This window comes from Drosophila gunungcola, assembly GCF_025200985.1.
Source record: "Drosophila gunungcola strain Sukarami chromosome 2R unlocalized genomic scaffold, Dgunungcola_SK_2 000015F, whole genome shotgun sequence".
In the NCBI taxonomy this organism is placed as follows: Eukaryota; Metazoa; Arthropoda; class Insecta; order Diptera; family Drosophilidae; genus Drosophila; species Drosophila gunungcola.
Window position 1 is genome coordinate 1248774 of NW_026453172.1, and position 71789 is coordinate 1320562.

General features: G+C 43.1%; 2 protein-coding genes and 2 long non-coding RNA genes across 16 annotated transcripts; 1 reads left to right on the forward strand and 3 right to left on the reverse strand.

Annotated features, from left to right (window-relative positions):
- Nucleotides 1-1100: 1100 nt before the first annotated feature.
- LOC128256340 (uncharacterized) lies at nt 1101-23614 on the reverse strand. Of its 11 annotated transcripts, none has more exons than XR_008267737.1 (8): nt 23474-23614; nt 22872-23063; nt 22243-22774; nt 21821-22133; nt 21315-21754; nt 19708-20008; nt 19438-19596; nt 1101-1273 (listed from the first exon to the last, which is right to left on the reverse strand). It is a non-coding gene; the product is annotated as an uncharacterized LOC128256340 (long non-coding RNA). The 11 variants fall into 11 exon arrangements; XR_008267736.1 differs by lacking the exon at nt 1101-1273 and adding an exon at nt 18854-19242 and having other exon boundaries at nt 19708-19956; XR_008267733.1 differs by lacking the exon at nt 1101-1273 and adding an exon at nt 18854-19242.
- Nucleotides 16462-17674, reverse strand: LOC128256338 (uncharacterized). The gene is made up of 2 exons (XM_052986640.1): nt 17252-17674; nt 16462-16944 (listed from the first exon to the last, which is right to left on the reverse strand). The coding sequence occupies exons 1-2, from the start codon at nt 17474-17476 to the stop codon at nt 16627-16629; spliced, it is 543 nt and encodes a 180-aa protein (XP_052842600.1). The 5' UTR covers nt 17477-17674; the 3' UTR covers nt 16462-16626.
- A 143-nt stretch (nt 23615-23757) lies between the features above and the next one.
- LOC128256336 (repressor of RNA polymerase III transcription MAF1 homolog) lies at nt 23758-27680 on the forward strand. 3 transcript variants are annotated; one of them, XM_052986638.1, is made up of 5 exons: nt 23758-23829; nt 24137-24476; nt 24527-24773; nt 26072-26349; nt 26407-27680. In XM_052986638.1, the coding sequence occupies exons 2-5, from the start codon at nt 24376-24378 to the stop codon at nt 26459-26461; spliced, it is 681 nt and encodes a 226-aa protein (XP_052842598.1). In that variant the 5' UTR covers nt 23758-23829; nt 24137-24375; the 3' UTR covers nt 26462-27680. The 3 variants fall into 3 exon arrangements, with proteins under 3 accessions (XP_052842598.1, XP_052842599.1, XP_052842597.1); XM_052986639.1 differs by having other exon boundaries at nt 23764-23879; XM_052986637.1 differs by having other exon boundaries at nt 23802-24476.
- Nucleotides 27681-42414: 14734 nt separating this feature from the next.
- LOC128256343 (uncharacterized) lies at nt 42415-44054 on the reverse strand. The gene is made up of 5 exons (XR_008267747.1): nt 43860-44054; nt 43544-43751; nt 43428-43490; nt 43023-43358; nt 42415-42879 (listed from the first exon to the last, which is right to left on the reverse strand). It is a non-coding gene; the product is annotated as an uncharacterized LOC128256343 (long non-coding RNA).
- Between the last annotated feature and the right edge of the window lie 27735 nt (nt 44055-71789).

Below are 71789 nucleotides of genomic sequence, written 5' to 3' on the forward strand. Positions count from 1 at the left end.
GAAACGCGATCAGTTTTATAAGTGTTAAAGTTGTTTGGAAAAACTTCGGAGTTGAAAATCTCCGGTTTCAGCCAGGTTTTTGTGAAGACTCAAAAATGTGTTCATTCAAGGCAGAGGAGTCAGCAACAGAAAGATAACTTCATATTGAGTTCCCTTACATTTTGATCCGCTAGAAATATAGAAGTGTTAAGTTTTTTGGAACAGACTCTAAAATTTCTTTGTCTGTTAAAAACAAATTCATTTATTATTAGTTCATCATCAGACCAAAAATGTTTATTATTTAGAACTGAAAAATGTAATACTGTTTTGTATTAAGAAACGCGAAACTTGGGACTGCAGTAGGTTCAAAATAATTTAATTTGCGATAATTTGTGTAAAAACTTTTGAAAGGGGAGTGGATACGCTGAAGTTATGCTAAGGTGGCGAGAGACGGGGCGAACGGACAAAAGCTTTATGGCTCCCGCTCTCGCCCTACAACTAGTGACTTCAATAACAAGCGCCAAGTGCGCAAACACCGCCCCCTCTGAAGGGACGACATCCTTCAGCCCAGAACGGGCAACAGAGCCAGTCGGTGGACTGCTCGCCGATACTCCTCCTCCTGCGTCCTGACGTCCGCCACGCGAACCTTGCTATCGGCGCCGGCGTGCACCGCTACCACTCGTCCTATCCTCCTCTGCTGGGGCGGAAGGTTGTCTTCTGCGACGACGACGATCGCCGCCACGACGATGTTGGGCTCCCCCTGGTGGCACTTGGACCGCTGCTGGAGGCTGGAGATGTACTCCCAGGACCATCGCTGCCAAAACTTGTGCCTGAGAGACGAGACACCTCGCCATCGTCGCAAGCAGGTCAGGCTGATCTGGTCCGGGAGCGACGCTGATGGTGGGGCCAGAAGAGGGCCGCCGATGAGTAGATGACCGGGGGTCAGGGCTTCGCCGTCGTTCGGGTCGCTGCTAAGAGCTCTGAGGGGCCTGGAGTTGAGCACGGCCTCCACGCTGGTGAGCAGAGTTCCCAGCTCCTCCGCGGTCAAGAGGTCTTGGCCTACCGTCCGAAGGAACGGAACGACTTCACACCTGCCTCCCATAGTCCGCCGAAGTGCGGTGCTCTGGGCGGTATGAACGCAAACTCGCATCCTTTTTTTGATGCGAATGTTTTGATACCGCCCCCCTGCTCCTCCAGACGGTCTCGGAACTCTCTCATGTGCCGATCTGCGCCGACGAAGTTGGTGGCGTTGTCGCACCACACCTTCTCCGGAATCCCGCGACGACTCACGAACCTTTGAAATGCCAAAAAGAACGCATTAGTGGTTAGGTCAGACACTAATTCTAAGTGGACCGCTTTGGACGCAAAACAGACGAACACCTTTCTGCACCTTTGAATAAAACGAAAAACCCACACGAACACTCTCAGAAGCTTCAGGTGCGACGAAAAGGACTCTATTTTCTGAAGCAAATAATTTGGCTCTGGGCTGACTACGAGAGCTATTGCCGATTTGCGTAGCACCATCGACATTACATCAGCCGGCAGTTCGAAATGTTTATTTACAGGCCAATTATTTTCTGAGTCTAGCAAGTACGAAGGCCCACCGAACCAAATGGACGTTGTAAACTCCTCTACGTCACATATTCGGGACACTATGTCTGCTGGGTTGAATTTCGTGGGAACGTGTCTCCAAATTGCTTTCTCGGACCACACGTGAATTTCTGCAACCCGGTTTGAAACAAAAACCGACAACGACGAAGGATGGGTTTTGATCCAGTGTAAAGTGATCTCTGTCCACAGGAACACATTCTCAATGGGACAAGTTAGCAATGGCCTGATACGATTATAGAGATCTGCTAAAAGGTGAGCTGCACACAGCTCAAGGCGAGGCAACGTTTTCGTCTTGAGGGGAGCTACTTTCGATTTGGAGGTCAATAAAGACGCTTTCAAACCTTCACCAATTTGAGTACGAACGTAGATGCAAGCTCTATACGCTCGCATGGAAGCGTCATCGAAACCATGTATTTGAATCGGGACTGGTGGATCTGTGTTGACGAATCGCGATACCTTCATTTTCGGCAGCTGCAGAAGCTTCGCTTTAAACTTTACCCACAATGTAAGCAACTGCATCGGTAGCGACTCGTCCCAATCTAATTTTCGAAGCCACAGTTCCTGCAACAACAAATTTGCCTTTGTGACCAAAGGACACATAGGCCAAGTGGGTCGAAAAGTCGAGAAGTCACCGACAAAATATTTCGCTTTAACCGGTAAGCAAACCACGCCAAGGGTCTGAGTCTGCCATAAGTGGCATTACAGCGCTATCAGATGCGGATAACTCTGGGCAGTTTGAAAACCACTTGCCAATTCAAAGCCTGCCTCTTCCAAGACCTGAGAAACTTCGTTTCGAAGGCTTTGCAGGTCCTCAACGCATCCGGCGCCAGTCAACAAATTGTCAACATAAAAATCATTCTGAATAACCTTTGCGGATTTTGGATGAGTTGCTTGCCCCATCTCTCCTAGCCGCAATAGACACCGAATCGCCAAAAAGGGTGCTGGCGAAGTTCCATATGTAAAGGTGTTTAACTTAAAGATTTTCAGGGACTCAGAAGGATCTCGTCTCCATACTATGAGCTGGAAGTTTAGGTCAGCTTCGTCCACCATCACTTGGCGATACATCTTTTTGACGTCGGCCGCGAAGGCAAACTTATGGAAACTTAACCAAAGCAGAGTCGAGTACAGCTCCTCTTGTATAGTTGGGCCTACCATCAAGATGTCATTCAACGCTACCTGCGTGGAAGTACGGCCCGATGCATCGAAAACTACTCTCAACTTAGTTGAAGTACTTTGTGGCCGTAGAACGCATTGGTGCGGAATGAAATAGTGCGGAGTATTCGGAATTTTGTCATTGGTGGAGGACATGCCCGTTGAAACATATTCCTCCATGAATTCAAGATACATCTTCTTCAGCGAAGGGTCCTTTGACAATTTCCTTTCTAGCGACAAAAATCTTCGTTTCGCAACTTCTTATGACGAACCAAGAGTATTTGGGTCAGATTTGAACGGCAAACGAACCGAAAATCTACCGGACGACAATCTTTGAGTATTTTTCTCAAAGTGTTGTTGACAGAGTTGTTGCTCAGGAGTATTGACTTTAGCATTGGGCGGCAAGTCCTCCACAGACCAAAATTTCTGCAGGGTTGTGTCAATTGACTCCAACGCTTCCTCCTGGCAGCTGAGATGTACCATTTTTTCAGCCTTTACATTATTTTCAGAGGCACATCTCCCTGACACTATCCAGCCGAGAACTGTCTTTTGTAAGATGGGGAGTTCAGGCCCCTGCTTTATCTGGCCAGTAAATAAAAGTTCAAAGAACGTATCAGCGCCGATAAGCATGTCTATTTTTTGGGGCTTGAAGAAGAATGGATCTGCCAACTGAATATTTTCAGGCACCCTCACCCGCTGGTGTTCACCGCTTGATCCGGATGATAACCAGGAATATTTTCATAATCCAAAAATCGGACGACAACTGGCTATTCCCTACTCGCGACTTCACAATCGTGTGTATTTTTTTGTGACTTTGGCATGATCACAAAGTTTATTTGTGAACCAGAGTCGAGCAACGCTCGAGCTAATACAAACTTTTGGTTTGGACGCTTACAACCGCAGTTGCAAGAATGACTCGATCCGATGCATTCGCATGCAAAACATGCGACGTGGATGGAGACTTCTGCATGAGCGTGGGCTGAGAAGGGGGTGGCAACGCGAGATTTGTGTTTGGGGAATATATGTGTAGCCAAGTGTGATGTGAGGATCCGGATGATAACCAGGAATATTTTTCATAATCCAAAAATCGGACGACTACTGGCTGTTCCCAACTCGCGACTTCACAATCGTGTGTATTTTTTTGTGGCTTGGGCATTAGTTCCACCAATGCCTCGCAAGCTCATGCACACGTCCTCTCTTGTAATTTTGAGCCTCTGAGCGAGCTCATCTGTCACAATGTTTATTTGTGAACCAGAGTCGAGCAACGCTCGAGCTAATACAAGCTCGCCACTTTTGGTTTAAACGCTCACAACCGCAGTTGCAAGAATGACTCGATCCGATGCATTTCCATGCAAAACATGCGACGTGGATAGAAACTCCTGCTTGAGGGTGGGCTGACATGGGGGTGGCAACGCGAGATTTGTGTTTGGGGAATATATTTGTAGCAAAGTGTGATGTGAGGAATTGCACACTCTACACCTGTTCGATTTGCATTTTTTGACCGTGTGACCCGTTCTTAAGCAGTTAATGCATAAGGATGCTCTTTTAGCGAAATCGAATCATTGCTGAACTGTTATGACTGCGAAGAAATCGCAGTTTCCAATCTGATGTTCAGCTGAGTTGCAATACACGCATTGATCAGAGTCGTTCCTGGCAGCGACAAACAAATCGATAATTGCAACTTCCTTTTTTACATCCATTTGGCGGCAGCAGCAAATTAAGTTGCAGCGGCGGAAGAAACGTCTTGGGCAACAACCAAGGAACGGCAGAAAATTTCCAGCGACGAAATTTATTTCTGAATTAAATTTTTTGGCCGAACCGACACGATTAAATTGGTTTTGTGTGTTTGTAATTGTTATAGTTTTTCACCGAAAGCAAATTAAAACAACTCGCGAACTCTACTGTGATCACGTCGGGGTCACCATGAAAAATTTAATTCTGTTTTGTATTAAGAAACGCGAAACTTGTGACTGCAGTAGGTTCGAGATAATTTAATTTGCGATAATTTGTGTAAAAACTTTTGCGAAAGTACGACGACGAAAGGGGAGTGGATACGCTGAAGTTCGATTGATCACTAAATTTAATATTTCAATAATTTCTCTTAGAACCTAACTTATGCTTTATTGGCTCCCGCTCTCGCCCTACAACTAGTGACTTCAAATACAAGCGCCAAGTGCGCAAACAAGAAGGTTAAAAGCTTGTGGAGGAACAGATATTTTAAAGGAGGATATCTTGGGAGCGTAAACAAATTTAAATTGTTCAACTGTAATGTTTGGAGATGGGTATTTTTTTTGAATTAACTCCATAACATCATCAAATGTGGTTTCGGGAATAAATCGAGAAAAAAATTAATTGTTTCTTATGGGGAACAACAGAAAGTTTCTTTTTACCACCACCAACACTTTTTACTCTGACTTTCTGATGCAGGGAGTACTTCAGAGCACGCAGTACCATTAGGAACAGCTGGCTGTAAAGCTTTTGATCCACCGGGCTGCTCTACAACTTCTCCAGTGCTCCAGAAGCTGATGAACTAGGTGCCGGTAAAGACTCATCACAGGTATTTAAAATAGGAATTGGGGCATATTCCTTTTGTGAAACTGAATTCAAAGATGCACCCGTTTCCATTGTCTCAGTTTTTTACGCTTAGGACTCACTTAGCTGTTTTTACTACTAAATTGTTCACTTACCGCGTCGAAGCCTTCAGTGAGTTGTTCTAATACTCCAAAAAGATTCCTAAAGTCTGCCTCATAAAGCCACACATCTCAAGTTCCAGTTCGTTGCAGGGTTCAATGTAATTTCTAATTCTTCAAACACATCCTGCACATTTGGCTTGCATGATTGTATCGCAGAGCCAGCAGAAAATAAAGATGACATTGGGATCAAATGGTTAACACAAAAACGCAAAAATACAAGAAACGCGTGTAAAAACAAAAGCGGTAGAACGTGAAAGAAAAATATTCTATCGCCTGAGCGTGGCTTGTGAAACACTAACAACTTTGTACGTACACAGTTAGATAGGACGCAAGAAGTAGAGCGGGAGGTAGAGAATAAAATGTTACAGGGAGTTACTCGTGCAATGTTACAAAAACAAACACTAAGAGCACTGGCAAAGCATCCACAAGAGAATGCAATGCACAGGGATTAGACAATTTAAAATTACATAAAATAGTGAGTAAAGATTTATAAGAAAAGCCTAGTTCCAAACACACACAATGCAGTTAAGCTTAACTTGCTAAACAGAAAAACACCAGTACTTTCAGAAATTAATCAAAACTTGACAAAACCACAGAGCACAAAATAACACAACCGATCACAAGCGACGTTAAATCGAATATTTATTAAGTATATTTAAATTCGTATTACTAAGGAGCCATTTTAGCACTGATTACGCCAATCTGCCCAATTCCGAAGCCAGCATGCCTCAGCAGTTCCGTCGTATGGAATTGAACTTTTTTTTTGCAGTTTTCGATATTATTTAATACGTACCTATACCCTTCTACTTTGATTTTAATTTTTATTAGTACAAATTGTGGTGTCAACGTTAATCATTACAACAAAATCTACAATTGAAAATTGAACATATATGTTTTTTATGATTGTTCTGAAAGTATTCTTTGCTCTTTCCCTGACACTGTTAAATATTATCTAAAGACTGTTTGCGAATATTCTCCAACTCACAATTTGTCGCACCGATTTCATCATCCAAATATTCTGTCAATTGCAACATCTCGCCTGGATTCCAAATAATAACACTGAAGGTAATTTTTTCGCAGTCGACTGCACCGACGCATTCGCATGCAAAAAATGCGACGTGGATGGAGACTTCTGCATGAGCGTGGGCTGAGAAGGGGGTGGCAACGCGGGATTTGTGTTTGGGGAATATATGTGTAGCAAACTGTGGTGTGAGGATCCGAATGATAACCAGAAATAATTTTAATAATCCAAAAATCGGACGACTACTGGCTGTTCCCTACTCGCGACTTCACAATCGTGTGTATTTTTTTGTGGCTTGGGCATTAGTTCCACCAATGCCTCGCAAGCTCATGCACACGTCCTCTCTTGTAATTTTGAGCCTCTGAGCGAGCTCATCGTTCACAATGTTTATTGGTGAACCAGAGTCGAGCAACGCTCGAGCTCGCCACTTTTGGTTTAACGCTCACAGCCGCAGTTGCAAGAATGACTCGATCCGATGCATTTGCATGCAAAACATGCCACCTGGATGGAGACTCCTGCGTGAGCGTGGGCTGAGAAGGGGGTGGCAACGCGAGATTTGTGTTTGGGGAATATATGTGTAGCAAAGTGTGATGTGAGGAATTGCACACTCTACATCTGTTCGATTTGCATTTTTTGACCGTGTGACCCGTTCTTAAGCAGTTAATACATATGGGTGCTTTTTTAGCGAAATCGAATCTTTGCTGAACTGTTAGGGCTGCGAAGGAATCGCAGTTTCCAATCTGATGTTCAGCTGAGTTGCAATACACGCATTGAACAGAGTCGTTCGTGGCAGCGACAAACGAAAAACTTTTATTTCCATTCTTCTTAGGGTTAGATTGGGTCTGCTGAACAGTTTTGGGCTTGGAAGCATCTTCCGCTACCATGTGTTGGTATCGCCTGTTGAGGGCCGCGAAGTATAATCTAACTGTCCCATTTTCTTTTAGTTCCTGCATCGACCTTGCTCATTACCAGATGTATTAAAATAGCATTAGTAATGCGTCTATCATCCCCAATAGACAGCAAGGAGTCATACAAGGCTGTGACCGTGTCGATGAGGGTTCTCAAGGCTGTAGCTGTAGTGTCGATATGTTGTGAAAAAAAATAAGACAATCACTATAGTAAACCCGCTTCAGGCTGGCAAGGGCTTTGGTATAATTTTCCGCAGTGACTTGAAAGGCCCTTACTGATCCTAAAGCGTCTCCAGCTAAACACGAAATTAAATGATTGAATTTTTCAATATCGTGTAAAGTGTCATCTATGTCAACAAAAGTTTCGAAAAGGCTCATAAAATTTTTAAATTCGGAGTGTTTTCCGCTAAAAGTTGGGAGAGCAACGCTCGGTAGACGGCATTGAGGCGGGCGATTTGCTGGCGGAGCGGATTTATCGATATTATTTTTTTTGCACTTATTCTCTCTTCTAACTCTTCGCGGTATACATCTTTTGTATCTTTCAGTTATATTTGGTTTTGCAAAAGTAAAGTATTTTCAATGTGCGTATATAGAATCTCTAATCGACACCCAAGCTCAGCCGGATTTACAGATAATTTAGCTTCTTTTAAATGGCGATAAGTTCGGTTAACACATTTCATGCAAACATCTCGTTGGTCTTTTAGTTCGTCGATATCCTTAGTTGCCATTGCGTTTATTTGTATTTATTTTGTTGGTATCGAAGAGGTGTTAAATATTTTTTTTATTAAATTATTTATTTGGTAAATAAAAAATCAACGAGTAATATACCGATCGCACACAGTGTAGGGGAGCTAAGTGCCGAGAGAAGCAAAGCGAAAAATATCTAAATAGGGTTTTTATATTTTTTTTGTATAAACCCTGCTAACGCTCAAGTTCAAGCGTACCGATAAAAAAAAAACAAACGTTTAAGCAGACCGAAAATTGCACTGCTGCAGCGATCGTGAACGAAAAGGACCAAAAATAACTCGAAATAGCTACAGCGGTGTCGGTGTGCGTGTGTATGTGTACGCGGCTAGCGGCTATTCCTAGGCAAATGCTAACGGAGAATGATACACTGACCGATAACTAAGGGCAACGAAAATATAAGCCTGATGACGAAAGGCGCGCAAAAATTATGAAAAGCGCGAGAAAATTGGAAAAGCGCGGGAAAATCCTGAAAAGCGCGGGAAAATGTTCAGACAAACTGCGGCGAATGTTTTTGCCGCTAATTTGGGGATTTAGTTCGCACTATTGGGTCGACGACGAGTATTTTATTTGCTTGTTTATGGGCCAAAGCGGTTCAGAATTTTGGTTGTTAGTACATGGAAATTTTTATTTCTTGGTTAGAATGCTCATTCACTCACCGATTTTTACACGAATGCAAAAAGTTGAAAGATGGGCCAAAACACAATTGGCAAAACGCCACAAATTAACTTTCAACTTTTAGCACTCTATACCTGGTTGGCCGACTCGATAATTGCAACTTCAAATTAAGTTGCAGCGGCGGAAGAAACGTCTTGGGCAAAAACCAAGGAACGGCAGAAAATTTCCAGCGACGAAATTTATTTCTGAATTAAATTTTTTGGCCGAACCGACACGATTAAATTGGTTTTGTGTGTGTAATTGTTATAGTTTTTCACCGAAAACAAATTAAAACAACTCGCGAACTCTACTGCGATCACGTCGGGGTCACCATGAAAAATTTAATTCTGTTTTGTATTAAGAAATGCGAAACTTGTGACTGCAGTAGGTTCGAGATAATTTAATTTGCGATAATTTGTGTAAAAACTTTTGCGAAAGTACGACGATGAAAGGGGAGTGGATCACTAAATTTAATATTTCAATAATTTCTCTTAGAACCTAACTTATGCTAAGGTGGCGAGAGACGGGGCGAATTCGCAAGAGCGAAAGGACGAAAACTTTATTGGCTCCCGCTCTCGCCCTACAACTAGTGACTTCCAATACAAGCGCCAAGTGCGCAAACAAGAAGGTTAAAAGCTTGTGGAGGAACAGATATTTTAAAGGAGGATATCTTGCGAGCGTATACAAATTTAAATTGTTCAACTGTAATGTTTGGAGATGGGTATTTTTTTGAATAAACTCCATAACATCATCAAATGTGGTTTCGGGGATAAATCGAGAAACAATTAATTGTTTCTTATGGGGAACAACAGAAATTTTTTTTTTACCACCACCGACACTTTTTACTCTGACTTTCTGATGCAGGGAGTACTTCAGAGCACGCAGTACCATTAGGAACAGCTGGCTGTAAAGCTTTTGATCCACCGGGCTGCTCTACAACTTCTCCAGTGCTCCAGAAGCTGATGAACTATGATAGGAATTGGGGCATATTCGTTTTGTGAAACTGAATTTAAAGATGCACCCGTTTCCATTGTCTCAGTTTTTTACGCTTAGGACTCACTTAGCTGTTTTTACTACTAAATTGTTCACTTACCGCGTCGAAGCCTTCAGTGAGTTGTTCTAATACTCCAAAAAGATTCTTAAAGTCTGCCTCATAAAGCCACACATCTCAAGTTCCAGTTCGTTGCAGGGTTCAATGTAATTTCTAATTCTGCAATCACATTTTGCACATTTGGCTTGCATGATTGTATCGCAGAGCCAGCAGAAAATAAAGATGACATTGGGATCAAATGAAAACACTAAATGGTTAACACAAAAACGCAAAAATAAATGAAACGCGTGTAAAAACAAAAGCGGGAGAACGTGAAAGAAAAATATTCTATCGCCTGAGCGTGGCTTGTGAAACACTTACAACTTTGTACGTACACAGTTAGATAGGACGTAAGAAGTAGAGCGGGAGGTAGAGAATAAAATGTTACAGGGAGTTACTCGTGCAATGTTACAAAAACAAACACTAAGAACACTGGCAAAGCATCGACAAGAGAATGCATTGCACAGGGATTAGACAATTTAAAATTACATAAAATAGTGAGTAAAGATTTATAAGAAAAGCCTAGTTCCAAACACACACAATGCAGTTAAGCTTAACTTGCTAAACAGAAAAACACCAGTACTTTCAGAAATTAATCAAAACTTGACCAAACCACAGAGCACATAATAGCACAACCGATCACAAGCGACGTTAAATCGAATGTTTATTAAGTATAATTAAATTCTTATTACTTAGGAGCCATTTTAGCACTGATTACGCCAATCTGCCCAATTCCGAAGCCAGCATGCCTCAGCAGTTCCGTCGTATGGAATTAAACTTTTTTTTGGCAGTTTTCGATATTATTTAATACGTATCTATACCCTTCTACTTTGGTTTAATTTTTTATTAGTACCAATTGTGTTGGCAACGTTTATCATTACAACAAAATCACCAATTGAAAATTGTACATATATGTTTTTTATGATTGTTCTGAAAGTATTTTTCGCTCTTTCTCTGACACTGTTAAATATTATCTAAAGACTGTTTGCGAATATTCTCCAACTCACAATTTGTCGCACCGATTCATCATCCAAATATTCTGTCAATTGCAACATCTCGCCTGGATTCCAAATAATAACACTGAAGGTAATTTTTTCGCAGTTGACTGCACCGGAATATTAATGGAGTTATCGGCTTTTACAAGGAGTTCGGTCCAATCTTCGAGCTTTATGGGCTCCCTTATTTTGGCTAGCATTGCTTTTATTGTTTAATTTACTCGGTCTACCTGACCGTTTGCTTGTAGCGAGGCAGTAGATAGTTTTATGTGTTCAATATTAATTGTTAACAAAAACTTTGGGAACTCTATGATGTAAAACATGTTCCTCTATCATTCAACGCAAACGACTGTGAAATGAAAAATTGAAATTGAAAAACTCTTTGCAAGAAGACTAATAAATTAAAATATCTGATATTTTGTACACATATTATGTTATATTTTAACTGTATTTTAAGATGAGGTATTGGAATACTATTTATTTGGAAAGGAGTTACAGCTTTAGTTTTTAAACAATTTTCTCGTTCTACCTGACCGTTTGCTTGTGGCGAGGCAGTTAATAGTTTTATGTGGTCAATATTATTTGTTAACAAAAACTTTGGGAACTCTATGATGTAAAACATGTTCGTCTATCATTCAACGAAAACGACTGTGAGATGTAAAATTAAAATTGGAAAACTTTTTGTAAGAAAACTAATAAATTAAAATATCTTATATTTTGTAAAAATATTATGTTAAATTTTAACTGTATTTTAAGATTAAATATTGGAAACATATTTATTTGGAAAGGAGATACAGCTAAACTCCGGGAGCTCCTCTCAAAAAGGCGTATTGTGGTGACCACTTTATCTTTGTGATGTCCTTAAAGTATTTTTTAATCAATTAATTAATTATAGGAATAAGCAAAATAAAGTTTTTGGACCATATGGCTGTTTCCCAAACAAAAAAAAATGGATTTTTGGAAACAGTTTTGTTCTTAAATTGCTTATAAAAAAAAATTATAACTCGGAAAAAAAATGTTTGATTTATTACTAAAAAATATATTGTAACGACCCGGTTTCGGGAGACGGTATAGCTCAGGGTTCAAGACAGAAATTTATTTCTTCCTTAGATCGATTTACCTCCCATTCCCAAAACAATACTAAGACAAATCGTACGCTACAGAGTATGGTTATATTTAATAGTATGTCGGAGAGTATGTAGTGCAGCATCTCGACAGGGTTGTGCTGGTATACTAGATATACTAGTAACTAGTTTTGGTATAATGGGGACTCAGTTTGCGAGCTGAGGCCGAGTGTGGCTTCGTATGCGTTTCTAGGTCTGGTCTCTCTTTTTATTCTTCTGGTTTTTAGCGTGGCGTGAGATAGACACGTGAGTGATCCTTAAGAGACGACAATGAGCAACAACGGCATTCGCCAGAATTAAGTTAAGACAATCAAGAACCGAACGATCAAGTAATGGGATGACTTTAGTTCTCCGACATCAGAAGTGGGATTCAGCCCTAACCAAACTTTGTCAAGGGATGTCTTCGCGTTGTTGGAGCAACAAAACCGGAATTTTCTGGAACTGGTTAAGAAGCTACAGATGTCGGCGAGCACAGTACAACAGACTAGCGAGATTTGCTTGCCGAAATATCGACATAATTTTACGAACGAAACCGCTAAGTGACAGCGCTCTTATATTAGCACTGAGTAAGGCTTTGGAAGGCACAGCGGCCCAGTGGTTATCACAAATATGCTACCCAGGAATAACTTGGCAACAGTTTCGGCAATTGTTTGAGCAACGCTACCAGACTTTAGAAACGCCAGCCGCTGTTATTTTTAATCTTCTGAATAGTCGCCCAAGGAACGGTGAGGGCTTGCCTGTTTTTGCGAGTCGCAGCGTGACGTCACTGTGCACAAAATTGCCTAACTTAAATTGTGAACAAATTTCCATCGCTTTGAGTCTTGGGCATATGGCTAATTTCGACCGGCGTTTCCAAGAATGATACACACAACGCATGTCAGCAATCGACGTGAGCTGCAAGCGGAGCTGCAAGTATTCTCTGCGCTGAAGGAGCGTCCTATTGGACCAAACTGGGAATAGGAGACCAAGCGGGCTAAAACTGCCGAACTAAAATGTTAACAGAGTGGAAAACCAGGACAGCCTCATCATGGAAGGGCAAATGTAACTTGTTACAAATGCCAGGAGCAGGGGCACATTGCCACAAATTGTCCCAAAAAAGTGCAGAATACCGGATTGGGAGTAAGATCGGAAGAGAGTGGAGCTGCGCACTATGGTGGAGCCTAAATTGAGTATGCTGGTTAATGCTGAGAGATTTCCAATACCATTTGATCCGGAAGCTGAGTATTCATTAATTAAAGAAAGTACAGTACTACAGTACTTAGAAAATCAAGACTAATATCATTGTTGATGGTAATTCTTTGTTAGTTTTGGTTCACATAGTACCAGATTGTGGAATCAAAAATAATATTGTCATTGGCAGACAAGTATTGGCTCAATGTTTTTTGGTATAGTTTTTGTTTTTTTGTATTTGACTGGTTGAACCAACTAAGACCGTTCACAAGCGACCATATAGATTTGGTCCAAGTGAGAGGGCGCTAGTACGTGACAAAAATAGAGAATTAATTGAGTATACAGTTATCAGACCTAGTAAATCTGCATTTGTTATTTGTAAATAAAAAGAGTGGTTCAGCAAAACTTTGAATTGATTATCGGGAATTAAATAAAAATACAGTAGCTGATAAAATTCCATTACCTCTGATATCAGATAAAGTAACTAGACTTCGGGGAGCAAATTATTTCACTTCTCTTGTCATGTCTAGTGGATATCATCAGATTCCAATGCCCTCGGAATCAATTAAATACTGCTTTTGTTACACTTGATCAGAAGAACGAATTTCTATAGATGCCATTTGGATTAAAGAACGCTTCCTCTGTGTTTTAAAGAACGGTTGGAAATTGTTATAGAAATTTTAGTGAGAGATGGATTTTTATTTAACATTTCAAAATGTTTCTTTCTGAAAACTATAGTTCGGTACATTGGTTATGAGTTAAACGCGGCGGAAAATTAAAGCAAAATCGAAATCAATCGCTACATTACGACAGCTCATAGGTTTGATGTCGTATTCTCGCAAATTTGTTCCGAGGTTTTTGCACAATTTTTGAACCCTTTGTATTTTCTCACATCTGAAAATAAAAGCTTGTTTTGGAGTGTAGAGCACGAAGAAATTAGCAAAAGAATAATCACTGTATTAACGCACAAGCCAGTGTTGTATATTTTTGATCCTTAGTTTCCAATTGATGCTTTTACTAAGTTTGTTTAATTGTTTTGCCCCTTCTCTATTGATGCTTATACTTGTATTAACCCACTGAAATCTACGATAGCCATTTTTGGTGTGACAACACGTCTAATTCCCGATCAGCGGCGAAGCTTGACTGGTTGAAAGCTTATGCAATTTTGTTCTTATTAATAGATAGATCTATATTTAATTGCCACAGGTGTAAGTCGAGTCAACGGTCAAGTTGAAAGGGTTATGAGTATGTCGTGGCAAGAAGCACTAGTGGAGGTTAAGCTGGCCCTTAATTTCGCAGTGAATCGTAGTACTAAATGTAGTACATTAGAACATTTGATTGGTAAAATGTCTAGGCCTCTGGGGCTAATCCTATAAGCGATACTGAAACTGAAATTAACAAGTCGAAACTAAGACAGCAAGCCGCTAGAAACATGCAGGAGGTCGCCAGATATAAGAAAACAAAATTTGACGAAAGCAAGGCTAAGGTAATAAGATTCAGTGTGGGTGACTTTGTGCTCAAAAACAGTGGGAAACAGCAAACGAAATTGGATCCAAAGCTTAGAGGGTCTTTCGTCGAGGCATTGGAGGGAGACAACATGTTTTAAAATTAATGCAAAAAAACAAAAAAAAAAAAAAAATTAAAACACGAAAGTTTGAGAAAGTTATCGGATGTGCAAATTTCAGAGAGCTTGATGCAAATTTTAAAGAACAAAGTCTGTTGGAAAAGTTTTTTAAAACAGAAGAGTGTCGTGAAGCCATGTGATTGGCGATGATCGAAGGTTGCTTTAGAAAGAATTTAGAAAGAATTCGTGAAGCCAAGTATTGGGCGATGGACGAGCGATGTGGTTGATGAATTCATGAAGCCAAGTATTGGGCGATGGACGAGCGATGTGGTTGATGAATTCGTGAAGCCAAGTATTGGGCGATGTGGTTGATGAATTCGTGAAGCCAAGTATTGGGCGATGGACGAGCGATGTGGTTGAAAAATTCGTGTTTGGCGATGGACGATTTGAGAGCGTAATAAAATGCGTGAAGCCAATGAGTTTGGCGATTGATGAATATTCAAAAGTTGGCTAGTATAAGACAAGTTATGTTTCATGAATCATGACTTAATGATTTGTAATGATTAATTTATAATTTGATAGTGTTTAATTGATCATTTGACCGGAAATGTAAATGAAAGAAATGGTTTATAAGAAAACGTTATGATTTGAAATATTTTATGAAATTGAGATTACTTGGTTAAGTTTTTCTGAAGTGTTCAATAATAATATAAACTAAGAGGTTTATTGTAGACACGAGGACGTGTCTATGTCAGAATGGCCGTGTCGGAGAGTATGTAGTGCAGCATCTCGACAGGTATGACCATGGGTTGTGCTGGTATACAAGATATACTAGATACTAGTTTTGGTAGGGCGAGTGTGGCTTCGTATGCGTTGCTAGGTCTGATATCCCTTTTTATTCTTCTGGTTTTTAGCGTGGCGTGGGATAGACACGTGAGTGATCCTTAAGAGACGATTATGAGCAACAACGGCATCGAAGACTCGCTGCATCCGCCAGAATTAAGTTCAGACAATCAAGAACCAAACGATCAAGTAACCAGCACTGACGACTTACAAGGGGATGACTTTAGTTCTAGTTTTAGTTCTACTTAGTAAGGGATATGTTTTAATTATAATTATGTCGGCGCTATGGGAGGGCCGAGTGTGGTACTGCTTGCTTGGTTGACGTCGACGCTGCTGAAGAGCCGAGTGGAGGACTGCTTGGCTGAGTATTGCACTGCGCTCCTGGCTGAGTATTGCACTGCGAGGCACTGGCGCTGTGGAGGTTGCACTGTCTGGTGCTGGCGCTGCGGTAGGGCCGATTGCGCACTGCTTGGTGCTGGCGCTGCGGAAGGGCCGATTGCGCACTGCTTGGCGTCGGCGATGCGGGAGGGCCGATTGCGCACTGCGCACAGGATATACAGCTAAACTCCGGGAGCTCCGGTAAACTGCGGTAACCACTATATCTTTGGACTGGATACTCCGAAATTGAAAATGAAAGTGATGTCCTTAAAGTATTTTTTAATTAATTAATAAATTATAGGAATAAGCAAAATAAAGTTTTTGGACCATAAAGCAGTTTCCCAAACAAAAAAAAAATTGATTTTTGGAAAAAAATTCGTTCTTGATTTGCTTAAAAAAAATTATTTCTCGGAAAAAATGTTTGATTTATTACTAAACAAATATATTGTAACGACCCTGTTCCCTCCTTAGATCGATTTACCACTCTTTGCCAAAAAATAACACAAATCGAACTCTACGGAGTATGGTTACATTTAATAGTACGGTTAGTTAGGGCCACGTTTCTAATTATAACTATATCGGCGCTATGGGAGGGCCAAGTGTGGTACTGCTTGGTGGGTTGATGTCGACACTGCTTAAGGGCCGATTGGAGGACTGCTTGCTGACTGATACCGACGCTGCGGAAGGGTCGAGTAGATCACTGCTGGCTGAGTATTGTACTGCGAGGCACTGGCGCTGTGGAGGGGCCAAGTGGAGGACTGCTTGCTGAGTGAAACCCACGCTGCGGAAGGGTCGGGTAGATCACTGCTGGCTGACTATTGCACTGCGAGGCACTGGCGATGAGGAGGTTGCACTGTCTTTTGCAGGCGCTGCGGAAGGGCCGATTGCGCACTGCTTGGCGTCGGCGCTGCGGGAGGGCCAATTGCGCACTGCTTGCTTCATCGTGTCCCGTCGTTCGAGTTCGTCGGGTTCTTAGTGTTCTGGGTCGTTGGCAGGAACGATATACATGGTTTTTCTGGTGCGATGTGGGAATGTAGGGCATCGTTAGTTTCGAGCTGGTGGGCATCTTTAGTTTCGACATGTTGTTTATTACGTATCGTTTCCGGTTCGAAAGCCGGAAACGAGACTTCTGAGAGGAACTCACTGAGATGGGCCGGAATTACGCAAACCGCGCCGGGCTCAGTGATCACGACCGGGTCTGGGTGCGTATTTCGTAAACCACACCGGGCGTCGGTGATCCTCACCATGGTCGTAGAGCCGACATAAAATCTTACTCTTACGGATCCATCACCACTACCAAGACTATCTACCAGAACACTTACCCGGATATTCCTCCTTGGTGATGTTTCCTCGAAGCACGTCGGAAAGCATGTGACTGGTCTGGGGCTGTGTCTCCACTTATATATGCGCCGGTAAATGTGACCAGATCGGGCGATGGCGATAGTCCCGCTTTGGGTTATTGGGCGATGAATATCGGCGATCGATAACTCCGTCGAATAAGTGCGACCGGGTGTTGTTGGCTTTAAGCGCGCGTTTTGAATAACCATTCAAAATAAAAGACCAGTATTTGGAACTTTTTTATGTTTAATTTTAATGTAAATCTTTGGGTGGCTTTGTTTCCCGTTCCTCATCCCAATTTTGCTCGGAGTCCTCTGAGAGGTCTTCTGGGCCAACTCCCAGGTCTCTGTAGAGGTCCAAAAAGCACCTCGGTTTCACCCATGCCGTTTGCGGCCGCTGGTTGTCTACTGGTTAATTTACTCGTTCTGCCTGACCGTTTGCTTGTGGCGAAGCCGTTGATAGTTTTATGTGTTCAATATTATTTGTTAACAAAAACATTTGGGAACTCTATGATGTAAAACATGTTCCTCTATCATTCAACGCAAACAACTGTGAAATGAAAAATTAAAATTGGAAAACTTTTTGTAAGAAAACTAATAAAAAAAAATTTCTGATATTTTGTACACATATTATATATTTTAACTGTATCTTAAGTATTCGAAAAATATTTATTTGGCAAGGAGATACAGCTAAAATTGTATATGTTTCTTATGATTGTTTTGAAAGTATTCTTCGCCTTTTCTCTGACACTGTTAAATATTATCTAAAGACTGTTTACGAATATTCTCCAACTCACAATTTGGCGCACCGATTTCATCATCCAAATATTCTGTCAATTGCAACATCTCGCCTGGATTCCAGATAACAACACTGACGGTAATTTTTTCGTGGTTGACTGCATCGGATTATTAATGGAGTACTCGGCTTTTACAAGGAGTTTGCTTTAATCTTCGTGCTTTATGGGCTCCCTTGTTTTGGCTAGCATTGCTTTTATTGCTTAATTTACTCGTTCTGCCTGACCGTTTGCTTGTGGCGAGGCAGTTAATAGTTTTATGTGTTCAATATTATTTGTTAACAAAAACCTAGGGAACTCTATGATGTAAAACATGTTCCTCTATCATTCAACGCAAACGACTGTGAAATGAAAAATTGAAATTGAAAAACTCTTTGTAAGAAAACTAATAAATTAAAATATCTGATATTTTGTACACATATTATATATTTTAACTGTATTTTAAGTATTCGAAAAATATTTATTTGGAAAGGAGATAAAGCTAAACTCCGGGAGCTCCTCTCAGAAAAGGCGTTTTGTGGTGACCACTATATCTTTGGACTAGATCCTCCGAAATTTAAAATCAAAGTGATGTCCTTAAAGTACTTTTTAATCAATTAATTAATTATAGGAATAAGCAAAATAAAGTTTTTGGACCATATAGCTGTTTCCCAAACAAAAAAAATTGATTTTTGGAAAAAATGTTGTTCTTAAATTGCTTATAAAAAAAAATTATAACTCGGAAAAAAAAATATTTGATTTATTATTAAAAAATATATTGTAATGACCCTGTTTCGAGAGGCGGTATAGCTCGCCGTGGTCAGGGCTCGAGGCAGAAATTTGTTTCTTTCTTAGATCGATTTACCACTCTCCCAAAAATAACACAAATCGAACTCTACGGAGTATGGTTATATTTAACAGTACGGTTAGTACTATGGGAGGGCCGAGTGTGGTACTGCTTGCTGGGTTAACGTCGACGCTGCTGAAGGGCCGAGTGGAGGACTGCTTGCTGAGTGATACCGACGCTGCGGAAGGGTCGAGTAGATCACTGCTGGCTGAGCATTGCACTGCGAGGCACTAGCGCTGTGGAGGTTGCACTGTCTGGTGCTGGCGCTGCGGAAGGGCCGATTGCGTCGGCGCTACGGGAGGGCCGATTGCGCACTGCGTGCTTCGTCGTGTCCCGTCGTTCGAGTTCTTAGTGTTCTGGGTCGTTGGGAGGAACAATAAACATGGTTATTCTGGTGCGATGTGGGAATCTGTGTGGCATCTTCTGGTCTGGGTGCGTATTTCGTAAGCCACACCGGGCGTCGGTGATCCTCACCAGGTCGTAAAACCGACATAAAAGCTTACTCTTACGGATCCATCACAACTACCAAGACTATCTACCAGAACACTTACCTGGATATTCCTCCTTGGTGATGTTTCCTCGAAGCTCGACGGAAAGCATGTGACTGGTCCGGGGCTGTGTCTCCGCTTATATAGGCGTCGGTAAGTGTGACCAGATCGGGCGATGGCGATCGATAACTCCGTCGAATAAGTGCGACCGGGTGTTGTTGGCTTTAAGCGCGCGTTTTGAGTAATAATTCAAAATAAAAGACCAGTATTTGGAACTTTCTTATGATAAATTTTAATGTAAATCTTTGGGTAGCTTTGTTTCCCGTTCCTCACCCCAATTCTTCTCGGAGTCCTCTGAGAGGTCTTCTGGGCCAACTCCCAGGTCTCCGTAGAGGTCCAAAAAGCACCTCGGTTTTACCCATGCCGTTTGCGGCCGCTAGTTGTCTACCAGTTGGTGACGTTTAGTTCCGGTTGTTGTTCTTTGTCGGGGGTGGTCTTGATCGGTGGTTTGGGCTATGGTTTCCTTGGCGTCCTTGTTCCAGGTCTCGTTGTCCTTCGTTGCTATGTGGGTTCCGTGTCGTTCTTAGAATTTATATAAGAATGACACTCAACCAATAAAGATGACAAAACCATCCTTATGGTCAAAACCAATTAAACAAAAACAACCAATAATGCGCTCAAAAGCTTTAGGCATTGCAGACAAATTACCACTATACTTTTGAATATTTGACTTTCCTCCCTTTTTATGGAGTAGAATAATAAAAGAATTGTTCCAGATAGTATATAGTTTACAAAAAGATGAGTCAGTAAAAACCTTAATTGAGAATTCATGCTAATGAAGGAAAGGCGGAGTTTTTTGAGCCACTTGGAGAGGACCAAGATATACCTGGGAGATTAAAAACAATCAAATTATCACTGTCAGAAAGTAGAGATTCAACAGATTTAACAGACAAATGATGTCAGATCTAGGGGGGATATAATAACAGAACCACCTCCCCTAAGAGAAACGCGATCGGTTCTATAAGTGTTATCAGTTGTTTGAAATCTCCGGTTTCAGCCAAGTTTCTATGAAGACTAAAATATGTTCATTAAAGGCAGAGGAGTCACCGAACATCCTAGGTAACTTCATATTAAATCCCCTTACATTTTTATATGTTAGAAATACACAAGCGTTCAGTTCTATGGAACAGACTCTTAAATCGGAGACTAATTATTATTTATTTGTTTGTTAGGAACAAATTCTTTTATTAATAGTTCATCATCAAGCCATAAACTTGTATTATTTAGAACTTAAAAAGATATTTTAAAATAGGATATCTTGCGAGCGTATGAAAATTTAATTTTTTCAACTGTAATATTTGTAGATGGGTGCTTTTCTTGAATTATTTTCATAACATCATCAGATGTGGTTGCTAGGGTAAACCGAGAAACAAATAATTGTTTCCTATGGGTAACAACTGAAATGTTTTCTCACCACCAACACCTTGAACATGTTGCATTTTCAGTTGGAGCCGTCTGGAAAATACTAAAACGAACCGATACGTCAGCAGGTCCCGCTATCGATAAGATTCGGTGGTGACATCTACTATTGATAGCGGGAGAGGATTTAGCTATTTAAATTTAGCCCGGTTCGCTCGTTAACTGGGTTAAATAGCCTTGAATACGTTCGCTGACCCATCTTGAGAGAGCGGGAGGGAAAATGGCGAACGCCTTTGGTGTAGGTCAGGGTTTTGCTTTAGTTGCTGCAATAAGTCGTAGGAGAACAGTCGTGGAAAAATAAGTTCATATGTGCATTGTTAGTGTTTAGATAAATTAAAGTGAGTGGTTATTTATTTGCAATAAAGTTATGAATAACAGTGTTTTTTGTAAATATTAAAGCCACCGGGCACCCTATCTAGAGGGCCCCGGAAATTTAAAAGATTTGGGAAGTGAACACTTACCAGGCGGACCTAACCTGGTCGTCGTCCATTAGCCGCAGCAGCATTGGCCGCAGCATTAGCCGCAGCAGCATTGGCCGCAGCAGCATCAGCCGCAGCAGCATCAGCCGCAGCAGCATCAGCCGCAGCAGCATCAGCCGCAGCAGCATCAGCCGCAGCAGCGATCAGGAGCAGCAGCAGCAGCCTCCAGCGCCAGCAGCTACAGCGACCGCCTCCGAGACGGCCAGACACGGAGATTCCCTCGGTGAGTCCGTTCCGGGAACGAATGCCCGCGCTGGCCACGTGGTCATCTCCAAGTCCACCGACGCACTGCCTCCGGCCCCTCTTACGCGGACGCTGCGCCATCCTCCGGACCAATTGGCTCCGTGCGGACTCGCGCTGGTTTTCGCCGCTAGAGATTTTTCCATTCTGGCTGCAGTTTCAACCACATCCGACGAGGAACTCTGCAATAAATAAGCTTTCGTCATTGTTTTTGTAAGATCACCTAGTCCAGATTGTCAAGTACTCACTGTGAAATCTAATCTAAAATTAGAGGCTTAATTCCGAACCCTGGCCGCGCGTCCAACTACCTATAAATTGGGTCGCGAAATTTAATGACTTGTGGGATTTATTTAGCGTACTTAAATTTTCAGCACGTCCCTTCTTTTCCCTTGGAGCTCCTCAGGATTAGGCGACCCGGTTGGCAAACGCCTCCAATTTAGTGCCGTGCGGCGATTTTTGCCTGACACTTGCAGTATTAAGCGTCTAAAAATTTCCCTTCGGTTGTTGCCGCTTTGACCGCTTTTCATCTGGGCGACGGTCTGAGATCGGCCTTGAGTGTTTCTAACGAAAAGAGTAGATCATTAGTAGGCATCGATAATGAATGTATTTATTTATTAAACTTGCCCAAGATTAAATGTGAACAAGCTACCGAGATGTTTGTGTAAGTTACCTTGGGCGGGGAAATGAGCCGAGGAATAGACTCCGGTCTGCCGGAGATGGGGCGTGCCTCCTACATCCTTTTTGGGGCACCCAAGGTTGGGTGGGTGCGTCGTGGCAAGGACATCAAAGCCACCAATTTCGTCCAATTGTCAATGTTTTGATGCAAATATAGCTTTGTTTTGTTTTGCTTTGTGGTAGAGATGGTAAATCGTCAAGTAAGTGACGTGAGACGTCCGATGAGTCGGAATCGATTGTTCGGACTGCAGGGCATAAGGGGTACTCCGCCCTGGGACTCCGTGGCTAGCCAGCGCTGCCCTCCGGGAAAGATGCAGTTCCGTAACAAACACTTTGAACATTTTAACTCCGACTTTCTGATGAAGGGAGTACTCCAGAGCACTTAGTACTATTGAGAACAGTTGGCTGTAACACTTTTGATCCACCGGGCTGCTCCACAACTTTTCCTGTGACAGGGGCTGATAAGCAAGGTTCCGCTAAAGACCTATTATAAATATTTCAAATTGGAATTGGGGCAGATTCCTTTTCTGAAATTGAATTTAAAGCAGCACCCAATCCCATTCTCTCAGTTGTTTACGCTTAGGACTCACTTAGCTGTTTTTTACTACTAACTTGTTCACTTACCGCGTCGAAGCCCTCAGTGAGTTGTTTTAATACTCCAAAAAGATTCTTAAAACCGTCAAAAGTCTGACTCATAAAGCCATCTCAAGTTCCAGTTCGCTGCGGGGTTCAATGTAATTTCTAATTCAGCAAACGAATCCTGCACATTTGGCTTACATGATTGTATCGCAGAGCCAGCAGAAAATAATGATGACCCTAGGATCAAATGAAAACACAAAATGATTAAATGATTGTGAAACACTACATATGTATGTACGAACACAGTTAGACAAGGCGCAAAAAGTAGAGCGAGAGGAAGAGGGATTAAAATGTTACAGAAATTTACTCGTGCAATGTTACAAAAACAAAAAAACTCGGAGCACTGGAAGGCATGCACACAAAAATGAAACTACAATTAGGATTAGCCAATGTACAATACAATTATTAAAACTCTAATAGTGACCACAGATTCAAAAGAAAAGCCTAGTTAAGCTCAGCTATGTTAAAAGTAATACACCAGTACTTTCAGAAATTAATCAAAAATTTGACTAAATCACAGAGCACAAGAAAAGCACAATCGATCATAAGCGACGCTAAATCAATAAGTATAATTAAGTTGTTGGTACTTCTAACTCGCCATCATTCAACTCCGCTGAATAAAACCGCAGAATTCTCTTCCTTTTTTTATGTGCCACAGCCGTTCAGATCAGCTGTAATCGGATGGTGGATGTGCTCTGTAGGAATCGGAGTATTATATGAACAAAAATGCCTATTGTTTCCCACGAATGGGCTGTGTGGGAAGAGAGTATACGAATCGATTTTGTTTCCATCTCCAGTTGTGCCCTTCTGTGTGGGAATGTGGTATTATTTCTATGTGTGTATATCGCGTTTCATTCCATAAGTTCCAATCATTCATTAAGCATTTTAATTACGATCGGTTCCTAACAAAAGAACGAGAAAATGTGAAAAATATTATTCGTTTGTAATTAAAAAGAAGAGTTTGATGTCCATACACATACTCTCTGCCAAATAGTCAAGTATCATTTTATGGACCGGGCCCCGATAAATAAATTGTTTATCAAAAGCCCTAATAAAAGGAGTACATTGTGTTCGCATTCACACACGCATGCACGCCTATGGTTATTTGTTTGATAGCAACACAAAAAAAAATTTAAAAAAAGTTTGAAATCCAATCAGCTTTTATTAAAGTTTGTGGAAATTAAACAAAATCTTGAAGAATATACAGTTGTAAAACCTTAAATGCATTAATTTTTTACATTAAATTAAAGGACATACAATATTTAATTGCAAACACTGGAACCATGCAGAGACTAGCTGAACCACATCAAATGATTGCCTATATGATTGAATTGTACCTAATTAAAACAAGGACTATTAAAGCTTAACACTACTTAACAAGACATATTTAGTTACCTTAAAAATTAATTCGTTAAAAAAATTTTAAAATTGCTGCAACGCTGTCGTTGAAGCTGAGAACATACGTGTAATAAAATTTATTTAACATATAATGAAGTTACTAGAGAGTTCACGTTTCGAGGCAATCAACAACGCACTTTCTATACAAACAAGTGGTATCACAATCTTCGGTCGTATAGAAAGTTACTCATGGTAAGTTCCTTAGAACACATAAAACATTTTTAAATTTGTATTTATTTCAGCAAAATGGTTGCAGCCGAGAAAGTGTTGTATAAACGATTTACAGTAGACACTCATGGGCATGACCTTCAGGCGCTATCACCCCCCCAAACTTTGACTGACTTTTCGCCCAACTTTCGCCGGCACAACAGTCAATCTGGAGATGAAGGAATAACTCTTTGCGACACTATCTCCAGAAAAACATTGTTTTACCTAATTGCTACTTTAAACGCGTCGTTTGAGCCTGACTACGATTTTTCCGACGCTAAGGTAATTATTGCTTTTTATACCCTTGCAGAGCGTATTTTAGTCAAAAGTTTACAATGCAATTCCGATCCTGTAAAGTATATAATCTTGATCAGCATCACTAGGACAGTCGATCGAGCCATGTCCGTCTGTCTGCCAATCTGTCAGTTTTTACGCAACCTAGTCTTTAAGTTTTATAGCCTGATTCCATTGGCGCATTAAAACGCATTTAGCCTAATGCGCATTTATTTACACAGGGAATCCCATAAGGCTAAATGCCGCATTTAAAATAAATGCGATTTTTAAATGCGATTAAAAACCATTAGCCCCGAACATTTATACAAAAAATACCGGAAAATACCGATGTTGAACGATATTTTGTTCGTGCCACCACTACAACAGCTGTTTTCTATATGCAAGGTTGGCGCAATTTTTGATGTCTTTTGAATATAAAATCTATTTTGTATAAAAATGACAGAAAACTAAAGCGCACGCTGCAAATTCTGCTCGCAGTACCACAATGCATTACTGCTGGATCTCTGGCATAAAATAACTCCCACATATACGGGGATCCTAGCCCTTTTTGGAAACTGTGGTGGTCTCCAATGCAAACCCGTCATAACAACGCAATCAGCTTCTCTTCCTTGTCGTCCAAGTTGGCAAATGCCTCGGTCGCATTATAGATGTCCTGCTGAGCATTACAGAGTTTAGTAAACTCACTCATGTTCATTAATTTTAATTAATTTCTTTTGGATTTGCCAAAATGCAAAAGTAAACAAACCCAGATCAGCTGCTCGTGCCACTCACATGTCGGAGTAGCATTAGCTAAATGCTAATGCGCCAATGGAATCAGGCACATTTAAAAAGTCCACTAATGCGGCAATGGAATCAGGCTGTTAAAGCTATCTTCATAAAATTCCCAAAAGTTGTCATTTTATTTAACGAGTCACAAGTCGGATCGCACGACTATATTTAAACTTCAAATTGGGAAAACAATAGAAAACAATTATAACGTGGCTGTGCTATAATTTGTTTATATATTAAATATATTTAATTTCTATATATATACTTCAAAATATAGTAACGGTTTATTAATTTACAATTATATTCAATTAAAATAGGACAACGATAGCGGCCAATGGAACAATCGAATTATTCAACGAATAATTATAATAGCCTTACTGTCTTTTAATCAAATCAAAATCAAAACAGTAGTTATAAAAAATATTTATTTTTTTAAAAAGCTGCAAGGGTACATAAACTTCGGCTGGCCGTAGTTTGCTTTCTTTCTTCATGCTGTTAATTCAATAATTTTTTTAAAGTCCCATGAATTTAGCAAAGAGCCTTCATTACAATGGGTTATGAACTCAATCCATTCAAATCTCTCCGCTTTAGCGGGAGATCAATACCAAGTTATACGTCAACCTTTATGGTCTGCCGTTGATGACGAAGTGAACTTATCAGAATGTGACATATACAGTTATAATCCAGATCTGAGTTGCGACCCTTTTGGAGAACCAGGTTGTCTGTGGTCGTTTAATTATTTCTTTTACAACAAAAAACTAAAACGAATTGTGTTCTTTACCAGTCGTGCAGTGAAGTATGTAACATTTCTTATCGGTTTTATAAACTGTTATGAATTACTATTATATTTCAGTTCTCTTTATGCTGGTGAAACCTCAGACTTTTCGATGGAAGAGGATGTGTATTGACGTTGGCTACATACAACGTTAATATGAAGCTGTATTTTTTTTCCTGCAAATCCGGATGCAAAACTGGTTAGAGATTCCAGTATGTGGTTCAACTGTAGCCGACTCTTACCGTATCTTTCTTCTTATGTGTAGTTTCTTAACGCTTATCTGGCTAACGTTCATAAATATTATTTAAATTTGTTTAGCGAAGTCTACTTTATAAGATCAGTAAAATGTTCAAAATAAGAAAAATTTATATGAGAGCAATATTGTAGTATCTTGGGTACTCTCGAATGACTGAATTGCTGAAATTCGGTCAGCTGGTCGTCAACTGTTTCATACGAATTCAACTGGCTAATAATTCAGCTGTTCAGCAACCCAGACGCTGCTAAAATTTTTGTTAAACAGCTGAAAAGCCAGGGTAAGTCGCCCTTTACTACTGAAATTGAGAAGGTCCCAACATGAAAGTAACCACCAAATATAAGGAAAGAAGAAAGTTTATACAGTCCATTGCTTGTTAAGGGGGTCTTCTACTTTCGAGGCAAGAAATTGAGTGGTTATTTAGGGAATTAATTTTTCTACTGCATAGATTTGAAAAGTTTTTTTTATTTAAAAATACCAGTTTTGATTTGTAAATTTTGTTTTTGAACTTAAAAAAAAATGTTTCAGGACCTTGGAATGTATTTTTCATAATACATGTTAAAACTGCAGTGGTCCCGCTTAAGCCTCGATTGGCGAACGGGTTTGAAATCAGAAAATTGGTATTCCTTAGAGTCATAGTTACGTCGACTATTCTTTGACAAGGCAAATTAAAAAAAAATTTTATTTAGTAATTAGCAAAAGTTATGCAACAATAAGAAAAAAAATCAACTTTAAACGTAATTTTTTTACCTGTTAGGCGCTATAAAAATGTAGCAAAAAAAAAATTAAAAAATCTTACTCGGCAAAACATAGCGGACAAAATCCTTTTTGCAGCGTATTCCCAGAATCATACAGATTAGAACAAAGAAAAAAAAAGATTTTTTGAAACCTCGAGAGTAGAAGACCCCCATAATGAATCCGAAAGATAGTCTATTTGCTGTTCCTAGGCATTATCCTCCAATTGAATCAATTGCTAAGACAAAGTAAAACTGAGGCAATTGACAAACCAATTGCTGACAATTTCCAGCAATTCAGAGATTCAGTCGTTTAAGGAATACCCAAATTGAATAAAACAATAAAAATATCATTAGGTTATTTACACGACTTATAATTTAATTCAGGATTATGCAACGCAGTGAAGGAGATATTTCCGACCCTATAAAGTATATATATTTTTGATTAGAATCACTAGGAGAGTCGATCTAGCCATTTTCATTGCAGGTAGCATATAAGTCGGAACGGGCCGGATCGAACTACGAAGTCATATGAACAATCCAAAAAATAAATGAAAAAGTTTATAACCATTGTTTTTTCAATTTTTTTTAATTGTTAAAAAGTAATGCTAATGGCTAAATATTTTAGAATAACGGTTTTTATTTTGTTAAAATCGGGCGACTTTATCTTATAGCTCCCATTGAAACAATCATAAAAATAAAAAAAAAATGTAAAAAAATTTTAGACTTCGATGTTTTTAAAAATTTTTAATATTTTTTGAGATATAAGAATGGTTTAATATTACAGAATTAGGGTTTTTAATTTATTTTTGTTTTTCCCCGGTGTAACAGATCAAGCCTTTAAATTATGACACCGGTCACTTTGGGTACAATACATTTTACATTAACCGTTTTGTCTTACATACACTAGAAAACAATGTTAATGCAAACAGTCAAAAAAAAATATGGAAAAAAAAGTACAACAAATTATGGATTTTAATTTAAAGTTACAGATAAATTTAAAATGTGCCTCGGAAATATGTTTAAAATTTAGTTTTGAGTTGTGTTTCATTTATAACATTTTAAATTGTTAATAAGATCATTGAAGTTTGGATAAAGAAGTGTTTCTCTGCCGATAGCACACACTGTAAAAACATTTGTTATTAACATGTTAAATGTAAACAAAGCAAAGTTTGCTTAATCTGTGTCCGTTTTTGTAGAGATGGCTTTAAGTGCGCTGCCGTAAGTCTTCACAAAACTCCGTACAAAGCTAAACTCTGAAACCCTACAACAGATTTTAATTGTAAAACTGAACAAAGAATTACTTAACAATTTTATTTAAGAAGACAATGAAGCATATACAACAAGTAAACAACTACTTGACTCTTTAAATTTACTATTTTGGAAATAGATGTTGAAAACTTAATACTTTTTTGTATTAACGACACGAAAACTTATGACTGCAGTAGTTCGACGATGTTAAATTGCGAATTTGTGAAAACTATTTCGAAAACACGACGTAAAGGAGTGGCTACGATGACGTTCGATTGATCACTGACTATTATATTTCAATAATTTCTCTTAGAACCTAACTTATGCTACGGTGGCGAGAGACGGGGCGAATTCGCAAGAGCGAAGCTTTATTGGCTCCCGCTCTCGCCCTACAACTAGTGATTTAAATACAAGCGCCAAGTGCGCAAACACCGCCCTCTCTGAAGGGACGACATCCTTCAGCCCAGAACGGGCAACAGAGCCAGTCGGTGGACTGCTCGCCGATACTCCTCCTCCTGCGTCCTGACGTCCGCCACACGTCTTCGGCGACGACGACGAGCGCTCCCAAGACGATGTTTGGCTCCCCCTGGTGGCACTTGGACCGCTGCCAAAACCTGTGCCTGAGAGACGAGACACCTCGCATATCGTCGCAAGCAGGTCAGGCTGATCTGGTCCGGGAGCGCCGTTGATGGTGGGGCCAGAAGAGGGCCGCTGATGAGCAGATGACCGGGGGTCAGGGCTTCGGCCGTCGTTCGGGTCGCTGCTTAGAGCTCCGAGGGGCCTGGAGTTGAGCGCGGCCTCTACGCTGGAGAGCAGAGTTCCGAGCTCCTCCGCGGTCAAGAGGTCTTGGCCTACCGTCCGAAGGAACAGGTGCTTTGCAGACTTCACACCTGCCACCCATAGTCCGCCGAAGTGCGGTGCTTTGGGCGGTATGAACGCAAACTCGCATCCTTTTTTTGATGCGAATGTTTCGATACCGCCCCCTGCTCCTCCAGACGGGCTCGGAACTCTCTCATGTGACGATCTGCGCCGACGAAATTAGTGGCGTTGTCGCACCACACCTTCTCCGGAATCCCGCGACGACTCACGAACCTTTGAAATGCCAACAAGAACGCATCAGTGGTTAGGTCAGACTCTAATTCTAAGTGGACCGCTTTGGACGCAAATCAGACGAACAAGGCCACGTACGGTGGCTTACCACGGATACGATACGTTGTGCTGAAGGGACCACAAAAATCAACGCCACAAATATTGAACGGGCGGAGAGCTCGAAGTCTATCTGCTGGCAGGTTTCCCATAATTTGCGTCAAGAGTTGCGACTTACAGCGAAAGCAGCGCATGCACGACCGAACTGTTCGTTGGCAGACTTCTTGAGCATTAACTAGCCAGATTTTCTCGCGCAGACGACTTACGAGAGCTCGTGGGCCAGCGTGACAGTTCGTAACGTGCAGGTATGACACATAGGATCCGACGAACTGTGAACTTTTAGACAGCAACAACGGGAATTTGGCTTCGTACGGGATAGGAGGATTCAATAACCGACCCCCAACTCGTAGCAATGTCGAGGAACACCAAAGGGTTTAACTTTTGAATATACATTGAAAATACATTTTTCAAAAGGCTTTGACACCTTTCTGCACCTTTGAATAAAACGAAAAACCCACACGAACACTCTCAGAAGCTTCAGGTGCGACGAAAAGGACTCTATTTTCTGAAGCAAATAATTTGGCTCTGGGCTGACTACGAGAGCTATTGCCGATTTGCGGAGCACCATCGACATTACATCAGCCGGCAGTTCGAAATGTTTATTTATGTCTCCAAATTGCTTTCTCGGACCACACGTGAATTTCTGCAACCCGGTTCGAAACAAAAACCGACAACGACGAAGGATGGGTTTTGATCCAGTGTAAAGTGATCTCGCAGTCTGTCCACAGGAAAACATTCTCAATAGAACAATTTAGCAATGACCTGACACGATTAAAGAGATCTGCTAAAAGGTGAGCTGCACACAACTCAAGGCGGAGCAAAGTTTTCGTCTCGAGGGGAGCTACTTTCGATTTGGCGGTCAATAAAGACACTTGAAAAACTTCAGCAGTTTGAGTACGAACGTAGATGCACGCTCCATAAGCTCGCATGGAAGCGTCAGCGAAACCATGTATTTGAATCGGGACTTGTGGATCTGTGGTGACAAATCGCGATACCTTAATTTTCGGCAGCTGCAGAAGCGTCGCTTTAAACTTCTCCCACGATGTAAGCAACTGCATCGGTAGCGACTCGTCCCAATCTAATTTTCGAAGCCACAGTTGCTGCAACAACATCTTTGCCCTTGTGACCAAAGGACATAAGAGACCAAGTTGGTCGAAAAGTTGAGCAGTCACCGACAAAATATTTCGCTTTGTCGCGCGAGGATCCAGGAAAGAGTCATCCAACCGAAATTGAAAGTAATCTTTAACCGGTAAGCAAACCACGCCAAGGGTCTTAGTTACGTATGAGTCTACCATAAGTGGTATTACAGCGCTATCAGATGCGGATAAATCTGGGCAGTTTGAAAACCACTTGCCAATTCAAAGCCTGCCTCTTGCAAGACCTGAGAAACTTTGTCTCGAAGGCTTTGCAGGTCCTCAACGCATCCGGCGCCAGTCAACAAATCGTCAACATAGATATCATTCTGAATAACCTTTGCGGCTTTATATTTTTTATATAAACCCTGCGACAGTAGGGGAGCTAACGCTCAAGCTTAAGCGTACCGAAAAAACGAACAAACGTTAAGGCAGACCGAAAATTGCACTGCTGCAGCGATCGAGAACGAAAACGACCAAAGATAACTCGAAATAGCGGCAGCGGTGTCGGTGTGCGTGTGTATGTGTACGCGGCTAGCGGCTCTTCCTAGGCAAATGCTAACGGAGAATGATACACTGACCGATAACTAAGGGCAACGAATATATAAGCCTGACGCACTTTTTTCCAGCTGTTTTATTTATACCCTAAATTGGTGCTCACTACGACGAAAGTTGGGGGAATTAAGTTCGCACTAATTGGGTCGACGACGAGTATTTTATTTGCTTGTTTATGGGCCAAAGCGATTCACATAAGTTAACACCCAAAATAATACAATTTCTCAGACAGAGGAAATGAGTAAGCATTGATTGCACAACAAACAGCAAAGCAATGCCCTCAATAATAGAATTTCCCAAACCGAAGAAGAGAGCATTAATTGCACAACTAACAGCAAAGCAATGCTCTCAATAAAGTTCTAACGAACTTAGCTTGCACCTTTTGGTCAGCGATCGTGGGAATGCAGAACAGCCAATTTCCAAAGTTGATCGAACTCAACTTAGTGCATACAACAAAAACTATAATTAAAATGCACTGGCCAATTACAATTAAGTTTGGCCAACGGCGACGGCGACCAAGAGCAGCAACCAATAATATGAAAGAACGTCAGCAGAATCATCAACAGCGGCAGAGACGGCGGCAGCGATGGAGCGACGCGTAGCTATAAAAACAATTGTCTAACCTAAGTAAGTTAGTTCTTAATCCAACTCAATAAAGAAAGGTTTGATTTTTTTATCAAAATCATAATCAATCTATTAACTGGCGCCCGAACAGGGACCTGATTAAAACCGCGAAAGGATAACAAGTTCCGCGTCTCGCGAAGTTCAGAAAGTAAAAAATTCTGACGTTTCGTTTCAAACCTCCGCTTAATCAGTGAGAAGTAAAAAACCAAAAATACCGAGATTCGGAAGTGCAAAAGTGCCGTTTAAAAAACGCCGCAAATTGTCACTCCTGAAAAAAAAAAACAGGACTAGTACCCGGTGGAATAATCAGGCCAAATTTTATCGCCGTGATCCCTTTAGTATCCGTTCGAAGGGAACGTGAATTAAGGTACAGAGAAGGCCCCTTAGTAAACTCACACTCAGGAGAGATCGTTGCAGAGTGGGATAAAACGGAATCTGCCGAGCCTGTCATCACGAGAGCACGCCGAGATATGTTACTACTGTAAGAATAGTTTTAAGCAATTTATTAACAAAAACATAAAAAATATTTAATCGAAAAATATTCAAAGAAGAAAAAGTTTTACCCAAATATAAAGTGTAGAAGACATATTTTAGTGAGTTAAAAAGAAAAAAATCCAAAATATAGGGAAAATAAAAATTCCCACACAATAATTACAAAGGTAATAAAAAATCGCACACCCTAATTCTTAGAAGACAACTTCCGAATTCTGAATAACTAAAATTAAAAAATTAAATTAAACTTTTCGCTGCTCATATATCCATACCCAAAATGACCGAACAAGATTTGGCAGACAGACTCGCGAATCTTACCGGACCCTCATCAGCCAGTTCCACACAAATAAACACACGAATCATGACCGAGAGGGACATTGAGGAAAAAATAAAAACAATCTTAGAGACAAATCTCAGTAGCCTAGTAAAGGAAATACTTAATCCAAATAAAGATTTTTCCAAATATACAGACCAAACAATTAAAAGAGAATTAACGCACAATCTTAGTGAGTTAGATAAATTACCAGACATTGTTCGGACACTTAGAGACTTTTCAGGAAACAAAAGTGAATATTCATCATGGAGGAAAAGTGTCGAGAGGGTGTTAAAAATCTATGAAAACAGAATTGGTTCACCAAAATATTATGGAATTCTTTTAGCAATCCGTAACAAAATTACTGGTCAAGCGGACGCAGTATTAGAATCATATAATACCCCCTTAGATTGGACAGCTATTTCAAAATGCCTAACAGCGCATTTCGCCGACAAGCGCGACTTAAAGACCTTAGAATATCAACTATATGCTCTTAACCAAGGTAACAATACTATAGATGAATATTATCAGGCAGTCTATCAACAATTATCACTAATTCTGAACCAAATTGGCAGCTTAGATGCCTCACAAGAAACTATACAATCTCTGACAGCCATGTATAGGGAAAAAGCCTTAGACACTTTTGTCAGAGGACTTAATGGAAACCTGGCACAATTGCTGGCCATTAAAGAACCACATGACTTAGGACACGCTCTACATTTATGCAGTCTGTTAGAGAATCAAAATACTAGGAATAACCAGACACCAAAAACTCCGTATTTAGGGAGGGCACCCATGCTACCACCTAAACCCCAACAACCATATCGGATGGTAGCCGTCAAACAAAATTTCCATCCGCATCTCTACCATAACCCAAACCAATCCGGAAAACCCCTAATTACTCAAACTAACCAATTCAAATCTTATAGTCAACCTTATACAAACCAATCCGGTGTAGTAGCGCCCTATAGCATACCAAAACCTCCGCCACGACCACAACCGAAACCGGTACCTATGGACGTAGATCAGTCAGTTCGATCACGTCATATAAATTATATGAACAAACCAGCAAATAATGATTATGCAGGGAAAAGACCTCTCAGCACCGCTAATGCCCCAAATAATAATAAGATGCCAAGACAGTTCCATATTCAACCAGAGACAGGAAGTAACGCGCAGCAAAATTCAGATGAAGCTTCATCAAGTTCAGAACAAGAGTATTATCAGTTGGCAGAAGAAAATAACGTTAACGAACTTCAGGAGGAATATGTATGGCAAAGCGATAACGAACAACAAGAATACATAGATATGTCAGAACTTTATTTTTTAGAATAAATCGTTCCTCACTACCTTACTTTAAAGTAACCACGGGGAACGGAAAAATTCTAAAATTCTTAATCGACACGGGCTCTAATCAAAATTATATTCAAAATCAATTAGTACCAAATCCAAAGCCAAATGAGAACACTTTTTCAGTTAGTTCAGTCGGTGGTAACAATAAAATAACACAACACGCAATACTTAAGCTCGCTAATATTTCGGATACACCCATGAAATTCTTTTTACTAGACACCCTGAAAACCTTTCATGGTATCTTGGGCAATGACACAATGAAAAGACTAGGAACAATAATAGATGAAAAAAATGATATATTAATTCTCGGAAATAAACGCAAAATTAAAATTCATCAACTAGCGACACAAGCAGTAAATACAATTGGACCGCAAGTCAGCCATATGACCGAGTCACAAAAATCAATAATAGAACTCCTCGTACAAAGCCACAAAATCCTCTTCGCAGATCCCGATTCAAAGTTAGCATACACAACTAATGTAGTAGGTGAGATCAGAACTTCATCAGATTCTCCAGTTTACGGAAAACATTACCCATACCCAATATCACTCAAACAGGAGGTAGAAAAACAAATAACTGAGATGCTAAGAGATGGTATTATAAGACCTTCAAGATCACCATATAATGCACCAGACTGGGTAGTTCCGAAAAAGTCCGGCCAGTCCGAAGAAAAAAAGTACAGATTAGTAATTGATTATAGGAAACTTAATGAAGTTACTATCTCAGATCGGTATCCCATACCCGAAATTGGAGAAATTATTGCGCAGCTCGGGGACAACAAATATTTTTCGGTATTAGATCTTAAGAGCGGTTTTCATCAAATACCACTGAAAGATACAGACATAGAAAAAACAGCATTCGCGGTAAATGGCGGAAAATATGAATTTACGAGACTCCCATTCGGTTTGAAAAATTCCCCTTCCATTTTTCAAAGAGCGTTAGACGACATATTGAGAGAATACATAGGCAAAATTTGCTATGTATACGTTGATGATATTATAGTCTTTAGCAAAAACGAAGTGGAGCACGGCAAAAACTTGGAAAGAGTATTTTCAACGCTACAAAACGCAAATATGAGGGTTCAAATAGAGAAATGTCATTTTTTTAAAAACGAAGTAGACTTCTTGGGGTACACAATATCAGAAAATGGAGTAAAAACCAACATAGATAAAATAAAAGCGATTACAAAATTTCCAGTCCCAAAAACATTAAAAGATCTCCGTTCCTTTTTGGGCATGACAGGTTATTATAGGCGGTTCATAAAAGATTACGCCAAAATAGCAAAACCCCTAACCATTCTTCTAAGAGGCGAAGAAGGCCGGATATCTAAGACCAAGTCAAGCAGAACTGCTATCAACTTGAGCAAAGATGCGATTACAGCATTCGAGAAACTTAAAAATACTCTCGTCTCCAGGGAGGTTACCCTTGCCTATCCAGATTTCGGAAAAGAATTTCAATTGACTACTGACGCTTCAAGTAACGCAATAGGCGCAGTATTGGAACAAAATCATAGGCCAATAACGTTCATTTCACGCACCCTGTCAAAGACTGAAGAGAACTACGCAACTAACGAAAGAGAGATGCTCGCGATCGTTTGGGCGCTCCAAAGTTTAAGACATTATCTTTACGGGTATTCAAAAGTGGTAATATACACGGATCACCAACCCTTGAGTTTTTCGAATAGCGTAAATAACCATAACGCTAAGCTTAAACGCTGGAGAGACCTCATTGGCGAGTATAACCACGAGATCAGGTACAAGCCCGGAGTAGCTAATGTGGTAGCGGACGCGTTGTCCCGGGCCCCCGCAGAAATTAATTCAATCAGCTCCTCAGCATCAGCCAATAGCAACGAAAGCTCGTCACACAACCTCATATTTTCAGTAGAAGCTCCAATTAACGTATTTAAAAACCAATTATTATTACTGACTGCCGATACAGATTCATATAGCTTCGAAATGCCATTCCCAACATACCACAGACACATAATTAAACAAAAATCTTACACGGAAGATAAACTTATTGCAATTTTAACTAGTAAACTTGATCCTTAGCTTATAAACGGAATCATTACTTTCGATGAGGTAATGGGAAAAATTCAAAACATTTACCCTACCTATTTTAAATCATACAAGGTAAGGTTTACTCAAAACGAAATAGACGACGTAACTTCGGAGTCCCAACAAAACGAAATAATTATCCTCGAACATAAACGAGCCCATAGAGATGCAAAAGAGAACAAATTACAAATTTTGAAGAATTATTTCTTTCCACAACTTACCAAGAAAATCCAAGCAATAGTTCAAGCCTGTCAAACTTTTAAAGAATCAAAATACGATAGACACCCCCAAAAGGAGAAATCCAACCGACCCCTATTCCTAATTACCCAGGAGAAATAGTTCACATAGATATTTATATTACCGAAAAACATAGAGTCTTAACGGGAATTGACAAGTTTTCAAAATATGTTCAAGTAAAAATTTTAGAGTCAAGAGCATCTGAAGATATTAAAAATCCGTTGAGGGAAATGTTAATTGCTTTCGGTATGCCGAAATGGATAATAATGGACAACGAACGATATGTATGGCAAAGCGATAACGAACAACAAGAATACATAGATATGTCAGAACTTTATTTTTTAGAATAAATCGTTCCTCACTACCTTACTTTAAAGTAACCACGGGGAACGGAAAAATTCTAAAATTCTTAATCGACACGGGCTCTAATCAAAATTATATTCAAAATCAATTAGTACCAAATCCAAAGCCAAATGAGAACACTTTTTCAGTTAGTTCAGTCGGTGGTAACAATAAAATTTGGCTCAGCAGCAATAAAGTTTATGTTAGAAGATGAACTCAAAATATTATTACACACCACCGCACCGTACGCATCGACAAGTAACGGACAAATAGAAAGGTTTCATTCAACCCTATCTGAAATCATGCGGTGTCTCAAAAAAGACAACGGGAGCATATCATTTGAAGATTTAATCTTTAAAGCAGTTCAAGAATATAATAAATCGATACATTCTGTAACAAAAGAAAGACCCATAGACATATTTTTCAGAAGCACAATCTCTAGTTCAACAGAAGACATAGAAAAGAAACGAGAAGAAATAAAAAAGAAAATTAAAAATAAACAAACAGCCGACCTCGAATACCACAATCAAGGAAAAATATTACCAAAACTTTTTAAGCCAGGCGAAACTGTACATGTAAAAATAGATAAAAGATTAGGAACTAAACTTACACCTAGATACAAAACCGAGAAAGTAGCGGAAAATAGAACGACCACCATTAAAACACAAACCGGAAAAATCATACATAAAAATAATATAAGAACATAATTTTTCAGATTATTTTTACCAACATGCTTGGGAATAACTACAGTCCTCGACTATTCCAATTCACAAATCATCTCACTCGAAACCGGATTAGCGGCTAAACCAGACGGAACATTTAAAATCATCCACATCTTTAACCTACAAAGCTATGAAGAAACTCTGGCGAAGTTAGAAGAATCATTTCATTCACTCACCCCATCTCATCCATTACACCCATATCTTTCCTATGAACTAAAACAGATCCAAACGGATTTACGCATACTCCAAACTCAAAAAAGACAAAAAAGGGCAATAGAAGCAATAGGTACTGCATGGAAATGGCTGGCGGGATCGCCAGATCACCACGACTATCAGATCTTAGAAGACAAGATAAATGAGCAGCTAGAAAACAACAATAGACAAGTAGTAATTAACAGATTAATTAATCAAAAAATAAACCAACTTACTAACGCTACTAATGCAATGTTGAAAATTACTCAGAGCTCGGAAGAAATCATAAATCAGAAAGCAAATATTTTAAAGTATAAAATTCAATTAATAAAAGAAGAAATAATTAACATAATATACGCAATTACATGGGCCAAATCTAACACAATAAATTCATTTGTACTTACAAACACAGAAACCAAAATAGTGGAAGAAATTTTTAAAAAAGAAAATAACTTATTTTTTAACATAGAAGAATTATTGGAATTTGCTCGAATCAAGTTAGCCACAAATGGCAACGACCTTATTTACATTATTAGCCTACCAACCATTGAATCAGATAATTGTAGAACTTTAAAAATTAAAGCAATAAAAAAAGCCCAAATAATCAATGATATAAAATATGAAAATTTTTTAGAATGTAAGAGACAATTATTGGCAATAATTAAACCTTGTGAATCCTATAATGATAAGACAATTTGTAATTCAGAAAATTTGTTAGATTTAAGCAATGATACTTGCGTAAACGCTCTATTAAACCTTCGAGAACCAGAATGTAAGATGATCAACAATCAACATATACCGGATTTCGAAGAAATACTACCAGGCACCATCCTGCTAAACAACTTCAATGGACCAGTCTCACTAGATGAAAAACTTCTACAACTGCAAGGCTCTTTCATAATACAATATCGTAATTCGACGGTAACAATTGGTGAAACCATCTTCAAGTCAAAGGAAATCAACGTAGTCGAACCAGAACCTCCGTTATTCCAACTATTGGGCGAAAAGACTAAGTTAGAGGAAGTTCTCTCACTACAAATGGTCAAGGAACTCAACATTAACAACACAAAAGCGCTGGAAAAATTAAGAAGCAAGGCAACCATAGAATCTTCCGTTAGCTACGGATCCGCCATCATCCTACTACTACTTATAATAGGATCAATCACGGAACTCCTACGAAGACGTAGGTCAACGGAAAGTACACCAGTTTCCGTGCCAGAAACGCAAGAAAAGCCCACGCATTCCGGACCTGTACTCTACTACGTTGCGACCGAGGACAGTCGCGTTTAAGGAGGGAAGAGTTAACACCAAAAATAATACAATTTCTCAGACAGAGGAAATGAGTAAGCATTGATTGCACAACAAACAGCAAAGCAATGCCCTCAATAATAGAATTTCCCAAACCGAAGAAGAGAGCATTAATTGCACAACTAACAGCAAAGCAATGCTCTCAATAAAGTTCTAACGAACTTAGCTTGCACCTTTTAGTCAGCGATCGTGGGAATGCAGAACAGCCAATTTCCAAAGTTGATCGAACTCAACTTAGTGCATACAACAAAAACTATAATTAAAATGCACTGGCCAATTACAATTAAGTTTGGCCAACGGCGACGGCGACCAAGAGCAGCAACCAATAATATGAAAGAACGTCAGCAGAAACATCAACAGCGGCAGAGACGGCGGCAGCGATGGAGCGACGCGTAGCTATAAAAACAATTGTCTAACCTAAGTAAGTTAGTTCTTAATCCAACTCAATAAAGAAAGGTTTGATTTTTTTATCAAAATCATAATCAATCTATTAACTCATATAATTCGAAATATATTATGATTATTGCAGAATTTCGGTTGTTAGTACATGCAAATTTTTATTTCTTGGTTAGAATGCTCACTCACTCACCGATTTTTACACGAATGTAAAAAGTTGAAAGATGGGCCAAAACACAATTGACAAAACGCCACAGATTATCTTTCAACTTTTGGCACTCTATACCTGGAATGCCGACTTGATAATTGCAACTTCCTTTTTAACTTCCATTTGGCGGCAGAAGCAAATTAAGCAATTAAAATCGCCGAAGCGTCAGGCGCAACTTCAGGGAACGGCAGAAAATTTCCAGCGAGGAAATATTGTTGAATTTAATTTATTGGCCGAACCGACACAAATAAATTGATTTTGGTTTTTGTTGGTAATGTTTATTGTTTTTCACCGAAAAAAAAATTAAAACTCGCGAACTCTATTGCTAATCACGTCGGGGTCACCATGAAAATTTAATACCGTTTTGTATTAACAACGCGAAAACTTGTGACTGCAGTAGTTCGAGACGACTTTGATTTGCGAAGTTGTGAAAAACTATTTCGAAAGCGACGACGAAAAGGAGTGGCTACGATGACGTTCGATTGATCACATTTCAATAATTTCTCTTAGAACCTAACTTATGCTACGGTGGCGAGAGACGGGGCGAATTCGCAAGAGCGAAAGGACGAAAACTTTATTGGCTCCCGCTCTCGCCCTACAACTAGTGATTTAAATACAAGCGCCAAGTGCGCAAACAGATGTCGTGCTTCTAAAGTAAATATTTTGGGTATTCGATTGCACCCCTTGAGGAGCAAGGTTCATGGTTTTTATATTGCGAATAAAACAAAAAAAAAAAGAAAGTGGTTAAAAATCATTAATTTTGTGAGTTTTAGCGAACTTTTCGTACAATTAAGCCTTGTATTATGCAGGTACGTCATAGTTGTACATACATGGCAAACACCACATTTTCTTGACTTTGTATGTTTATAATTTAGTTTTGAATTGTGTTTAATTTATAAAATTTTAAATTGCTAATAAGATCATTCCAGAAGGGAACAGTTTGGATAAAGAAGTGATTTTCTGCCGATTCTTAAATTAGCACACACTGTAAAATAAACATTTATTAACATGTAAAATGTAAACAAAGCAAGTCAAAAAAAGATATTGACATGACGGAAAGCAAGAAGGTCTTGTTTGAAAATGACGCATTCTTAGCAGGAATATATTATATGAAGATCCTCGCATCATTTTTTTTAAAGCTTATACAACAAAGAAACGGCCATGGTAAGAAAATAATTTCTAACTAAGTTATATTTAAAATCACAAAAATAATTTGATTTTCTTTTAGAATATGCTTTTTTCAATTCACGAAACAAACAAAACCAAAAAGAAATCCAAACCGATAGACGACAAACCATGCACTTCATCAAGGAGCCGATTTAGTATCCTAAAAGAAGACTCAACTCTTTTCGGTCCGACTGATTCCAGCTCTATGGAGATTATACTTTTACACATGCAACACAGGAACAGACTGGACATGTGATCCAGTACTGGAAGCTATACGCAGAAAATTAACCAAGATTGGGGAAAATAGCCGAGTTTGAATTATCTGTGCCGGCTACGTAAGTTTTTGTAAGTTTTTGCTTTAATGCGCTGCAATCTGTGGATCATTGTGATGGCAGACTTCTTCCTTTGTTGAGGATAATAGCCTTATTGCATCATGCTGTTAAGTACTACGGTGAGAAAATATACTGCACAACTCGGCTATCTATAATCGCGTTTTTTTTTTTTATCTTGACATTTTATGACTCTTGTAACTTCTTCTGATTGGAATATGATAGGCGGGATTGCTTCATGATTGTCGACTATTGGGAGCACAAAGTTATTTGTTGTTGAAAGTGGTTTAAAGACGTTTTCTAGGTGAACGGCAAATGTATTTGCCCTCTCTTCTTTGCTGTGAGCCCAATCTCCTGTTTGTGTATGCAAATGTGATTCACTCTCGATTGGTGGGCATATGCCTTATTTAGCTTTCCACATTGGATATCGTTTACTGTTTGGAGAGATTCGCTCCATAGAGGATACTTGAGCTCGATTTCTCTCAGAGAAATACCAGACTCTAATGCTTCTACTGGGCTGTCGATGTCTTCTAACCAGAAATGATTGGACAGTCACCAAGTGTCTGCTTACATACTATCTTTATTTCAGCTGTTTGCCCTGGCGTTCTGAAAGCTTTGTATGGTCATAGAGGTGGAGTAAGATTAGAGAGTGATCCGATGACAGATCTGATCGAGAGTGGAGAAGCGCGGTGGACAGCCGCTTTGAGTGTCTATGTGTATTGATGGTGCTTGTGTATAAGTTGTTGCAAATGATGGCAATTGGTAATGCCTAATGCAAACCATGACCTGATCGGGATGATTTGTCGCATAAAATGTATAGCCATTAAGTTGAAAATAATTTTGTTCGTCTGTTCATATTGGTGTAATAACTGCAAGAGCTCGTTTTTGTGCTGCGAAATGCCATTTGCATACCAAAAAGATAATATTAGCGAAACCATTTCAACTGATTTTTGTTTAATTAAGACCTCCAAAAGGAGATTTTGCGCACGCATAAGCTCCTGCAGCGTTTTCTACATTGCTACTATTGTGTTTTTTATAGATACCAACATTGATTCTAACCCAAAAGAAACTCCCGACGTCGTGGTTGATAGTATATAGACTATATTTTGTCGGCTGCAGTTATTTCTTGGGTTAGGCGTGATATAGACAGGGCAGCATCTGTATTTGGTAGTGTGGTTTCCCCCACAGTTGCTACATTTTTTGGCCGAAACCTATGCTCCGAGAACATTTCCTGCGAACCAACACCAGTTCACATAACTCAATCTAGGGAATACTTTTTGGAAAAATTTTTAACTTCATTGCGTGCGTAGATGGCAAGCATGTTATCTATTATATTTGAATCAAAAAGGCTATTTCAGCATTAATGCAATGGTGATAAGTTTGTTTTAAAAAAAATATTCAAATACGATAGTGTTGTCTTGCTATGTGTTGTTGCATTTTTAGTTGAAGGCGTCGGGAAAATACCAAAACAACCGATACATCAGCAGGTCCCGCTATCGATAAGATTCGGTGGTGACACCGACTGTTGATAGCGGGAGAGGATGTAGCTATTTAAATTTAGCCCGGTTCGCTTGTTAACTGGGTTAAATAGCCTTGGATACGTTCACTGACCCATTTTGGGAGAGCGGGAGGGAAAATGGCGAACGACTTTGGTGTAGGTCAGGGTTTTGCTTTAGTTGCTGCAAGAAGTCGTAGGAGAACGGTCGGGAAAAAATTAGTTCATGAATTCATAATTAGTGATTTTTTTAGATATTGAAGCCGCCGGGGACCCTATCTGAAGGGCCCCGGAAATTTAGAAGATTCGGGAAGGCAAAACACTAACCTGGCGGACCTAACCTGGTCGTGAAGACCACATCGTTCACCAGCAGCAGCAGTGATCCGTGGCAGCAGCAGTGATCCGTAGCAACGGCAGCAGCGATCTGCAGCAGCGATCAGATCAGCAGCAGCAGCAGCCCCAGCAACGGCCTCCGAGACGGCCACATACGGAGATTCCCTCGGTAAGTCCGTTCCGGGAACGAATACCCGCGCTGACCACGTGGTCATCTCTGGGACCACCGAAGTCCTCCGGACCATTTAGCTCCGTGCGGACTCGCGCTGTTTTTCACAGATAGCGGTCTCTTCTTCTGGCTGCAGCTTCGACAATAACCAACGTTGAACTCTGCAATAAATTAGTTGTAGTTATTAATTTGTGAAATCATGCTGTCAAAAATTGTTTCAAAATACTCACTGTGAAATCTAATCTGGAATTAGAGACATTAATTCCGCACCCCAGCCGCGCGTCCAACAACGTCTAATTGGGTCATTAAATATCAATGACGTATGGGATTTTTTTAGCGTACTTACCTTTTCAGCACGTCCCTTCTATCCCCTTGGAGCTCCTCAGGATTAGGCGACCCGGATGGCAAACGCCTCCAATTGGGTGCCGTGTAATTCACGTGCGTGGCGATCTTTGCCAATCACTTGTATTTTTAAGCGTCCAAAAATTTATCTTCCATTGTCGCTTTGACCACTTCTCATCTGGGCGACGGTCTAAGTCCGTCCTTAAGTGTTGCTAATGAAAAGATTAGATTATGAATAGGAATTAAATCTGAATGTATTCTATAATTAATCTTGCCCAAAATTAAATGTAAACAAGCTACCGAAATGGTTGTGGGGTTACCTTGGGCGGGGAGATGAGCCGTTCCTAATCCACCAGAAATAGACTCCGGTCTGCCGGAGATGGGGTGTGCCTTCAACATTACCCTTGGGGCACTTAAGGAAGGGTGTGTGAGTTGTGGCGAGGACACCGAAGCCACCAATTTCGTCCAATTGTCTTAGTTTTTTTTATGTAAAAAAATACCTTGTTTTGTTTTGATTTGTGACAGTAATGGTAATCGTCAAGTCAGTGACGTGAGACGTCCGATGAGTCGGGATCGACTCCTGAGACTCCGTGGCTAGCCGGAGCTGCCCTCCGGGAAAAATGCAGTTCCACAACAATATGGCGCCCAAATTAACAAATAAAATATGTAATAGCCGAGTCGACGGCGTCTCGCATATTATACCTCCAGCCAGCCCACGAACGGTGGCTTGCATTACCCACATGCAATTGCACTGGGGATGCGGACTGGTGGAGAAAAGTCATTTAAATTTTGTAGGGAGAAAGGAAGGCGTGTCCACTAGAGTTAGGACGATTGCTGCCGAGGCACAGTTCACAGGGTTTAGCTGTGACATCCTCTTCGAAGGAAATCGAAGGATTCGATAAAACTGTAATATAGGTATAAGGGACATATTTTTTTTGTTAACGTAATTTTAATGAATGTTTTGTTTTGGGGTTACAGTGTAGTTGTTTGTTTTGTGCAGATCCTTGGGTTTTCTTGGTATTTGCGTTTTCATATTATATCGGTTTCAAACTTAAATGTGTGGTCGTGACGTCCTCACGCGCTGCTCGGCCACCGCGACTTGAATAAAAAGCGCAAACTCCAAAAGGAAATCCTATGCGATCCTGCAAACAGCCGAAGTCCTTAACTGGCGACTTTCAGCACGGCTGAAAGTTAGTCCAGTCGACGAGCGGCTTGTTTAGTGAAAATTCGGACGAAATTGTAGACGCAAGACGACTGGCGCGGAGTCTACCGGCTGGTGATCGACTCCATCTCCCCTTATTGAGGGTGAAAAAAAAATAGAAAAAGAAATTTAGATTTGAGGGACTTGTTTTTGTTAGGAGTTAATTATTAGTGTGAATTTGTTTAGCCTTAGGATTTGTTGGTCGTTAATATATTTTCTTATTATTTCTTATTTATTCATTCTTTATTGATACTATTTATTTATTATTATTATTTATTGGCCTTGTAATGTTAGTATTCGTATTATTTGTGTGCATATTACTTTGTGGTATTTATTTATTATTTATTATTATTTACTAGCATTCAGCATAATTGATTTATTTATATATAATTTGGGTTTTTAGTGGTCCCATTGAATTCGGGAAAATTAGGGTTTTTAGAAGTCTAGGGGTTACCAAAATTCAGGATGTCGAAGCGACCAGGCAGCAAGCACGATCACCTGCTTCGGTCGAAGGGTTTTCCAGGCGAGGACGACGAAAAGATGTGGTCCACGGAGGGCGCTATCGAGCCTGGCTTGCCGCGCATATTGGAAGGGTTGCCCAGGACTCCGCTAGCCCGTTTGCGCCAGGGACTGCAACGAGAGCAACAAGGACCACAGGACATCGAGCTGCAGCAGGACCTAAGGCAGCAGCAGATCCTGGAATTGGGAATTGGTTCCGCGGCGGATGAGTTGTTTCAGCTGGACGATAAGGATGCAAGACTCCACGATCCTTTGGTGGATTCCGCTGCAAGGTCGACCGTTAATGTGGCTTTGGCACAGGCGGCGGAGACCCATCGGAAGGCCCAAGAAGGCGGGACCAATCAGGCGTTGAGGGACGAGATCCGAAGTCGCTTCCGGGAAATGATGAAGCTGGTGAACGAGGTGTTAAGGCCTGCTGCTCAGCGGCCTTAGCTTCCCCTGGAGAGCATGCCGTATGAGCGAAGGCGTCCCGATTCAAGGATCACCGCAGGAATCTCTGGCCAAGCACCGCAAGGTGCGGTGCCGAAGCGCACACATGGCATGGACGGTTCCAGGCCACCTCCGCCGAGGGTGCCACCCAAACCGCCGAGGAGGCCGCTAGATTTCCAGGAGTTGGAGAGTAGCAGTCCCGGATATCCTCCGGACCATGGAAGGTCGCGCCGGGACGATGGCCCGGCCCGAAGCTGGTGCGTTGAGGATCGCAGAGCCTCAGAATTCCGCGTGGAGCCGCAAATGTTGGGCCGGCAGCCGCCAACCAGCGATGGCGAATTGAGCGGTGGGGCGTATCCTTCGATGGTGAGGATGAACGAAACTCGGTGTAGGATTTTCTCTTCCGGTTGGAGTTCCTGCAGCGGCAGTGCCAATGCCCGTGGCAATAGGTGCTCCGAAACTTCCATGTGCTGCTTACTGGGCGGGCTCGGGAGTGGTACTGGGTGCACGTGCGTCACTGCAGGGTGGACAGGTGGTCCCAGCTTCGAGCCTCGCTGATGGATAGGTTCCGATGACACCAGACGGAGCACGACCGGATGCACCAACTTCTGCAGTGGGAGCAGCAGCAGCAGGTCGGAGAAGGAGTTGGAGATTACGTCCACGCGATACAGCAATTAACGGCCCGTCTGAAAAGGCCACTTCAGAGCGACAGTTGGTTAAGATAATTAAAAAGGGCTTGAGGGAAAGCATCGCAAGGTTTGTCTTCGCGATGGATGTTCTTACGCTGGATGAACTCCGGGAAGAGTGCTACGAGGTGAAACGCAGATTTGGACGACGTGGACGGGCAACGTACACGCAGCCGATGCGCTATTCTCCAGCAGAGAAGGCCAAGATTAGCGAAGCTATTGGCCCAGATCCTGGTGAGGATCCTCAGTGGCTCGAGGTGGACGAAGTGCGGGCGAAGCTCAGGAATTGCGTAGCCGGGGATCACGGGTTCCGTGACTGCGCAGCAACAGAACGCAGACTGTTCTGCTAACGATGTGGGAAGCCAGACACCGTGTCTCCCAAAATATCCGGATTGTGCGGAAAACGGTCGGCTGAGCGATTCGAGGGCGGAGAGGATGCGTCCAGACAGGAGTCTCGCAGAGAAGAAAAGTTGGTAGAGTTAAATAAATGTTTACCTTCTAAGTATAGTAATAAGACTAATTTACGATACTTACCTTATGCGGAGAGGATTCGTCGGTACCTAGATATCAGGAACAGAATCTTCTCAGAGCATCAGCTAGGCGGGATGCGGATGGTGTCTCGCAAGGTGCAGAAGGCCAGGGATCGGGCCTGCCGACGCGAAGCAGTGGCCGCCATGAAGCGGAGTTTATCGCGAGATCCCAGACCATTCGCCGCAGTCCGAGTCCTGACCAAGCAACTGACGAGGTTGTTAGACACTGGAGCGAGTGTTAGTCTGCTTGGTAAAGGTGGCAGAGAGCTGGTTGAGGCATTGGATGTGTCCGTCCAGAAGTACTTATCCGTAGTCCGTACGGCGTCTGGAGAGGATCGGTCAATTATAGGACGGGTCTTCTATTTATGTCCTTACCTGGAGCAGCCAGCTTATTTTTGAGTGGATTTTTGGCGAGCACTCGGACTGGCCCCAACAATTATAGGCCACATCGATCCCGAAGGCGTGAAGAAGGCCGAAGAATTACACGTGAGGGAGATGGAGCACTACGCGGAGGTCGAGGATGCCGATGAGGAGAAAGCCGATCCCGAGTCCTGGACGCTTTCCAAAGCCGAGGAGCAAGAGCTGGAGGAGATCAAGCAGCAGTTCTCGACTTTCGAGAGGGATGGCTTGGGTACCACCAGTCTGGAGAAGCACACTATTGAGCTGATGAACGGAGCCAAAGTGTTCAAGGATCGACCCTATCCGATGTCTCCCGCGAAGCAGAAAGTGGTCGAGGACGAGGTCGACAAGATGCTAGCGCTCGGAGTCATCGAGGAGAGCAAAAGCCCCTGGACCAACCGCACCACCGTGGTGTCAAGGTCTGGTAAACACCGGTTCTGCTTAGACGCACGCAAGCTTAATGTGACCATCAAAAATGCTTACCCGCTGCCCAGCATAGACGGCATCCTCTCCAGAATCGACCAAACGTACTACATATCCACCATGGATTTGAAGTTCGCTTTTTGGCAGCTTGAGTTGGACACGAGCAGCAAAGAATACGCAGCCTTTACGGTTCCTGGTCGGCCTCTTTACCAGTTCCGGACTTTCTAACGCGTCACAGAGGCTGGTGAGACTCATGGACCGAGTAATTCCAGCTGAGATCCGCTCGAATGTGTTTGTCTACTTGGATGACCTGCTAATACTAGCGCCAGACATGAGAACGCACATGAAGTATCTTCGCCGAGTCGCTGATTGCCTGAAAGAAGCAGGGTTAACCATAGGTCTGAGCAAGTCGAAGTTTTGCTTCAAGTCTTTGACCTACCTCGGCTTCATAGTGGGTGGAGGACGTCTGCGGATGGTTCCAGGGCGTGTAGCAGCCATTATGCGGATGCCTGAGCCAAGGACCATGGAGGAAGTGAGAGCCTTTCTTGGAACCGCGGGTTAGTACCGTCGGATTATAAAGAACTTCGCGACGTTGGCAGCCCCGCTCACGGAATTCTTGAAGAAGACGGGAAATAAGAAGTTTTCCTTGAGTCCAGAAGCGCAGAGTCCTAGAAGATGGCCCTAAATATTGCGCCAGTGCTGGTACATGCGGACATGCGATGCATCCCAGATCGGAGTCGGTGCAGTGTTGTTCCAGCGGGATGAAGACGGCCAGGAGGAACCAATAGCGCTCTTCTCGGCCAACATGAACTGTCACCAAGTCCACTACACCGTCACCGAAAAAGAATGCCTAGCAGCCCTGCTGGCCATTCGAAAGTTCCGGCCGTATGCGGAAGGAATGCCGTTTACGTGCATCACGGATCATGCCAGCTTGAAGTGGCTTATGTCCATGAAAGACCTTTCGGGTCGGCTGGCTCGGTGGTCATTGCAACTCCAGGGATATAACTTCAACATCGAACACAGGAAAGGAAGCGAGAACGTCGTGGCAGATACCCTTTCACGTTGTGTTGAAGAGCTAACGCTGGACCCGTCAGAGTTACTCGGCTTCGAGACCACTGAGTTTGCTGGGGAAGAGTACACGGAGTTTTTACAAGAAGTGGAAAGAAACTTGGCCATCCTACCTGACTTGAGGATAGTGGATGGTCTCATCTTCAAGAGAGTCTCTTCTTCAAATCTGGATGACGTGGTGGAAGGCTTCAAATGGAAGTTGTGGATTCCCCAGAGTCTGACCCACAGCATAATTGAGCGTGCACATTCGGATCCAACAGCAGCTCATGGCGGAATGGGAAAAACTTTGGAAATCCTACGGCGGCAGTTTTACTGGCCTGGCATGGCACTGCAAGTCCGGGAGTCCATACTCAGGTGTGAAGTCTGTAAGGAGACGAAATCCCCGAATTTCCGGATGCAAGTTGGTATCGGTGAGAGAGTCCAGACTGAGCAGCCATTTCAGAAGCTGTATATCGATTTCCTGGGGAAATATCCGAGGTCGAAGAAGGGACAGGCCTACATTTTCATTGTGGTGAATCACTTCTTCAAATACTTTTTTCTGAAAGCCATGCAAGAGGCATCGGCCTCAAATGTAGTGGAGTTCCTCATTCACGAGGTTTTCTACAAGTTTGGGGTTCCAGAAATAGTGCATTCGGACAACGGCCGCCAGTTTACGTCCAAGATCTTCGGGGAGGCGATGGAAAGCTTTGGCTTTACGCACATCAAGACGCCAGTCCACTCTCCGCAAGGCAACGCAGCGGAAAGGGTTAACCAAAGCGTGTTGGCGGCGATCCGAAGCTTCTTAGAAGAAGACCATCGAGAATGGGACGCGTATCTTCCGGAGATTGAGGTGGCAATCCGCATCGCGGTTCATTCAGCAACTGGAGAAGCTCCGTTCTTCACCGTGTTCGGACGACACATGTTCGTCAACGGAGCCAGCTACAAGTTGGCAAGAAAATTAAAGTCGCTGTGTGATCATGAAATGGCGGGGATGGGAACGGCTGATAAACTCCAAGTGATCCATGACAAGGTGCAGAAGAACCTCGAAAATGCATATGATCGGAGTCGGCTCCGGTACGACAAAAGGGCTCCTTGCGAAGCAAGGTCAGGAAGTGTATCGCCGCAACTTTGCCCCCAGCTATTTTAAAAAGGCCTTTAATGCCAAGTTCCTGAAAGCTCGGGTGGTCAAGACAGTCGGCAATAATGCGTACGAGCTCGAAGATCTTCAGGGACGACCGATCGGAGTGTACGGAGAGGAACCACAAAGGACACGAGCTCAGAGTCGGAATGAGTCTACTTCCCGTAGAGCGTGGGTCCCGCGTTGGACACCGTTGGAACTGCATTTTGGTATCGAGGCCGGCTGAATCCGGTTGGTCCAAATCCAAATGCTCCCAAGTATTCCTGTGCTTGTCTAAAACTCTGTGTTAGCGTCTCTCGAAATCCAGTTGAAGCCGTCGGGAAAATACCAAAACAACCGATACGTCAGCAGGTCCCGCTATCGATAAGATTTGGTGGTGACACCGACTGCTGATAGCGGGAGAGGATCTAGCTATTTATAGCCTTGCTATGGGTTAAATAGCCTTGGATACGTTCACTGACCCATTTTGGGAGAGCGGGAGGGAAAATGGCGAGCGACTTTTGTGTAGGTCAGGGTTTTGCTTTAGTTGCTGAAAGAAGTCGTAGGAGAACGGTCGGGAAAAAATTAGTTCATAAATTTATAATTAGTGATTTTTTTTAAATATTGAAGCCGCCGGGGACCCTATCTGAAAGGCCTCGGAAATTTAGAAGATTCGGGAAGGCAAAACACTTACCTGGCGGACCTAACCTGGTCGTGAAGACCACGTCGTCCACCAGCAGCAGCAGTGATCCGTGGCAGCAGCAGTGATCCGTAGCAACCGCAGCAGCGATCTGCAGCAGCGATCAGTTCAGCAGCAGCAGCAGCCTCCAGCGTCAGCAGCTCCAGCAACGGCCTCCGAGACGGTCACATGCGGAGATTCCCTCGGTGAGTCCGTTCCGGGAACGAATACCCGCGCTGACCACGTGGTCATCTCTGGGACCACCGACGCACTGCCTCCGGGCCCTCTGGCGCAGAGCCTAAGCTAGTCCTCCGGACCATTTGGCTTCGTGCGGACTCGGGTTTCACAGCTAGCGGTCTCTTCTTCTGGTCGCAGCTTCAACATTGAACTTTGAAATAAATTAGTTTTAGTTATTAATTTGTGAAATCAGGCAGTCAAAGAATCGTTGCAAAGCACTCACTGTGAAATCTAATCTGGAATTAGAGGCATAAATTCCGCACCCCAGCCGCGCGTCCAACTACGTTTAAATTGGGTCGCGAAATTTAATGAATTAAGGGATTTATTTAGCGTACTTACTCTTTTAGCACGTCCTTTCTTTTCCCTTGGAGCTCCTCAGGATTAGGTGACCCGGTTGGCAAACGCTTCCAATTTGGTGCCGTGTAATTCACATCCGTGGCGTTTTTGCCCAAACACTTGTAATTTTAAGCGTCCAAAAATTTCCCTTCCATTATCGCTTTGACCACTTCTCATCTAGCGACGGTCTGCGTTCGGCCTTAAGTGTTGCTAATGAAAAGAGTAGATTATGAATAGGAATTAAATCTCAATGTATTCTATAATTAATCTTGCCCAAAATTAAATGTAAGCAAGCTACCGAGATGGTTGTGTGAGTTACCTTGGGCGGGGAGCCGATCCTAATCCACCAGGAATAGACTCCGGCCTGCCGGAGATGGGGTGTGCCTCCAATATCATTTTTGGGGCACCCAAGGAAGAGTGGGTGCGTTGTGGCGAGGACACCAATGCCACCAATTTCGTCCAATTGTTGTAAAAAAAAATACCTTGTTTGTTTTGATTTGTGATAGTGATGGTAATCGTCAAGTCAGTGACGTGAGACGTCCGATGAGTCGGTATCGATTGCTTGGACTGCAGGGCATAGGGGGTAATCCGCCCTGGGACTCCGTGGCGCTGCCCTCCGGGAAAAATGCAGTTCCATAACAGTGTTATACAGTACTACAGTATGAAAATATTAGCGATTGATGTCACACATACCGGATCTTTCCGCGATTAATTTATTTGCAACAACAGCAGGACGAGAGAATTTTCACCAGAATGTCCAGTTTCTTTTCATTAAGCCTAATGCGCATGTATTAACACAGGGAATCGCATAAAGCTAAGTGCCGCATTTAATAGTCTGATTCCATTGGCGCCTTAAAACGCCTTTAGCCTAATGCGCATTTATTTACACAGGGAATCCCATAAGGCTAAATGCGGCATTTAAAATAATAATAATATAAATTAAAAACCATTCGCCACGAACGTTTTTAGAAAAAATACCGGAAAGTACCGATATTTAACGATATTTTGTTTGTGCCACCACTACAACAGCTATTTTCTATATGCAAGGTTGGCGAAATTTTTGATGTTTTTTGAATATAAAATCTATTTTGAAAAAAAAATGGCTTAAAACTAGAGCGCACGCTGAAAATTCTGCTCGCAGTACCACAATTCATTACTGCTGGATCTATGGCATAAAATAACTCCCACATATACGGGGATCCTGCCCTTATTAGAAACTGTAGTGGTCTCCATTGCAAACCGTCAAACAACGCAATCAGCTTCTCTTCCTTGTCGTCCATGTTGGCAAATGCCTCAGTCGCATGATAGATGTCCTGCTGAGCATAAAAGAGTTGAGTAAACTCATTCATATTCATTATTTTTAATTAATTTCTTTTGTAGAAAGGACTACTACTATATCTACTAAAAAGTAGATTTAGATGCCTTCAAGGCACTCTTCATTATGAACCAAGTAACATAACATTGCCGATTACGGAATGGATCAATGCCTGAGATTAATGCGGAGGGCTACGATTTTCACAACCAAGCAGAGGAGAAACCAAGTCCTCTGGTAAATATTGAAAATGTTTCTGAAAGTCGGGACGAAATTGCTCGAAAATTCTTATAAATGCATAATGCTGGTCCAACTCGGTTTGGGTGCGTATTGCCTGGTTGAACAACTCCAACGACGTCATCACGCTCTCTATAAAATTATTTTTGGATTGCGCAAACCTCGAACAAGTTGGGTTGACCCACTTATTTTTTTTTCAGTCCCTTTTCGGTTGTGCGCCCATTTCGTTTTTATTGCGGCCTTCCAGTAACTCCATCCTTAAGAATCCTTTAAAATGAAAGTGTGTTATGTTTAAAAGATTATAATGTGCATGTAAGTTAAGCAAAATTTACCTTCCTCCCTCAGGGGACATCTTTGACCGATGGCCCAGCAGCGTATAAAACTTCGGCTAGAGCGCCCCATTCGTTATCCACGAACACCCTGTAGCCTTTGACAACAATCTTCATAAATATCATGTCTTGTTTATTATTTGTATGATTCCTCCTGATCAAATTAATTTTAAATTGGAAAAGACACTTTTGTTTTACTAAAATTTTTCAATATACATTTTTTAGTGAATCACCTTTTTGGTGTTGTGTTCAGAATTAGCGTTGAGAATCAGAGGTGCGAATGGCGATGAAAAAGGTCCCAAATCAACACAATTAGTACACTAAACACTTTTAAGTTTAACTTCAATTAAAAACCTTTCTTTCCATATTTAAGCGAATACAAAAGGGGTTACTCAAAATAAGTCCCAAGAAAATACTTTTTTTTCGTACCATGTTTAACGGATCACCTACGGCCCGTTGGTGGTCAGCGAAAGGAAAGCGTTCGCTGGATTTTCCGGTGGTGTTCTGCCTTCCTCACTGTCAGCCGCTTCTCATAGTAAACAAAAAAAAAAGACACTTAATATCCAGGAAAGGAAAAAAATGGAGGTGCCTAATAAAACTAAACTCATTTCCCTTCTAGATCCATATTGCCCAAATATACCATCAGCCTACGGGTTCTGACATGGGGATCGGCCTGCAAAGGCAAACAATCGTCTTAGCACATCATAAAAATTATTCTTAAAACTAATCGATACTTTCTTCAATCAAGGCTAAGATTCTAGGAAGAAAAACGAATAACCAAAGAACAGACACTTTTAAATAATGACAAAATTGGTGGCATTATAATTGTGCTTATGTATATATTTATGTTTTTAAAAGGAATTTGTAAAATGTTATGCCTTGTAATGGTCGTCATTGTTATTTGAATACTAGTTGGTATACAAAATTTCATTAAATTTCAGTTTTATGGCAAGATAACTGATTAAGTAAAACACAGACTAATTAAGGGAGACGATCAGTAATCTCAGCTTAGCTTTTGCGTATCAGCTGTTTTGTCAAGCGCAGCCAACTTAAGTCAGCAAAGATATTTCCTTCTCCAGATAAAGTGTGTTCCTGTCAAAAACGCAGACGCCTCATAGCTGACGCTGAAACGCCTTCGAGTTCAGTATTTCTGGATACGAAAGAATTCTTGGCTGTCCATAGCCTGGTTGTTATCCAGCGTGCCTTCTTAGGGCCAAAAGGCCATATAACCTGTTCAACCCAAATACTCCGACCATTGAGGGCAGTTTTATTCGACGGCGCAGAAGGAATCAACAGTGCGCAGCGGCCTCTTATCAGGAAACCTCAGGAAGTTCATCAAGTAACAACTTAGCGACTTTTGTAAAGTATTTTACGAGTTTTAAGAGGGTTGTTGCTGAAATGTACAACTTAAAATAAATCACAACAAAACAAAAACACAAAAACAAACGCATACCGTTATAATCGTTATCAGTACATACAGATTTTAAAGCCAACAACGACAACAACATATCTCCACTCTAGGAGGAGGCCTTTCAACGCTGGAGCTTTGACGAAGTGAGTGATATCCATGCGCAATTACATTTCTATATTGTGTGTTCCATTGTGAGCCGATCCAATCTCTGATGTGTTTTCCAATTAGATTTTTGTAAACACTTCGCTCTGGAAAGTTATTACGCCCTCAAGTGATTACAATACTTTATTTTTATACTGAGAGTTTGGTGACAGCTTGAAAGCTCATAATGATTATTCTTGGCCAAAATGATTAAAAACTTTGGCAACAACAATCTAAAAAAAATTAACGGAATTGAAAATTCCAATTTAACCTACTTTTTTAAAAACAAAAACCTATTATTTTAACGCGATTTATATTTAGGCTCATTACAAAAAAATTAAGTCCTTATGATTGTAGTATCAATGAATGAATATGCACCGAAATAATTATAGTTTGGCACAATGAGTAGGGGTTTAAATATTTTCGGTAAATATATATGAAATGAATTAATTTAAAGAAAAAATGAATTGCAAGACGTGGTTTTTTTCTGAACTGGCATGGTAACTTTAAGTAAATCGGCAGAATCTCTAGGGAATCTTCGTAATATTAAAGTGAAGATTACGGTTGGGTAGGGTAGAGACCGTAAGAGTTGTGAGGACGCTCAAGGCGCCTCACATTTTCCCCACTCAAAAAAACCCAGTATCTCAGCCATTGAAGGCAGTATTATGTTCTCATTACATGCTAAGTTACCAAATATAGATTTTAAGCTTAAAACCTAAGTCATCCTAGTTTCAAATATAAGCGCGCGAGATTGCCAGTGTTGATCAGCAAGATCGGTCAGCTGGCCAGTCGGGTCGAAAGCCGATCGTATCGATAAGTCATCGCAATCACCCGTGAACATGCGAGCGTGCTGTTAAAGGCAAGCTTAGCGCGGATGGCGCGAACGTGCTATTAAGCGCGAGCGTGCTGTTAAAAGCAAGCTAAGTGCTGATAACGCGAGCGTGCTGTAAAGCGCAAAAACAAGCGTGTCGACGTGGCACAGCGATCCGCTGAGATCGCTCTCTTTCTTTTGCGGCAGCCGATCAGGACGGACCACCCGGAAAACTCAGCGGAAGAAAACCAGCGGACGGCGACATCAGATCAAGCTCAGGAGTAAGATAGAAAGAGATCAGAGGCAGGCAGTACTGAGTGCGAAGGTTAGGGAGAATAAAAGAATAAATAAAAGGAAGATAAACTTGTGAAATTAAAAACCCCAAGTGCCGGTAATAAAATTTAGTGAACTTCGCGGAGTGTTTTCCGGTTGGCCAGGTTGCCGTACGCAATACGAAAGCTTACCAGACCGGGGAAAAGCGCGGGAAACTACCGCCGGTCTTTTCTACTCACGTCCAGATTAGGGACAGGCTAGTAAAATTTAGTGAATTTCACCGAGGGGCTTTTTTCGGGCCAGTGAGGCTTCTGAGTTGCGTCTCCGAGGTTTGTTTTCTCTACACAACGCGGAAGCCAAGCTGCCCGCGTGTCCTTCCACGTCGGACAAGCTCCAATTTTTTCGTTTTCCGAGGTTTACTCTGCGCAATCCGAACACTTGCCGGACGGGCAAATCTCCGCCGATTTCCCCGCGCCCTCCCCTTCGCTCCGCGCAGGGCCCAGTCGAAATCTCCGCAAGTTAAATCTACGCCGGTCCCGTTTTCGTGGGGCGTTTCCGAGGTCTGTTTTCTCTACGCAACACGGACGACGAGGCCGGCCACGTGATCCCGATTACAAAATCCCGGCGGCAACTCCCAGTCCCGTCTTCGTCTCCTGTGTTTCTACAAATTTAACTGTAGAGGACTCTGGCCGGACTGAAACCTATCCCAGCCTATGAAAAAGTCCTTACAGTTTGGCGCCCGAACAGGGACGACTCAGGGACGACCTAGGTATCCTGTAGAAGTTGTGTTTTTTTTTGGGTATCAACCGCATGGCTTAAAGACCCATGTCCAGCCGTGAGATTTTGTTTTGATTAGGAGCACCCACGATTTAAAAGCCTAGACAAAGACTAAATAGGGAAATCAGTACTGCCACTTACGACAACGCCAATCGACTCCGCAACTGCGCCGCCCAACACGAGCATCAGACGAGCGACGCCCCCGAACGCTTACATAGCCCGCTCACACCAGGAGAACCCCGGAACCCAGCTCCGCCGCCGACTTGCGCCCCAGCCGCGCCACCTACAGCACTCACCGCGACGAGGACACAATCACCAAGCTCACCGTGGACACCGGATCACCCGCCGCCAGTCGGGAGACCCAGCCACCTCATCATCCAGCAGCCATCCGCGCGACGCCCATTCAGGGGCCCTACAGCAGCGGACACCCAGCCGCACCGTACACCGGGTCGACCGATGAAAACGGATCTAGAACGAAAAGCGTCGGAGGACGCAGAAGGAAAACCAGCTTCGTCAACCGCCGCTCAGATCGAGGAGGGGAGCTTCTCTGAGTCCGACGACGAATCCGCGACCCAAACCATGGGGGTCAGGTGGATTTCCTACCGGCGAAAGAACGAACTCCAAGCTCTACTCAAGGAGTTAGGTTTGAACACCCACGACCAGGTGAACGAACTGCGACCCCGGCCGCACCACAGCCCGGCGCTCCGGGAACGCTTCGCCGCATTGGAGGCCATCTACCCTGAGGCTCCTACACCAAAGGTAGTGATCAACCGGTCCACCTCACCGATGACCGGCGCAGGGGGCACCATTCTCTTCGTGCCGTCCCCAGAACATCGTCACACGAGCCACCCCAGCATATGTCAGCAGCCGCGTTCGCCGAAAAGCTTCGAGGATGGGGCGTCCTTTTCGATGGACAAACCAACCCCCTGCACTTCAAGGAACAAGTCGAGGAAGGCGCTACAGCATACAGCGTCCGGAACAGCGACATCTCACGGGCCATCGCTGGCTTGCTATCAGGCCGCGCCGAAGGCTGGTACCGAGCCTACCAGATGCACGCCGTGCCCTGGGAAACTTTCAAGCGGGAGTTCTTGGAGTTTTTCCTACCTCCACGGTATTATCAGCGCCTGGAGGATGCAATCAGGGCCCGCCACCAGCAAGGCGGCGAGCCTTTCAAATTCTATGTGGTAGAACTACGCCTGATCATGCAACGGGCGAACTACTCGTTCGACCAGGAGCTCGATTTCCATCGGTTTCCATCGATGGACAACTTTTCTCGGCAACAATCGACACGGGAGCCTCCAGAAGCTTTGTCAGCGAAGCGGTCGCCAACCGACTCGATTCGTGTCGAAACATCAAAGAGGTTCGCACCCAAATATCCCTGGCGGACGGAGCCCCGAAGGAAGTCACCATGGCCCTGCACGCACAAGTGCGCCTAGGCTAACAACATGTCCGCATGACCATCCTGGTCCTGCCAACGATATTGGACGAGGTGATCCTCGGGATTGACTTCCTCTGCAGCATCCGGGACACCTTAATCTGCGGTCAAGTGTGCCTCCAGCTAGCCCCGCCTGCCATACGAAGAGCCGACCCAGGTCCAGCCATCCGGGCGGCGCCCACAGCGGCGATCGCCCACCTCTCAGACCCACCGGCTTCTACACAGCGGCCAACAAGGACCAACGAGGGGGCCACAACGGGTCACACACCCGCCCCAAGGCATCACATCACGTCGACCGCGGGCCAGAACCCAACCCCAGTTCCATCGGAGCACTCGCCACCACCGATCCTCCCCGGTACTACCAGGGAAATAACAACGGCCGATGTCACCATCAAGGAAAACAGGTACAACCTCCAGCCGGTACCGGATGCCGCCGTGGCCAGGAAAAGGAACCCTTTTCGGAAAGCTCGCGAGTCAGGAACGCTTAGCCATCACAACGACAGGAACGTCCCCCGACGACCCGGATACGACATCATCTTTCCCGGGAAGCCCGCAGGGAATCGGGAAGTATCAACTACCCGCCCAAACGGATACAGAGAACGCTCAAAGGCGCAATCCGTTCCGGAAGCATTGCCCTCACGGACACCTGGCTACAGTCGTGGAATCCCCGCCGGAATCGCTAGAATCTGAAGAACCTCTCGACGCGGAAACCCTCCGGTGCCTTCAAGAGGAGCTTAGGCACTTCGACCATCTACAAGGAACATATAGCCGAGCACACCATCACTCTTCGAGTAGATAAACCGCTGAAACAGCGGTATTATTCCAAGAATCCGGCCATGCAGCGTATCATCAACGAGCAGGTGGACGAACTGCTGCAGGACGGACGAATCGAAGCGCACCGCTGGTGCTGGTCCGAAAGAAGACAGGGGAAATGCGAATGTGCGTTGACTATCGTCAACTCAACGCACACTCCATACCCGACGCGTACCCGCTTCCACGCATCAACCATATCCTGGAACGTCTACGGAACGCCCGGTACATCTCCACGTTGGACTCCAAAAACGGGTACTGGCAGATTCCCATGGCGGAAGCCAGTCGAGAATGCACCGCGTTCACTGTCCCCGACGTGGACTCATGCCGTTTTGACTTCACTCCGCCCCAGCGACTTTCCAACGAGCCCTGGACAGCGTCAACGGCCCCGATATGGAGCCCTACGCCTTTGCTTATTTAGACGACATAATCGTCATCGGGGCAACTTGGGAGGACCATGCGCGCAATCTGAGGGAAGTCTTCCGGCGCCTTCGAGAAGCGAATCTGCGCTTAAATCGGGGTAAGTGCAAGTTCTTCCAAAGAAGATTAGTGTATTTGGGTCACCTGATCAGCAAGGAAGGCATCAGGACAGACCCCGACAAAATAGCGGCAATTCAGGGACTACATCCCTCGACTAACGTCAAGGAACTTCGCCTCCATCTCGGAATCGCATCTTGGTACAGACGTTTTGTCAAAGACTTTACCTCCCTAGTACAACCAATGTCGCATCTTCTGAGTAAGGAAGTAAAGTGGATTTGGGAAGAACCCCAACAGCAGGCGTTCGATTTACTTAAGGCGCGACTGACGTCCGCCCCGGTATTGGCCTGCCAAAATTTTGAGTATAAGTTCCAACTTCAGACGGACGCGAGAGACAAAGGACTCGGCGCGGTCCTCACCCAGAACATAGAGGGCGACGAACGAGTAATCGCCTACGTGAGCCGTCGACTCGAGCAAGCAGAGGAGAACTACTCGGCCACGGAAAAGGAGTGCCTCGCCATTGTGTGGGCCACCCGAAAGCTACGTTGCAACCTGGAGGGTTATAAGTTCGACGTGATCACAGAGCACCTGGCCCACAAATGGTTGAATTCCATTAACAATCCCACTGGACGGATGGCATTGGAACTTCAACAGTACCAGTTCGACGTACTTTACCGGAAGGGTAAATACAACGCGGTCGCCGACGCCCTCTCCCGGCAACCACTCGGAAGACTCTAGTTACTCGCGGAACTTAAAGATGCAGGAGCAGGTCCAAAGACGACCCGAGAAATTTCCGGACTACTCCCTGGATAATGGACAGCTCTATAGACACATAGGGCATTCCACAGGCGTCAGGGTAGACAACCCCTGGAAGCTGTGCGTACCCCGAGAACAGCGTCAACGCGTACTAGGAGAATGCCATGAACATCCCTCCGCCGGGCACCTGGGCATCCGGAAGACACTCGGGAGGATCGCCCAACGTTACTTCTGGTCTGGACTTCATCGGGACGTGGTACAGTATGTCACTAGCTGTCTGACCTGCCAACAGTACAAGGTTAGCCAGCGTAAACCAGCTGGCAAAATGCTCACTCGCCAGCCTATGGAGCCGTTCGCGCTCGTCGGAGCCGACTTCGTTGGACCCCTTCCCCGGACCCGACGCGGAAACACAACGCTCCTGGTTTTCATCGATATATTATCCAAGTGGGTAGAACTCATCCCATTGAAGAAGGCCACTGCCGTTCAACTGATGTGAATCAGGATCATCGGACATGGGACCAACTTGAGATCTCCCTCGCCATAAACACCAGCATCTCAGATAGCACGGGGTTTAGTCCGGCTTATCTAGTACAAGGTCGGGAGCCTAGGTTGCCAGGTGCCCTCTTCGATGCGGTCGCACCCGACTTACATGCCTCGCCATTGGACCCAACGGAACGAGCCAAAAGGCTTCAGGAAGCGTTCCGCACCGCCCTGGAAACCAATCAGATAGCTTCTGTAAAGAATGGTTTTTAATATCTTTCGTCTTTGTTTATCCGTCTGTTAAGAACGGGCTTTATTAATTGAATGCTCACTTAAGAATGAATTTGGCTTGGCTTACAATTCATATAGCTGCACGAGCAGCGCCTCGGCCAACGCTTATGTATCTAAATTTATATGTTAATGTAAACGTAAATGTATATAGGCGGCGCAAGCAGCGGCCGCGCATGAGAGAGAGAGTGTTATGCTCACATGGTAACCGAATGGTCGGCCGCGCATACAGACATGCCGACTCAGCATTTAGGATGTGCATAACATTGTTGTGTGGGTCGAATTGGTTTGCACTTGAGGTGCTGGGAATATTTGAATAAAGCAAATGCTACAATGTTGCAGTGATATAAGCGGTACAGTGTGTACCCTATATGTGAGCATACTACATCTCCCTCCTTTTGAAAAATAACGTAATCTATGGAGTTATTTTGTTAATTATTGTGTTAAGTATATTTATATATATATGATTATAAAAATTAGCATATTAGCAATACTTTTTTTTTTTTATTATTATTATTATTATTATTTTTTTTTTTTTTGGTTAATATAGTAAATATTGGAAAACTTAGTGTAGTCGAAACTTTATTTATGCGACTATTCCTTATTATTTATTATTATAAATATTTTTTGTGTATTTGTATTCCTAAGAAGAGAATGGTGCCCCCTGCGCAGGGCATCGGTGAGGTGGACCGGTTGATCACTACCTTTGGTGTAGGAGCCTCAGGGTAGATGGCCTCCAAAGCGGCGAAGCGTTTCCGGAGCGCCGGGCTGTGGTGCGGCCGGGGTCGCAGTTCGTTCACCTGGTCGTGGGTGTTCAAACCGAACTCCTTGAGTAGAGCTTGGAGTTCGTTCTTTCGCCGGTAGGAAATCCACCTGACCCCCATGGTTTGGGTCGCGGATTCGTCGTCGGACTCAGAGAAGCTCCCCTCCTCGATCTGAGCGGCGGTTGACGAAGCTGGTTTTCCTTCTGCGTCCTCCGACGCTTTTCGTTCTAGATCCGTTTTCATCGGTCGACCCGGTGTACGGTGCGGCTGGGTGTCCGCTGCTGTAGGGCCCCTGAATGGGCGTCGCGCGGATGGCTGCTGGATGATGAGGTGGCTGGGTCTCCCGACTGGCGGCGGGTGATCCGGTGTCCACGGTGAGCGTGGTGATTGTGTCCTCGTCGCGGTGAGTGGCGCGGCTGGGGCGCAAGTCGGCGGCGGAGCTGGGTTCCGGGGTTCTCCTGGTGTGAGCGGGCTATGTAAGCGTTCGGGGGCGTCGCTCGTCTGATGCTCGTGTTGGTCGGCGCAGTTGCGGAGTCGATTGGCGTTGTCGTAAGTGGCAGTACTGATTTCCCTATTTAGTCTTTGTCTAGGCTTTTAAATCGTGGGTGCTCCTAATCAAAACAAAATCTCACGGCTGGACATGGGTCTTTAAGCCATGCGGTTGATACCAAAAAAAAAAACACAACTCCTACAGGATACCTAGGTCGTCCCTGAGTCGTCCCTGTTCGGGCGCCAAACTGTAAGGACTTTTTCATAGGCTGGGATAGGTTTCAGTCCGGCCAGAGTCCTCTACAGTTAAATTTGTAGAAACACAAGAGACGAAGACGGGACTGGGAGTTGCCGCCGGGATTTTGTTATCGGGATCACGTGGCCGGCCTCGTCGTCCGTGTTGCGTAGAGAAAAAAGACCTCGGAAACGCCCCACGAAAACGGGACCGGCGTAGATTTAACTTGCGGAGATTTCGACTGGGCCCTGCGCGGAGCGAAGGGGAGGGCGCGGGGAAATCGGCGGAGATTTGCCCGTCCGGCAAGTGTTCGGATTGCGCAGAGTAAACCTCGGAAAACGAAAAAATTGGAGCTTGTCCGACGTGGAAGGACACGCGGGCAGCTTTGGCTTCCGCGTTGTGTAGAGAAAACAAACCTCGGAGACGCAACTCAGAAGCCTCACTGGCCCGAAAAAAGCCCCTCGGTGAAATTCACTAAATTTTACTAGCCTGTCCCTAATCTGGACGTGAGTAGAAAAGACCGGCGGTAGTTTCCCGCGCTTTTCCCCGGTCTGGTAAGCTTTCGTATTGCGTACGGCAACCTGGCCAACCCGAAAACACTCCGCGAAGTTCACTAAATTTTATTACCGGCACTTGGGGTTTTTAATTTCACAAGTTTATCTTCCTTTTATTTATTCTTTTATTCTCCCTAACCTTCGCACTCAGTACTGCCTGCCTCTGATCTCTTTCTATCTTACTCCTGAGCTTGATCTGATGTCGCCGTCCGCTGGTTTTCTTCCGCTGAGTTTTCCGGGTGGTCCGTCCTGATCGGCTGCCGCAAAAGAAAGAGAGCGATCTCAGCGGATCGCTGTGCCACGTCGACACGCTTGTTTTTGCGCTTTACAGCACGCTCGCGTTATCAGCACTTAGCTTGCTTTTAACAGCACGCTCGCGCTTAATAGCACGTTCGCGCCATCCGCGCTAAGCTTGCCTTTAACAGCACGCTCGCATGTTCACGGGTGATTGCGATGACTTATCGATACGATCGGCTTTCGACCCGACTGGCCAGCTGACCGATCTTGCTGATCAACACTGGCAATCTCGCGCGCTTATATTTGAAACTAGGATGACTTAGGTTTTAAGCTTAAAATCTATATTTGGTAACTTAGCATGTAATGAGAACATAATACTGCCTTCAATGGCTGAGATACTGGGTTTTTTTGAGTGGGGAAAATGTGAGGCGCCTTGAGCGTCCTCACAACTCTTACGGTCTCTACCCTACCCAACCGTAATCTTCACTTTAATATTACGAAGATTCCCTAGAGATTCTGCCGATTTACTTAAAGTTACCATGCCAGTTCAGAAAAAAACCACGTCTTGCAATTCATTTTTTCTTTAAATTAATTCATTTCATATATATTTACCGAAAATATTTAAACCCCTACTCATTGTGCCAAACTATAATTATTTCGGTGCATATTCATTCATTGATACTACAATCATAAGGACTTAATTTTTTTGTAATGAGCCTAAATATAAATCGCGTTAAAATAATAGGTTTTTGTTTTTAAAAAAGTAGGTTAAATTGGAATTTTCAATTCCGTTAATTTTTTTTAGATTGTTGTTGCCAAAGTTTTTAATCATTTTGGCCAAGAATAATCATTATGAGCTTTCAAGCTGTCACCAAACTCTCAGTATAAAAATAAAGTATTGTAATCACTTGAGGGCGTAATAACTTTCCAGAGCGAAGTGCTTACAAAAATCTAATTGGAAAACACATCAGAGATTGGATCGGCTCACAATGGAACACACAATATAGAAATGTAATTTCGCATAGATATCACTCACTTCGTCAAAGCTCCAGCGTTGAAAGGCCTCCTCCTAGAGTGGAGATATGTTGTTGTCGTTGTTGGCTTTAAAATCTGAATGTACTGATAACGATTATAACGGTATGCGTTTGTTTTTGAGTTTTTGTTTTGTTTTGATTTATTTTAAGTTGTACATTTCAGCAACAACCCTCTTAAAACTCGTAAAAGACGTTACAAAAGTTGTAGAAATTGGTCGCTAAGTTGTTACTTGATGAACTTCCTGAGGTTTCCTGATAAGAGGCCGCTGCGCATTGTTGATTCCTTCTGCGCCGACGAATAAAATTGCCCACAATGGTCGGAGTATTTGGGTTGAACAGGTTATATGGCCTTTTGGCCCTAAGAAGGCACGCTGGATAACAACCAGGTTATGGACAGCCAAGAATTCTTTCGTATCCAGAAATACTGAACTCGAAGGCGTTTCAGCGTCAGCTATGAGGCGTCTGCGTTTTTGACAGGAACACACTTTATCTGGAGAAGGAAATATCTTTGCTGACTTAAGTTGGCTGCGCTTGACAAAACAGCTGATACGCAAAAGCTAAGCTGAGATTACTGATCGTCTCCCTTAATTAGTCTGTGTTTTACTTAATCAGTTATCTTGCCATAAAACTGAAATTTAATGAAATTTTGTATACCAACTAGTATTCAAATAACAGTGACGACCATTACAAGGCATAACATTTTACAAATTCTTTTAAAAACATAAATATATACATAAGCACAATTATAATGCCACCAATTTTGTCATTATTTAAAAGTGTCTGTGCTTTGGTTATTCGTTTTTCTTCCTAGAATCTTAGCCTTGATTGAAGAAAGTATCGATTAGTTTTAAGAATAATTTTTATGATGTGCTAAGACGATTGTTTGCCTTTGCAGGCCGATCCCCATGTCAGAACCCGTAGGCTGATGGTATATTTGGGCAATATGGATCTAGAAGGGAAATGAGTTTAGTTTTATTAGGCACCTCCATTTTTTTCCTTTCCTGGATATTAAGTGTCTTTTTTTTTGTTTACTATGAGAAGCGGCTGACAGTGAGGAAGGCAGAACACCACCGGAAAATCCAGCGAACGCTTTCCTTTCGCTGACCACCAACGGGCCGTAGGTGATCCGTTAAACATGGTACGAAAAAAAAGTATTTTCTTGGGACTTATTTTGAGTAACCCCTTTTGTATTCGCTTAAATATGGAAAGAAAGGTTTTTAATTGAAGTTAAACTTAAAAGTGTTTAGTGTACTAATTGTGTTGATTTGGGACCTTTTTCATCGCCATTCGCACCTCTGATTCTCAACGCTAATTCTGAAAAGTTCACAACACCAAAAAGGTGATTCACTAAAAAATGTATATTGAAAAATTTTAGTAAAACAAAAGTGTCTTTTCCAATTTAAAATTAATTTGATCAGGAGGAAGCATACAAATAATAAACAAGACATGATATTTATGAAGATTGTTGTCAAAGGCTACAGGGTGTTCGTGGATAACGAATGCGGCGCTCTAGCCGAAGTTTTATACGCTGCTGGGCCATCGGTCAAAGATGTCCCCTGAGGGAGGAAGGTAAATTTTGTTTAACTTACATGCACATTATAATCTTTTAAACATAACACACTTTCATTTTAAAGGATTCTTAAGGATGGAGTTACTGGAAGGCCGCAATAAAAACGAAATGGGCGCACAACCGAAAAGGGACTGAAAAAAAAACAAGTGGGTCAACCCAACTTGGTCGAGGTTTGCGCAATCCAAAAATAATTTTATAGAGAGCGTGATGACGTCGTTGGAGTTGTTCAACCAGACAATACGCACCCAAACCGAGTTGGACCAGCATTATGCATTTATAAGAATGATCGAGCAATTTCGTCCCGACTTTCAGAAACATTTTCAATATTTACCAGAGGACTTGGTTTCTCCTCTGTTTGGTTGTGAAAATCGTAGCCCTCCGCATTAATCTCAGGCATTGATCCATTCCGTCGTCGGCAATGTTATGTTACTTGGATCATAATGAAGAGTGCCTTGAAGGCATCTAAATCTACTTTTTAGTAGATATAGTAGTAGTCCTTTCTACAAAAGAAATTAATTAAAAATAATGAATATGAATGAGTTTACTCAACTCTTTTATGCTCAGCAGGACATCTATCATGCGACCGAGGCATTTGCCAACATGGACGACAAGGAAGAGAAGCTGATTGCGTTGTTTGACGGTTTGCAATGGAGACCACTACAGTTTCTAATAAGGGCAGGATCCCCGTATATGTGGGAGTTATTTTATGCCATAGATCTAGCAGTAATGCATTGTGGTACTGCGAGCAGAATTTACAGCGTGCGCTCTAGTTTTAAGCCATTTTTTTTTCAAAAAAGATTTTATATTCAAAAAACATCAAAAATTTCACCAACCTTGCATATAGAAAATAGCTGTTGTAGTGGTGGCACAAACAAAATATCGTTAAATATCGGTACTTTCCGGTATTTTTTCTAAAAACGTTCGGGGCGAATGGTTTTTAATTTATATTATTATTATTTTAAATGCCGCATTTAGCCTTATGGGATTCCCTGTGTAAATAAATGCGCATTAGGCTAAAGGCGTTTTAAGGCGCCAATGGAATCAGGCTATTAAACGCGGCACTTAGCTTTATGCGATTCCCTGTGTTAACACATGCGCATTAGGCTTAATGAAAAGAAACTGGACATTCTGGTGAAAATTCTCTCGTCCTGCTGTTGTTGCAAATAAATTAATCGCGGGAAGATCCGGCATGTGTGACATCAATCGCTAATATTTTCATACTGTAGTACTGTATAACACTGTTATGGAACTGAATTTTTCCCGGAGGGCAGCGCCACGGAGTCCCAGGGCGGATTACCCCCTATGCCCTGCAGTCCAAGCAATCGATACCGACTCATCGGACGTCTCACGTCACTGACTTGACGATTACCATCACTATCACAAATCAAAACAAACAAGGTATTTTTTTTTACATCAAAAACTAAGACAATTGGACGAAATTGGTGGCATTGGTGTCCTCGCCACAACGCACCCACTCTTCCTTGGGTGCCCCAAAAATGATATTGGAGGCACACCCCATCTCCGGCAGGCCGGAGTCTATTCCTGGTGGATTAGGATCGGCTCCCCGCCCAAGGTAACTCACACAACCATCTCGGTAGCTTGCTTACATTTAATTTTGGGCAAGATTAATTATAAAATACATTGAGATTTAATTCCTATTCATAATCTACTCTTTTCATTAGCAACACTTAAGGCCGAACTCAGACCGTCGCTAGATGAGAAGTGGTCAAAGCGATAATGGAAGGGAAATTTTTGGACGCTTAAAATTACAAGTGTTTGGGCAAAAACGCCACGGATGTGAATTACACGGCACCAAATTGGAAGCGTTTGCCAACCGGGTCACCTAATCCTGAGGAGCTCCAAGGGAAAAGAAAGGACGTGCTAAAAGAGTAAGTACGCTAAATAAATCCCTTAATTCATTAAATTTCGCGACCCAATTTAAACGTAGTTGGACGCGCGGCTTGGGTGCGGAATTTATGCCTCTAATTCCAGATTAGATTTCACAGTGAGTGCTTTGCAACGATTCTTTGACTGCCTGATTTCACAAATTAATAACTAAAACTAATTTATTTCAAAGTTCAACATTGGTCATTGTCGAAGCTGCGACCAGAAGAAGAGACCGCTAGCTGTGAAACCCGAGTCCGCACGGAGCCAAATGGTCCGGAGGACTAGCTCAGGCTCTGCGCCAGAGGGCCCGGAGGCAGTGCGTCGGTGGTCCCAGAGATGACCACGTGGTCTGCGCGGGTATTCGTTCCCGGAACGGACTCACCGAGGGAATCTCCGCATGTGACCGTCTCGGAGGCCGTTGCTGGAGCTGCTGACGCTGGAGGCTGCTGCTGCTGCTGAACTGATCGCTGCTGCAGATCGCTGCTGCAGATCGCTGCTGCGGTTGCTACGGATCACTGCTGCTGCCACGGATCACTGCTGCTGCTGGTGGACGACGTGGTCTTCACGACCAGGTTAGGTCCGCCAGGTAAGTGTTTTGCCTTCCCGAATCTTCTAAATTTCCGAGGCCTTTCAGATAGGGTCCCCGGCGGCTTCAATATTTAAAAAAAATCACTAATTATAAATTTATGAACTAATTTTTTCCCGACCGTTCTCCTACGACTTCTTTCAGCAACTAAAGCAAAACCCTGACCTACACAAAAGTCGCTCGCCATTTTCCCTCCCGCTCTCCCAAAATGGGTCAGTGAACGAATCCAAGGCTATTTAACCCAGTTAACGAGCCAACCGGGCTAAATTTAAATAGCTAGATCCTCTCCCGCTATCAGCAGTCGGTGTCACCACCAAATCTTATCGATAGCGGGACCTGCTGACGTATCGGTTGTTTTGGTATTTTCCCGACGGCTTCAACTGGATTTCGAGAGACGCTAACACAGAGTTTTAGACAAGCACAGGAATACTTGGGAGCATTTGGATTTGGACCAACCGGATTCAGCCGGCCTCGATACCAAAATGCAGTTCCAACGGTGTCCAACGCGGGGCCCACGCTCTACGGGAAGTAGACTCATTCCGACTCTGAGCTCGTGTCCTTTGTGGTTCCTCTTTCCAGATCACAACCTAATGTCCTTGGCATGGTACACTCCGATCGGTCGTCCCTGAAGATCTTCGAGCTCGTACGCATTATTGCCGACTGTCTTGACCACCCGAGCTTTCAGGAACTTTCAGGAACTTTCAGGAACTTGGCATTAAAGGCCTTTTTAAAATCGCTGGGGCCAAAGTTGCGGCGATACACTTCCTGACCTGGCTTCGCAAGGAAAGTACGAGCCCTTTTGTCGTACCGGAGCCGACTCCGATCATATGCATTTTCGAGGTTCTTCTGCACCTTGTCATGGATCACTTGGAGTTTATCAGCCGTTCCCATCCCCGCCATTTCATGATCACACAGCGACTTCAATTTTCTTGCCAACTTGTAGCTGGCTCCGTTGACGAACATGTGTCGTCCGAACACGGTGAAGAACGGAGCTTCTCCAGTTGCTGAATGAACCGCGATGCGGATTGCCACCTCAATCTCCGGAAGATACGCGTCCCATTCTCGATGGTCTACTTCTAAGAAGCTTCGGATCGCCGCCAACACGCTTTGGTTAACCCTTTCCGCTGATGAACTCCGGGAAGAGTGCTACGAGGTGAAACGCAGATTTGGAAGACGTGGACGGGCAACGTACACGCAGCCGATGCGCTATTCTCCGGCAGAGAAGGCCAAGGTTAGCGAAGCTATTGGCCCAGATCCTGGTGAGGATCCTCAGTGGCACGAGGTGGACGAAGTGCGGGCGAAGCTCAAGAATCCGTTCCGAGCCGGCTGCTGGAATTGCGTAGCCGGGGATCACGGGTTCCGTGACTGCGCAGCAACAGAACGCAGACTGTTCTGCTACCGATGTGGGAAGCCAGACACCGTGTCTCCCAAATGTCCGGATTGTGCGGAAAACGGTCGGCTGAGCGATTCGAGGGCGGAGAGGATGCGTCCAGACAGGAGTCTCGCAGAGAAGAAAATTTGGTAGAGTTAAATAAATGTTTACCTTCTAAGTATAGTAATAAGACTAATTTACGATACTTACCTTATGCGGAGAGGATGCGTCGGTACCTAGATATCAGGAACAGGATCTTCTCAGAGCATCAGCTAGGCGGGATGCGGATGGTGTCTCGCAAGGTGCAGAAGGCCAGGGATCGGGCCTGCCGACGCGAAGCAGTGGCCGCCGTGAAGCGGAGTTTATCGCGAGATCCCAGACCAGTCGCCGCAGTCCGAGTCCTGACCAAGCAACTGACGAGGTTGTTGGACACTGGAGCGAGTGTTAGTCTGCTTGGTAAAGCTGGCAGAGAGCTGGTTGAGGCATTGGATGTGCCCGTCCAGAACGGGACGGGTCTTCTATTTATGTCCTTACCTGGAGCAGCCAGCTTATTTTGGAGTGGATTTTTGGCGAGCAATCGGACTGCCCCCACCAATTATAGGCCACATCGATCCCGAAGGCGTGAAGAAGGCCGAAGAATTACACGTGAGGGAGATGGAGCACTACGCGGAGGTCGAGGATGCCGATGAGGAGAAAGCCGATCCCGAGTCCTGGACGCTTTCCAAAGCCGAGGAGCAAGAGCTGGAGGAGATCAAGCAGCAGTTCTCGACTTTCGAGAGGGATGGCTTGGGTACCACCAGTCTGGAGAAGCACACTATTGAGCTGATGAACGGAGCCAAAGTGTTCAAGGATCGACCCTATCCGATGTCTCCCGCGAAGCAGAAAGTGGTCGAGGACGAGGTCGAAAAGATGCTAGCGCTCGGAGTCATCGAGGAAAGCAAAAGCCCCTGGACCAACCGCACCACCGTGGTGTCAAGGTCTGGTAAACACCGGTTCTGCTTAGACGCACGCAAGCTTAATGTGACCATCAAAGATGCTTACCCGCTGCCCAGCATAGACGGCATCCTCTCCAGAATTGACCAAACGTACTACATATCCACCATGGATTTGAAGTTCGCTTTTTGGCAGATTGAGTTGGACACGAGCAGCAAAGAATACGCAGCCTTTACGGTTCCTGGTCGGCCTCTTTACCAGTTCCGAGTGATGCCTTTCGGACTCTGTAACGCGTCACAGAGGCTGGTGAGACTCATGGACCGAGTAATTCCAGCTGAGATCCGCTCGAATGTGTTTGTCTACTTGGATGACCTGCTAATACTAGCGCCAGACATGAGAACCCACATGAAGTATCTTCGCCGAGTCGCTGATTGCCTGAAAGAAGCAGGGTTAACCATAGGTCTGAGCAAGTCGAAGTTTTGCTTCAAGACTTTGACCTACCTCGGCTTCAAAGTGGGTGGAGGACGTCTGCGGATGGTTCCAGGGCGTGTAGCAGCCATTAGGCGGATGCCTGAGCCAAGGACCATGGAGGAAGTGAGAGCCTTTCTTAAAACCGCGAGTTAGTTCCGTCGGATTATAAAGAACTTCGCGACGTTGGCAGCCCCGCTCACGGAATTCTTGAAGAAGACGGGAAATAGGAAGTTTTCTTTGAGTCCAGAAGCGCAACTGGCAGTAGAGTCCTTGAAGATGGCCCTAAATACTGCGCCAGTGCTGGTACATGCGGACTTCAAGCGGTACTTTTGCATCCAGTGCGATGCATCCCAGATCGGAGTCGGTGCAGTGTTGTTCCAGCGGGATGAAGACGGCCAGGAGGAACCAATAGCGCTCTTCTCGGCCAACATGAACTGTCACCAAGTCCACTACACCGTCACCGAAAAAGAATGCCTAGCAGCCCTGCTGGCCATTCGAAAGTTCCGGCCGTATGTGGAAGGAATGCCGTTTACGTGCATCACGGATCATGCCAGCTTGAAGTGGCTTATGTCCATGAAAGACCTTTCGGGTCGGCTGGCTCGGTGGTCATTGTAACTCCAGGGATACAACTTCAACATCGAACACAGGAAAGGAAGCGAGAACGTCGTGGCAGATACCCTTTCACGTTGTGTTGAAGAGCTAACGCTGGACCCGTCAGAGTTACTCGGCTTCGAGACCACTGAGTTTGCTGGGGAAGAGTACACGGAGTTTTTACAAGAAGTGGAAAGAAACTTGGCCAACCTACCTGACTTGAGGATAGTGGATGGTCTCATCTTCAAGAGAGTCTCTTCTTCAAATCTGGATGACGAGGTGGAAGGCTTCAAATGGAAGTTGTGGATTCCCCAGAGTCTGACCCACAGCATAATTGAGCGTGCACATTCGGATCCAACAGCAGCTCATGGCGGAATGGGAAAAACT

Coding starts and splice junctions, on each gene's coding strand:
- LOC128256336 (XM_052986638.1), top strand. CDS start 24,376: ATGAAGTTACTAGAGAGTTCACGTTTCGAGGCAATCAACAACGCACTT. Junction 24,774..26,071: donor ACGATTTTTCCGACGCTAAG/GTAATTATTGCT, acceptor ATTTTTTTAAAG/TCCCATGAATTTAGCAAAGA. Junction 26,350..26,406: donor TTTACCAGTCGTGCAGTGAA/GTATGTAACATT, acceptor ATTATATTTCAG/TTCTCTTTATGCTGGTGAAA.
- LOC128256338 (XM_052986640.1), bottom strand. CDS start 17,476: ATGGTTATTCAAAACGCGCGCTTAAAGCCAACAACACCCGGTCGCACT. Junction 16,945..17,251: donor CACCAAGGAGGAATATCCGG/GTAAGTGTTCTG, acceptor ACATCGCACCAG/AAAAACCATGTATATCGTTC.